The following is a 56,667-nucleotide window of genomic DNA, read 5'->3' as shown; positions in this document are numbered from 1 at the left end:
ACGAGAGTTCGGAAGCTAAAGGATGCAGAGCGGCGCTATGCCTCCCATGAGAAAGAATTATTGGCTGTCGTCCACTGTTTGCGCCTTTGGAGGCACTATCTGCTGGGAACTCCGTTCGTGGTCAAGACAGACAACACAACTGTCAGCCATTTCATGACCCAGCCGAAGCTGAACGGTCGACAGGCCAGGTGGCAGGAACTCCTAGCTGAATTCCACTTCAACTTGGAGTATCGCAGTGGAAAGACCAATCATGTTGCTGATGTGCTCAGTCGGAGAGCTGATCTAGCATCAGTGTGCCTACTCGCCACCCTAAGGGGGAGCGAGGTAGCCACATCCATCAAGGACCAAATACGGGATCTACTCATCAAGGATCCTGCTGCTCAGTATTTGGTTGATTTGGTAGGACAGGGCAAGACTCGCCAGTTCTACATGGAAGATGGTTTTCTGAAAGTGAAAGGGAACCGACTTTATGTTCCTAAAGGAGGAGATTTGCGGAGGACTCTTCTAACGGAATGTCATGATACTCTGTGGGCCGGCCATCCTGGTGAAGAACGCACCATGGCGTTACTTCGTCGTGCCTATTATTGGCCTCAAATGGCCGATGATGTCGCTCAGTATGTGAAGACTTGTCTAGTATGCCAGAAGAACAAGTCGGACCGCTTGACACAAGCGGGACTCTTGGAACCACTTGCTGTCCCAAAGAGACCTTGGGAAAGCGTTTCCCTGGATTTCATCACCGGATTGCCCAAGGTCGGAGATCTCACAACCATCTTGGTTGTGGTGGACCGGTTTTCTAAGTATGCCACCTTTATTGCAGCCCCACAATATATATCAGCAGAAGATACAGCTCGACTCTTCTTCTCTCATGTCGTCAAATATTGGGGCCTGCCCAAAGACATTGTTAGTGACCGCGACTCACGCTTCACTAGCAACTTTTGGACCCAACTCTTCAAGTGCCTTGGGTCAAAATTGAGTCACAGCTCAAGTTTTCATCCGCAATCTGATGGCCAGACGGAGCGGTTCAATGGTATGTTGGAGGAATACCTCCGCCACTTTGTAACCGAATCGCAGAAGAATTGGGTGAAGCTTCTGGATGCTGCTCAACTGTGTTTCAATTCACAAAAGAGCTCTAGTACCAACAAAAGCGCTTTTGAAATTGTTACCGGACAGCAACCGCTACTCCCACACACTGTGAATGCACCAAACATGGCTAAATCTCCTCGAGCTACCAGCTTCTCAAAAGAGTGGAGGCGGAATTTGGAGATAGTGCGGAGCTATCTTGTCAAAGCCCAAAAGCGGATGAAGAGGCATGCTGATCAGAATCGTCGCTTTGTTGAATATCAAGTAGGAGACAAAGTGATGGTCAAAATTCCAAAGCGGTACTTATTTGCAGGGGTCCATGACCCTCGCCTATTGCAAAAATACATTGGACCCTTGTCCATTGAAAAGCGTATTGGGAAGGTTGCATACCGGGTGGATACCCCAGCTTGGTGGAAAATTCATCCTGTCTTCCATGTCAGTCTCCTGAAACCTTTTCGGGAAGACATGGAGGATCCTTCAAGGAGCCAGCTCACAATACCCAGTATTCGAGGTCCCAATTCAACCGGGAAAAGGCGTGTTGAAGCTATCCTTGATGACAGAGTGATTCATGCCTCAAGGAAAGATCACCAAGAATTTTTGGTGAAATGGCAGGACTGTGATGTAGAAGAGAATACTTGGGAGAGGGGAACAAACCTCAAAGCCTACAAGAGCCTCATTGAAGATTATTTTGCAAGGAAGGCGCCGAGGACGTCGCCAACTCAGGTGGGGGAGAATGTCATGGGCGGCTTTCCAGCCATGCCCCATGACCCCTTGGGCGCGTCCCGTGGCGTCCTAGCGAACCTCCCAATGCCTAGCGCCACGGACGGCCCCGTGGTCTTGGCCGCGCCAAGTGACAAGCGCGCAGGTGCCTCTGTCGCCCCACCGATATCCCTCGCGAGCGCCATGCCGCAGGCAGAAGCCAACAGCGCCGCGCGCGCAGACCGTGATACCAAAGACACTGCTGCTGACAACGGACCTGCTGCTGCCTTATAGAAAACTAAGTCATTTTCATTGTAAATATAGAGTAGTTTATTTCATGCACTTCCATTATGTTTCTCTAGCTTAATTAGGTCTACTCCTGTAACTTTGGATTATTTTTTTTAAGTACTATTAGGGGGATCAAGCAATCAAAACTTTCTAGCAAGCAAGCAATTCTCTGTACTGGTGTCTCTCCCCCTCGACACCGCGTTGCTTTTCTGTAATAGCTTTCATTAATGCAATCAAGCTTTCTTTCATTCTGAATTCTCATTTCTGTTCTCTCAATTGCTCTTGACATTGGTTTTCCCGTACGGCACTGACAATCTCGTCTAGCGTACGGAGGGGACCTCAGTTGGCGGACAGCAACTGAACTGACATCAGTTGCCTAGCCGTACGTCGCCCTTCCAAGAAATCTCAGGAAGGCGCCGCGTATCAAGTATTTTGAAGGAGAAAAAACAAATCTCTAGTATATTGTTCAACTACTACAAACAAGAAGAGTCTCGAGGAAAGTACCAAGAACACCACCTTAACATTGATTGGCCAGAGACCAGAGAATAACGGAATCCACTTGCAAATAATTTTTATGGGCAAACATTAAAAATTATATCACAGAAAGACCGATTAAATAATTCAGAATATGAGCTGAAAAATAGAAATAAAATCTATTCCACATATTACATTCTTTATATAGGGCAGCGGTGAAGTGAAGATCTCATCGCTATGAGCTGAAAAAACTATCCTCTGAAAAAATATATATATCCTCTCCATTTACAGATTTAGGTACCCAATTTTCTTAAAACAAAAAATAGATGGCAGATGCAGTGGTGAATTTTCTAGTAGAGAACCTGTTGCAGCTATTAAGTGATAATGTAAAGCTAATTGGAGGTGCAAAGGGAGAGTTAGAGAATCTGCTGAAAGAAGTTCAACACCTAAAAGGATTCTTAGACGATGCTGCAAAATTACCAAGCGACAGCGAGCAGTGGAAAGTGTTGGTGGAGGAGATACAAAAAACGGTACATACCGCAGAGGATGCTGTTGATAAGTTTGTGGTTCAGGCGAAGCTGCATAAAGAGAAAAATAAAATGGCAAGAATTTTGGATGTGGGTCATCTCGCTACAGTCAGGAATCTTGCAGCTGAGGTCAAAGGAATTCATGACCAAGTGAAGGAACTTCGCCTAAACAATCAAGCTCTTCAAGCACGCCCAACTCTTGAGCTGCCTAAAAAAGGTGCCCCTGAAACAACTCAGCAGGTATGCCTAATGATACCCAAAAGTTTTTTCATTTCTTTTTCCTTTAGTTGTCCTAATCATCTATTCGGTATTGATATTGCACTCTCTTTTCATTTGGCCACAGCAAATATAAATGAGAGTATAATTTCACTAATAGTTACCGCTCTATATTACTCTCTCATTTCATTAATACTTACTCCCTCCCGTCCATAATAAAAACCAATTTGCTTTTGGCACGAAAATATTAAATTCTATACAAAAATACCTAGTATGACTAAACTATCCTTAATTAAATATTTAATGTGAGGAGTAAGAAAACTTTTTAGGAATATGTACATAAGGGTAATTTTATAAAAATAAATTATATAAATTGATACTTTTTTTGGACCAAAATAAAAAAGCAAATTGGTCATTTATCGTGGACCGAAGGGAGTACTGCACTATATTCATGATTTTTCTATTTCTTTTAAGTCTTTAAATGGGGAAGTTTCAAAAAGGTTAAACCTAACAAATCAGATTGTGCATTAAAATAGATCATATACAGGCATACTAACAAATCAATGCTGCTAGTATTTGAAATTTATCACATGCATAAAGATATAGCAGTAGCATTGACCAGTACGATATCCAATAAGAGAAAATGAATTGAGATAGCCCTGACTCTGATATTATAGTAAATAGACTTTAGGCCTGACCCAGCACCAAGATCTAGCTCATGAGGTGAGCATTGCCCGAGACTATATAAAGAGACCTTCCCTTCCCTTAAAACTCAATTGTTGGGTTTTAATTATAAGAATAACCTAATTGTTTGGTCAGGTTTGGATTTTTCTATATAATTCAAAATCTACCCTCATTTTTTTTTTTGGTCGAAAAGATATATTTATATTATAGATAGTCAAACGAGTACAGCATAACTGTTAAGTAGATGCATGAGAGGCATCATTTGTACAAAACTAGAGTTTGTTACCGGGTCCCCCGCATGGGAACCATTACTAGTACTAAGGTTAGAGGTTGCTAAAACACGACTAGTAGTAGTTGGTACACTCATAGATAAAGAGCTACTATTACACACAATATTTGTACCAGAGAGAGATTGTGTTGGATTCCTAAAGTCTACCCTCATTGTTCGGTACGACTATAGATCATATTGAAATTTAAGATTTTAATTATTAGAATAGCCTAAAAATCAGTTCGGTTCGGTTCGGTTCGATTTGGCCGATTTAGTCGGTTTTCAAATAACTATTGACACCCCTAGTCTCATCTATTCAGATTGTTGACCGATGCACCACAAACAAACAAGTGCTTGTGTGATATTTAGTAGTGATGGTGTAAAAAGATCAGCAAAATTATGACAATAAAAGGTAAACTCGATGTAACAAGTATTGATTGATGACACATAATAATTAAATTGTACTCTAAATAATATGTTATAATAGATCAAATTATATGATAGTACAAAGAACTTCTATACCATATATAAGCGCGTATATGCCTTAAATACCACGAGATTGAAATTGTAATACATACCCTTTACTTGTGAAGATCATATATCTACTCTATTTTCTGATGCGATCCCTTTTATTATCTTGAAAAAGGGTCCTGCGTTGGAGGATGATGAAGTTGTCGGCTTTGATGAGGAAGCGAACAAGGTGATCAAGCGACTTGTTAAAGAATCAAAGGATCTAGATATTATTCCAGTGGTGGGTATGCCGGGACTTGGAAAAACCACACTAGCAAGAAAAATCTACAATGATCCTCAGCTTTCATATGAATTTTTCGGCGTCCATTGGGTTTACGTCGGCCAATCTTACAAAATAAAGGATGTTTTTCTTAATATTCTCAAATTCTTCACAAGACGCACCGAAGATTATCAGCATGAGGATGAGAACGCATTAGCTAAGGTGATAGCCGGTTTTATCAAGAAAGGAGGTAGATGTCTCATTTGTTTGGATGATGTTTGGGAAACAAAAGTCATTGATTATGTAAAGACAATTTTCCCAGAAAACGAAAAGGGGCATCGAGTCATGATGACGACGCGTGACAAAGTTTTGGCTACTTACGCCAATCCAGAGCCTCACGATCTGAAATTTTTGTTTCCAAAAGAAAGTTTTGAATTGTTGGTAAAGAGAGTTTTTGGCAAGAAAAGTTGTCCTAAAGATTTAGAAGAACATGGAAAAAGCATTGCAGGAAAATGTGGTGGAGTACCACTTGCAGTAGTGGTTATTGCAGGAGCATTAAGAGGTCGTCCGAACACAAGTGATTGGCTAAGAGTTGAGAAAAATGTGCCTCAGCATCTTTATGGGAATAACGAAGAGAGCTGCTTGAAATTTGTGGAGATGAGTTACGATCATTTGCCCCAAGAAGTACAGACATGCTTCTTGTATTGTGGTGTCTTTCCTCGAGGATTTGATATCCCTTCTTGGAAAGTGATTCGCTTGTGGATAGCGGAGGGGTTGATAAAGCCGCAGGAATCGTACACTCTGGAGGAGATAGCAGAGTTTTATTTGAACGATCTTGTCAACAGAAATTTAGTGATACTGCAGCAAAAGAGGTCTGATGGTCAAATAAAAACATGTCGTCTTCACGACATGTTGCATCAGTTCTGCAAAAAGGAGGCTAGTAACAAATGGCTTTTTCAAGAAGTCAGTCTAACACCTGATCAAGCTATTCCTATTGAAGACCCAAATAAATCTCGTCGATTGTGCATTCAACCCTCTAATCTGAAAGAGTTTCTCTCCAAAAAACCTTCTGCAGAACATGTTAGATCTTTCTATTGTTTTTCCTCAAAAGAAAAACAAATCAGCGGGTTGACTCCTAATGACATTAAACTTATCCACAAAGCATTTCCGCTTGTTAGGGTTTTGGACGTTGAATCCCTCAAGTTTCTCTTCTCTAAAGATTTTAATCAGTTATTTCATTTGAGATATATTGCTATCTCAGGTGACTTCAATGCCATTCCTTTGACCTTTGGTAAATTTTGGAATTTACAAACTCTTATTCTTAATACAAGTACCTCAGAGTCCACCCTTGATGTAAAAGCAGACATATGGAACATGTTACAGTTGAGGCATCTTCACACCAACATACCTGCAAAATTGCAACCCCCTACTGCGACGACATCAAGTAAAGCTTCTTGTCTACAAACTCTTTGTATGGTTGCACCAGAAAGTTGCGAGAAAGAAGTGCTCGCAAAGGCTTGTCATCTGAAAAAGTTGAGCATTCGAGGACAAATGGCGGCTTTTCTTGGTGCTTACAAGGGTGGAATAAACAATCTTGTAGAGCTTAAGTGCTTGGAACAGTTGAAGTTGTTGAATGATGTTCTTTACATGAATAAAGCACCTCAACTCCCTCCAACATTCTCCCAACTTGTACGTACAGTGAAGAAGTTAACTTTGACAAACACAAGGTTTGCTTGGAGTGAGGCAGATAAATTGGGGCAATTGGAATCCCTTGAGATCCTAAAGTTTAAAGAAAACGCGTTCGCAGGTGATTCCTGGAAGCCAAAGATGGGATTTAGTGCACTACGGATTTTGTGGATTGAAAGGGCAGAATTTGAAACTTGGGAGGCTTCGGAGCATAACTTCCCCGTGCTTAGGAACCTTGTTCTTATGTCTTGTGATAAGCTCGATGCTGTTCCAATTGAGCTGGCTAATATATCTAACCTTCGGGAAATGCGGTTGGAAAACACAAGCAAAGCGGTCAAATCTGCAAAAGATATACTGGAAAGCAAGATAGCTAAAAGCATCAAATTCAGCCTTACCATATTCCCTCCTGAAGCTGGATCCAAGGCCGCACAGTGAACTGAAAGGTATATTAATCTGGATTACTGTGAATGATTTTATTAATTGTTTCTTTAAAACCTCTCTGCAACAGTTTTCTTTTCTTTGTTTCCCTTTTTGTCATTTACTAATTTTACTCCTTTATACAGGAAAGAATCAGGACATTGAGCTTGTTGGAAATCTGGGGTCATGGATATGGTTCCACTCATGTTTTCTGCAGTCCAGTCCTTCTGATAAGATTGTTCCAATAAAGAAAGCCTGTTTGTCTTTTGTTTATACAAGCATTGTCATTTTGAAACAAGTCTCCGCGTGGTTTCGGAGATATGTTTAAATAAGTGCACTCCACTCTCGGCTTGAAACAAACACCCTTCCTGGGATTGTTGCATTTCGAGTTCCTCATCATGCGGAGTTCTTTTTTTTCTCAGTTGTAAAAGTACTGTTTGCATCTTTCCTATTCTGCTTTGGTTGTATTTGCTTTGTTTCATTCTTGTAAGACTGTTGCTTTGATCTATCATTGTTCTGTTGAAAGACAATGTTATTCCAAACAAATAAAGTGTTGAGTGTCTTATTTCCTACTCAGTATCTTTCAGATGAATTCAAATTATTCCGAATTGGAACTTGGAAGGTTTCAAGTTCAAGTTTCGAATCCATAGGTTGCCAAAATGAGTTTAACTATGTACTGAAAGTGTAATAGCTTTTTTATATTATTAGATTACCTAAAAGATAATTACATGTAGTTGTTCACAAAAAGTGAGATTAGTCACTTAGAAAATATGACATGTTACATTACAAAAATTCTTTACCTTATCGGTGTATATAAATTACATCCACCTTATCCGAGGCCGTTGAAATGCATGACCAAATAGATTACTACCATTAACATTTACCCTCATTTCACCTCGAAAGTGATAAAAAATGATCCGATAGTTGGCTTTTAACATTTTCATCACTCTTTGCTAAGGAAATCTATTTGTGCTTTGGAAAGAAACCACCAAATCATTCACAATATATACTCTTATCTATATAGTACCATATACAAGTAATTAAGATAAGAAAGGCATGGAAATTTTATTCATCACTGTATCTGAAGAATGGAACAACCATGAAAGATACAATCGTGCAGGAAATTTGAATAAATTAATGAAAGATTTATTATGTAATAAGACAGAGTCAGTCTTGTTGGAATCTCTACGGAATGGTACCACCTAGAAATGAATGTAATGGTGTAGTGGACAATTAAATCATTTCAAGACATAATAATTGTGACTGACCGTTACGTTCAACTTCATAATATGTCCGTAGAATCAGTAGTTTCAGGAGGGAATACAGTGAGCTTGAAGTTGATGTTTGGAGCTTGTATCTTGCGTTTGATTTCTTTTGCAGATTTGACTGCTCTCCTTGTGTTTTTCCAGCCTCATCTCTGGAAGGTTAGGTACATAAGCTAATTCAACATTCAGCTTATCGATCACAGGATATAAGAATAAGGTGCCTAACTACTAGGAAGTTAAGATTTGAAGCCTCCCAAAATTATAATTCTGCCCTCTCAATACACAAGACCTAGAGTTGGCTAAAATCTCCTACCTCCGGCTTCCAAGACTCGCCAGTGAACGCATTCTCTTTCAACTTTACTACCTAAAGGCGCTCCCACTGCCCCAATCTCCAACTGGAGGGAGGTGAAGCGTTTGTAACGACCCGGCCAGTCGTTTCGAGAGTTATGACCCCGTTCCCCCATTTCCTGTTTCTTTTGTGTTCTTCAGCTGTATTATGATTTACCGGGTTAGTTGGTTCGGGTCCGGAGTGGTTTTGGAGTGAATTGAGACACTTAGTCTTTCATGAGAAGGTTCAAGTTGGAAGAGTTGACTGGATGTTGACTTAGGTGTAAATGACCTTGGATTTGAATTTTGATGGTTCCGTTAGATCCTTTAGCTGATTTTAGACTTAGGAGCGCGTCCGGAATGTGATTTAGAGGTCCGTAGTGGAACTAGGCTTATATTGGCAAAAATTGGAATTTTGGCAAATTTGGTCGGTAGTGGAAATTTTGATATCGGGATCGGAATGGAACTTCGAAAGTTGGAATAGGTTCGTGGTGTCATTTTTTACTTGTGTGCAAAATTTGAGGTCATTCGGACATGATTTAGCGGGTTTCGACATCGTTTGTGAAATTCGGAAGTTTAGAAGTTTTTAGACTTGAATCCGAGTGTAATTTGATATTTTGATGTTGTTTTGGGTAATTCGAAGGTTCGACTAACTTTGTATGATGTTATGGGATATGTTGATATGTTCGGTTAAGGTCCCGAGGCCTCGGGTTGATTTTGGGTGATTAATGGAACAAGTTTGGAAGTTGGAGGAGTTGCTGAAGTTGGAACTCAGCTGTCATAACCGCACCTGCGAAGTGGGAGTTGCAGGTGCGAGCCAGCAGAAGCGGAGAGCGAGCCGCAGAAGCGTCCAAGGCTGAGTTGGGCAGACAGCGCAGGTGCGAAGGCATTCCCGCACCTGCGGAGGTCGCAGAAGCTGACCCAAGGGCGCAGGTGCGAGGTGTGACCGCAGAAGCGTGATGAATTCTGCACCTACGTAAGCGCAGATGCGGTCTTGAGGCCGCAGGAGCGAGGTCAGGATTTTAAGTGGGTTCCGCACCTGGGATGGATTTTCCGCAGGTGCGGCGTCGTAGAAGCGACATATGGACCGTAGGTGCGGTATTTGTTGGGCAGAATATATAAATAGAAGACTTCGCGAATTCTTGCTCATTTCCACCATTTTCAAGTCGGACTTTGGAGCTTTTGGGGAGACTTTTGAAGGGGATTCAAGGGTTTTCTCTAAGGTAAGTTGCTTGAGCTTTATTATCATTAGCTATGGTATTTTTCCGCTGATTTTCCACCTAACTAGTAGGATTTTGAAGTGAAATAAGGGGTTCGAGCTTGGGATTTTGGAGAGAGTAATTTGGGGACTTGAGGGATCAAATGATGTCGAATTTTGATGAAAGGGGTTCGAGCTTGGGATTTTGTGTAAGGTTGTATCTTTTGTAATTTTATTTGCATTCTTCTAATTCGTGAAAGAGAAGGGAGCCTTAGCGCAACTGGTAAAGTTGCTGCCATGTGACCAGGTGGTCACGGGTTCGAGCTGTGGAAACAGCCTCTTGCAGAAATGCAGGGTAAGGCTGTGTACAATAGACCCTTGTGATCCGGCCCTTCCCTCAGACCCCGTGCATAGCGGGAACTTAGTCCACCGGGCTGCCCTCTAATTCGTGAAAGACTAATTCTTTCCCCTTACATTCTGAATGCAGTCTGCTTTTACTTATACAAACAGATCGACCATGATTCCGAACAGAAAATACCATTCTTTTTATTCTACTGTAAATGGACTTCTATGGTACAATAGTAGATGGATTACTGTAAATGATTTAGTGGTTTCTTTCGAACTCATTAGCACCAGTTTTCCTCTGTCTTTTCATTTACTAATTTTCCTCCTTTCTGCAGGGAAGAATCAGGACATTGACCTTGCTGGGAGCCCGGGGTCATGGATATGGTATCACCCCATTTCATGTTTTCTGCAGTCAGGTCATCTGATGATATTTTTCCAATAAAGGAAGACTGTCTTTTGTTTATTCGAGTATTCGAAATGAGTCTGTCTCTGTGGTTTTGGAGAAATGTTTAAATAAATGCGCTCCACTGTCGGCTTGAACAAACATCCTTACTGTGTCTGTTGCATTTCGAGGCCCTAATCATGGTGGTGTGTTTTCTTTCTGAGTTGTAAAAGTACTGTTTGCCTGTTTCCAGTTTGTTGTGTCTGTATTGTTTTACTTCATTGGTTGTTTCTTGCTAAATAAGCATGTCCCACTGTTATTGTTGAAAGACATCTTATTCCAACTAGATTAGCTGATTATGAATGTCATTCAGTATGTCTAATCTTTGAGATGATTCTGGTTATGTTTTAAATTGGATGGTGGTACAAGTTTATATTATGAGCCTTTATGTTTCCTAAATGTTGGCCTAAAACGGTTGAAGATCCTTAGACTACTGAGTTTTAACAGTCACCAATGCAAGATTGCCTTGTCCTAAACCAGATAGGTAACTTAACTTTGATAGGATGATTGCACTGATCCACATCCTGTTTCCTGATTATTTTGATTTGCAAATCTGTTTCTTTCAGAAATTAGTAAAATGAAGAATAAAGGGCAAAAATGTCCGATACATCCTTAGTGTTCTATCTAAGGAGTTTTTACACCACTAGTAGAACACTAATATTCAAATTGCTGGTTTGAAATGTAAGTCGAACAACACGTCTATGCCTGGACTACTATCATACAACACAATGGACATGACAATGCTAATCTGCTAACATAATCCAAGCACGTTTCAAACTCGAAAGAATAGTTTCTTACACTGAAAGAGAAGTACCATGCACTTGAAGATGAGGGGAGTACATAGGTCGGGTTGGTTCGAGTTTTTCAATTACCAAATCAAATCAATTGTGCCGGGTTTTTAAATCTATATATCAAACCAAACCAACAAAAGTTGGGTTTTAGCACCTACTATAGCACTCGATTTTAGTGTTATCCCTAGTGCCCCGCACTCAACATAGCACCCAAAATCGGTGCCACCTTCAGCGCACTCAAAATATTTTTGAGGCCAACTTTTCCTTGTTTTGGTTGGACTTGGTTAGATTCAGCCACGACTTTTCCTACACATACAAATAGTTCTTAAACGCAGTTTTTAAGGAAAGTTCGACCCTTGGGAAGGAGAAATGTTGCCGGAGCAATTTGGGTGCCAAAAATCATTGAGTTTTTCTTCCTTTCTCTTATTACTTGTAGTTTTATACTTTTATATATTAATATGTTCATTAGCATAACTATGAGTGGCTAGTTCTTTGTTTTTTGCGCTTGTGGTTGACGTGAATATTAAAGTTTGCTAATTGCATCCTTGTTAATACGAATTATCATTTTTGGGTTGTTTTGTTATAGCTGCCAATTCATCCAACTATCTATTTTATGCTTGGGAAGGCCGTGTTTAGATTAGAGTAGAATTAGAGGGCTTGTTTCTGAACCCGTGGTACTTGACAAGATTTGGCGGTTAGGATGGGAAGATACTTAGCAGTCTCGCTCAGTTGAATGTCGTAATTAATTCGATCACGATGATTCAAGAATATAGTATTAATATATTGTAAATAGGTGGATAGTACTGTTGGAACATGCTATTACATAAACGATCCGGTCAACTAGCAACCATAGATCATTCGAATTCAATAGGATTAATAAACCGACCCCTACCTTTGAATCTTCATCTCCATTGATTAATACCCAATCACCATCACTTGCATTCTTGATAGTCTAGTTAACTAGTAGTTTAATTTTTGCAATAGTAGTTTAGTAGAAAAACCATCACTTTTGATTACCTTGGACAAATATTCGATTTTATTTAGTTGCTTAGTTAATAGTTAATCTAAGTCTTAGTAGAAAAACCATCACTTTTGATTACCTTGGACAAATATTCGATTTTATTTAGTTGCTTAGTTAATAGTTAATCTAAGTCTATGTGGGTTCGCCATCCAACTTTTGAGTTACTTTATTACTTGACGATCACGTATACTTGTGTGTGCTTGGGAAACCAACATGGCCAAAGGCTTGAAACTTATCTTTACAATCAAACTTGTTGCTTTCTACTATGAAAATTCGTCTTATAAACTTTCGATCATCCGCCTCTTGCTAAAATAGCACATCCAAGTTAAATATCTTTACGTGGAAGAGAAAAATAAGTGACATAACATTACGTGGAAGAAAATATCTTTTCTTTTGCATGGAACCATAAATAGAACATATGAATATGAAAATTATGTAGGTATTAAATACATGGATTGTCATCAAAATATATTTTCTTCTATCTAGTATTCCTCTTCGGTATCCAAACAAAGGCAGTAAGCAACTAAGCCAACAACTGGAACATAACTGAGATATCTCACTAAGCCAACCTTATTTTCCTGGATGTTTTGCAAGTTGTCTCCTATCAACCAAGGTTGGAATATACTGTAGAGACAAATATCCCATATGAAGGCATAAGCAAGTCTTTCAGACGATAGATAGCTGAGCAAGAACTCCCATCTATCAGATATACTCCCAAAATCACCATCTCCTCTCCCCAAAATGGCCCAAAATGTCGATAGCAGACAAGCGGCTCCACCAACCAGCCCAACAATAGATGCACCACGAGTCATAATCGAACCAAGTTGAGAGTTTGTCCTCGGAGGGTACTCTGAGTTGACCTTATTTAGCCGAATAGCCATGTATGGAATTAAAAATGCTGCATCGAATTCCAAAAAGCTCATTAATGAGTGTCTTGTCACAAAAGAAAAGAGTTACATTTGAAGGGAGCAGAAAATCAAAGACAGCAAAGAGAAAATATTCACTAACATTGGACAAGAAAATCTCTGTCAGAACATCTAGCTCTTGAATGAGCAAGAGAAATTATAGAAAAGTAAATGCAAATAGTTACTCCCTCTGTCCCATTTTATGTGAACACTTTCTTTTTTTAATGTCACCTTTTTATATCCAAAAACAATTTAACTTACAAACTGTTGATTTTACCCTTATTGAGACGATTTTAGATTACAAGTTTCAAAAGTCTTTATTTCTTAAACTCCATACTTATACCGCCACATAAAATGGACAGAAGGAGTAATAGCCAAGCCATCTTAATCGCCTAAACTCCTAGTCAATGATAGAGGTTTCAATTTAGTTCCTGAACAATTTTGGTCGAAGCAATTCCAGTATATTCAGGAAATCACATTATATACCATTTATCATCCTAGTATTCCTCAGGTAGACACTTATTGAGAGTTCCATGGGGATGGAGGACTTTATTTTTGGCCACAACCAAAAGTAAGTGTTTGAAAGGTGCATAACTGTTTGTGAGGAACATTTGGAGGCCCCATAAAAGATCTAATGATCCCTTGTATCTGTCTCTCTTGCGATCACTGAATAGTAAAGGAGCGAACATGAAAGTCCAGCCAATTACAAAATTAAACAGTCCTTCAGACATCTGGAATGAAATCAGAGAAGAAAGTTAAAAACGAGATCCATGCCAATTAAATCAATTTGTATTTTACAAAGTAGTTACCGGATGAAGCACCGGTGCCTCCAGTAAGTGGACACCCCCTACACTGCCAAAGGGTGCATTGCGTGAAGTTCAATGTCAAATATATGGTAAATGACAGATTGAAAACCGACATGGAAAGTCATATAAGTACAATATTCATATCAGTAACTGCTTAATCTGTAAATTTATATGCATCTAAAAGAAGCAGGACTAAGTTGAGACATAGCGGTATAAAACGAAAATTCAACATATGAAGTGCACCGAAACGGTTCTGCTTAAGTGCTATAAAAACAGAATACATTCTTAAAAGTCATATATAAAAGTGTTTGGTATGCTAGTATGTATACATTGTGAATGACACAAGCATACATATCAAAAGGATGTCAAAGTTGAAATAGAACTCCCAATTAACCAACCTTTAAAGAGTTAATAATAAATCTGGTAAAGGCCAAGACACAGTGATTATTCAAGAATCAATATTTCTAGTTAGGGCATGCTTCAACATTGAGAAATGTAGGTGATAAAGCAAGTTTATCAATGAATAACCAAGGGAAAGTGGACCATATAAATAAAAGCCGATATACTATGTTTTTGTTTGTGATGAGTGTCAATTATGGCACCTATTGTCAGCTAAAAATATGTGACAAAATTAGCATCTCTAGACAAGAAAGGAATGCAGGTTTACTACTGAAATATGTGCATTAAACTAATTCTGTACAGTTAATAAGACTTCAACATACCAGCATTCAGAAGAGGAAGAATGAAGAAGAAATTGAGGGAGAGACCAATCAGATCATTGACTGTTTCTGAACTGATTGCCCACACTGGATCTCCCTGCATTACATATCAACATATTTTCAAGTAATATAGAAGTAGAAAATTCAGAATTGTTTGTTATGGAGGTATATCACCAAAGAGAAGTCCATGCCGTTGGGAACAAAAGGAATGTTAAGCCATATATACTACTATTGTTCCTATCATATGCAAAAGGTGAGGAACTAAATTGAGAAGTCTAATGTGCATCACAACATCATTTATAAAGGTGATACACAACCATGGACAGGTAAATGCTACTTCTGTAGGGAGCTATCGGAACTATCACAATGAGCTACAACGAAATCTTAATGTTTTGAGGCAATATTCAAACTTCTAAACGTATCGTTCTTTTACTCCTTTAGCAACCCCCCCCCCCCCCCCCCTTTTCCAACAAAGAAATCTGAATCTAGACACAGTTCTGAAGTTTGAGTATTAACAGAAAAGGAAATAGATTCAACTAGCATGAAATGCAGGCGCAATACACAAATGACTGTCTCCAGGCTATGGTGTGAAATATTTTCAGAATATTCAAGAATTTGCGCGTAAGTGAAATGTATCTCTAGTTTCCTTTCAATACTTTCTGGAAAAGGTAAAGTTAACTTCCAAGTTCCAAGTATCTAAGAGATATAAGCCCTGGGAGACACAAACTTAAAAACTAGTGAAGAGTAGCCTCGCAACCAATATTCAGATATACCACTTAGTGAAACTATATTTTCAATTGCCTTAAAAGACAAATTAAGTAGTATTGGAATGAAATAAGCCCCAAAAGAGTGGAATGGATGTAAAGGATTGATATAGCTGACCCAATTAGTTTGGGATTGAGGCTTAGTTGATTAATATGTTCAAACTCGAGATTGGAGTTGTCCGCCCCATTTAGAAGTTAGGTTCCAATCCCAAGAAAAGCCCTTTGTTCTCTGACCTTCACTATACCCAAGAGAAGAAGAAAGAAATTTGTTTTCGTCTTCAAGCATGTGACCTAGCAGTTGATGAAGTTGGGAATAAGAACCATACCATACCATGGTACAAATCCCATTAGATTTAACAAAAGGCTAAGTGATTTCTTCCTTAGACAGAACCGGCAAAATACGCGAGACACGAAGGTGGCCCAAACCCCGTTACCTTAAAAAGAAATTATGTTCAAAAGAATCAAAACCGTAAATTTTCAGCCCGTTTAGATAACAACAGAACCAACACAAGATAATGTATGGTAATGAGAAACTAAGACAAAAAGATGCTGGCTTTATATACTCCAATGCAAAAAAAATACCATAGCATAGGCCATATTAGCTTCGGAGTGGTTAAAACATCTATAATAGAATGATCGTTAGCACACGAACAGATGCTAAAAACAGCTAATGGACGATGCTTATTTGAGTACTCATATGAAGATTCCAGACTTCCAGTATTACCACTCGGCTATAAGTCTTCGTCAAACTATCTAAATTTCAGTGTTTGATTTCTGATTTTTCAAATAGTTACAATCTCATATATCTAAAACTACAATAATTTTTTTGCAAAACGCAGTGATTCAAGAAGAAAGAAAAGGATTTAACTCTCCATAATAGGTGACACGAAATAAGACAGAGGAAGTAGTACATTACAGGTGCATAGGGAAGCAAGAAGAGCCACAACACGTACACTCCTTCCGCAGTCCACAATATACTCTGTGTTAATTTCCTTATTTTCTCATCCCTTTCTAAAATTGAATCCATTCCTCCACCGCCACCGCCACCGCCACCGCCACCAGCTCCGGTGGTAAAAAGGGTTTCCCGGCGAGCTTTATTGCAAAGACAAAGCCTTCCGAGTTGAAGCCTTTTCACTTTGGGCTTCAACCCGAAGTGTGCACTAGTCTTGGACATTTTCGAATTGTGGCCAGATACCAAGTCAGTTCGTCTGCCATGGCTGAATAATTGATGGCCAAATGCCAAGTCAGCTTTGGTGCACAACACAGTTGCCGGCAACATTGCCGGAGAATGTCTTAGTTGAAAGTTCTCTTCTTATCCAAACAACTAAACGAACCCTTAAAAGGACGTGGTTTACGACCCAACGTCGTTTTTTTAATTTTTCTTTTTTTCTTTTTCTAAAAGAATACGACGCTTTTTTATTTTAATTAACTTTTGCGTTGTTTTTTAGAATTTTCTTGGAAGTAATTTCGGGAAAATTAAATTTTAATTTCAGCGACCTGCTATAGTTTGAAAGAAAAATAGTGTTCCCTGCCTCTTCGTGGACAAGTCATTTTAAGTAATGTTTGATTCGTTGGAGTAACTATGAGTTATACGGTATATAATATAAAAGTTTATAATTTAATCCTTATTTTTAAGTAAATATAAAATTGCCGAAAATGTTCTAGTATAAAATATACTGCTATTACTCATAACATAAAAAATGTTAACCAAACACAATATAAATACCATCAAAATTTATACTACAATACTATCTTCTAAATCATGTAACCACAACATTTGAATGTGTACAAAAAATCTACACTGAAATCATTAAATATTGAATCGATGAAATTTAACTTTTTAATATGTCATTGAATTGCAGGAAACAGATATTCAGATTTAAATAAATCAATAAACTAATGTAGACTAGTGCAATCACCCTATCAAAGTTCCACATGCTAAATAAGATTCGTAGCAGCTTGTTTGCAGGCTCGGAATTACATGTCTTTCAAGTTTCAGTGTAATAATGGTACATTCTTAACCAAAGAAACAACAATAAAAGTAAAGTAATACAGCAATAACAAACTGGAAAAAAAATAGTACTAACAGCTTCACCAACGCCGGAGCTAGAGTGTCGTCAGCGGATTCGGCCGAACCCAATAGTTTTAGTTCGAACCCTGTATTTGTCTTATAAAATTCATTGAATATGTATAAATTATTAATTTATAACTCAATAACTTAAAACAATTAGAATTCTGAACCCATAAACTTGAAATCCTGGCTCCGCCTCTAGCTTCACAACTTCGAAAGAAAGCACTCCACGTGACGGGAACTCAAAATACAACAGATCCAGGAACATCTGCAAAACCATGCGGACAAAGACAGACCCACGAGTTGAAGGCACCGGGGATTGCACTACTCTCTTAACATAAGTTTGGCGGGCAGCTCTCTTAAACTTGATGTTTATGCTTTGAGAGAAGTAAATTTGGCACTTTTTGAATAGTAGTTTAAAAAATAAAAATAAAGTAGCGGATGAGGGGCGGAAACTATAAAAAGAAGGAAATCTGGTGTAATGACTTTTGAGAGGTTTAATCAAAGGAAAAAAGGTGATTGGGGTGGAAACAATAACAACTACAACCCAGTGGAATCTCACAAGTGGGGTCTGTGAAGGATAGTGTGTACGCAAACCTTACCCCTAGTAGGGAGGTTGTTTCCAATAGACCCTCGACTAAAGAAGATGAAAAGAGACAGTGATGCAGTAACATCAGAGTAAGCAAGAAAGAAAGAGAGATAACATCAACAACGTAGTAACCAGAAAGTAAAGAGAAAGTAACAACAATAAGCAGTAACAATGGTACAATACAACAGACATAATACAGTAATATGGATACAACAAGAGCCACTAGCACCCTAAGAAACTACACTATCGGAGTAGTCTCCTACGACCTAACCTGCAGTCCTAAAGAAGTAATAAGGACACAATCGAAGCCATTATCAGCCTAAGACAAACACACGCCAGCCTCCTACTTCCTAACCTAGAACTTTAATACTTGTCGTCCACAACTTCCTATCAAGGGTCATGTTATCGGAAATCTGAAGTCACACCAGGTCCTGCCTGATACCTCTCCCCAATATTTCTTTGGCCGCCCTCTACCTTTTCTCACACCCATCAAGGCCAGCCGTTCACACCTCCTAACTGAGGCATCCATGCTTCTCCTCCGCACATGCCCGAATCATCTAAGCCTGTCTTCGATGGGAGCCACGCCCACCTTCCCCCAGATATCTTTTATTCCTAATTTTATCCAGCCTAGTGTGTCCGTACATCCATCTCAACATCCTTATTTCTGCAACTTTCAACTTTTAAATATGAGAATTCTTGACTGGCCAACACTCAGCCTCATACATCATGGCCGGTCTAACCACCGCTCTATAGAACTTATGTTTAAGGTGCCCTATTAAGTATATATCCCTTTCTCAAGGTATATAGCCTATATATACATACAAATATAGAATTTTTTTTCTGCTGACTAATACAATATAGCAGAAAACAGAGGAAGGTAGTCAATCTAGGAGCTTAAGCTCGAAGAAGGTGATGGCTATGTCAAGCAATTGCGAGAATATAGCTCAAGAGAGAAGAGATTAGAGAGAGTAGATTGTATTAACCTCCAAAAGTATATATCCAGTACAATTGATTTAGCTATATAAGCTCAGCTGAAGATTCTAGAAGTACAACTTGTAAGCTAACCTCTAACTAACTACAACTGTCGTAACTAACTTGTAACTAACTATGCCACATCAGCTAACTAACTATGCCACATCAGCTGCCAGCTCGGATTCTGTTACAACTTCAACTACTCAGCTTCTTTTTCTACTGCTCGACTCTTTTAACTTGTATCAATACCCTCCCTTAAAGAGAATCCTTGACCTCAAGGATTAAAAGAAGGGAACCTTGTCTAAAGCTCCTGCAGATACTCCCAAGTAGCAGAGTCAGCCTCAAGTCCTGTCCACTTGACTCTAACTTGACATACAGCCTTATTACCACGTTTGACTAGCCTCCTTTCTAGTATGGATTCTGGTTGAGGACAATAAGGGCTAGACAAGTGAAGTATAGGGGGATGATTGATGATAGCAGGTACTTCATTATACCTTTTTAACTGAGAGACATGGAAAGTGGGATGAATAAGGACATCAGCAGGCATGAGTAATTTGTAGGCTACTAAACCAATCTTTGCTGCAATAGGATAAGGCCCATAATACTTAACAGCTAGTTTATTGAATGGTCTGGTAGCTACTGAAATTTGTCTGTAAGGTTGTAGCTTAAGATACACCCAATCTCCTATTTCAAAAGACCTTTCAGATCTGTGTTGGTTGGCAGTATCTTTCATCCTTTGTTGAGCTCTAGCTAGATGGAATTTCAACAACTGAATTATGGCTTCTCTTGCTTCCAAAGATCTATCGACCATTTCTACATCTGTATCACCATGCAAATAAGGAAGATGTATGGGAGGTTTCTGGCCATATAAGGCTTCATAAGGAGTACATTTGATAGTGGAATGATAGGTAGTGTTATACCACCACTCTGCCAAGGGCAGGTACTTGGACCAATCCTTAGGACTATCTGAACAAAAACACCTCAAATATGTCTCTAAGGTTCTGTTCAGCACTTCTGATTGACTATCTGTCTATGGATGGTATGCTGTGGACCTCTGCAATTGTACTCCTTGAAGAGAGAAAAGTTCTTGCCAAAAAGAGCTCAAGAAAACTGGATCTCTATCACTAGTCATAGTAAGAGGCATACCATGTAGCTTGAAGATTTGATCTAGGAAGCTTTGGGCCACAGTTTGAGCAGTATAAGGGTGTTGCAAACTCAAAAAATGCCCAGATTTAGTCAATCTGTCTACTACTACCAGAATAACTTCTTTGCCATGCGACTTGGGAAGGCCCTCAATAAAATCTGAACAAATATCAGTCCAAACACCTATAGGAATTGGCAAAGGTTGTAATAAGCCAGGTGAAGCAGCAACATCATATTTATGTCTTTGACAGACATCACACTTGTTGATAAAGTCTCTAACATCTGCAATAAGAGATTTCGAATGAAATAAGGATTGCAACCTCTTAATAGTGGCATCCATACCAAAATAGCCTCCCTGAGTAGTACTATGCCACAGGGTAATAATATTCTTCTTCAACTGCTGATCATTGCCCACAACTAATCTTCCCTTCCATCTAAGTTGGTTGTTAAACCAAGTGTAGGCCTTGTAAGGTTGAACTTGTAGTTTAGCTATTAACTCCTGTAGAATTGGATCACTGCCCCATGATGACTTAATCTGTGCATATAGGGAATCATTAGGAGTGAGTAAAGAAATAGCTAAAAGTTCAGCAGCTGGTTTCCTTGATAATGCATCTGCAGCCTTGTTCTCTGACCCCTTCTTATACTCAATAATGAAGTAAAATGCCATTAACTTGGAGATGCCAGCCACTTGGAAATCAGTATGCACCTGTTGTTCCAATAAATGCTTCAATGCCTTCTGATTTGTCTTAACAATAAAATGATTGCCCAATAAGTAATGTGACCACTTAGTAACAGCAAAGATAAGATCAAGTAACTCTCTATCATAGACTGATAGAATCTGATGCCTGGGAGCTAGGGGTTTGCTTATGTAAGCAATAGGATGCCCTTGTTGCATCAATACAGCTCCAATGTCCTTGCCACTAGCATCTGTCTCCACTGTAAAGGGTTTAGAGTAGTCAGGCATAGCTAATACAGGAGCAGAAACTAGGGCCTGCTTCAAACTTTTGAAGGCAGTGGTAGCTTCATCAGTCCATACAAAGCTATCCTTCTTCAGTAGATCATGAAGTGATCTACAAATAGTCCCAAAACCTTGAATGAATCTTCTATAATACCCTGCAAGACCTAAGAATCCCCTCAACTGTTTGATATTAACAGGTATAGGCCATTCCTGTACAGCAGCAATTTTCTTTGGGTCTGTAGACACCCCCTCAACACTGATAAAATGACCAAGGTACTCAACCTTAGCCACTCCAAATGCACACTTTGACATCTTGGCATATAGTTGATGTTGCTTCATAAGTTCAAACACAGCCTTCACATGATCCACGTGAGTAGTCACACTCTTACTATAAATCAAAATGTCATCAAAGAATACCAATACTGATTTCCTCAACAATGGTTTAAAAACAGCATTCATTAAACTTTGAAATGAAGAAGGTGCATTGGTTAGCCCAAAGGGCATTACCAAAAATTCATAATGTCCCTCATGAGTTCTGAATACAGTTTTGTTGATGTCTCCTTCAGCCATTCTCAGCTGATGGTAACCAGCTCTAAGATCTATTTTGGAAAAAATCTCAGCTCCACTTAATTCATCAAGCAAATCCTCAATCATGGGAATAGGGAACTTATCTTTAATAGTCATTTGATTCAAACTCCCGTAATCCACGCAAAGCCTCCAACTACCATCCTTCTTTCCAACTAACACTACAGGAGATGTATATGGACTGGTACTATGCTGTATTACCCCTTGGTCTAGCATTTCCTGTACCAATTTCTCAATTATATCCTTCTTGATTCCAGGATATCTGTAAGGTCTCTTATTAACAGGGTTAGAAGCTTCCTTAAGAGGTATTCTGTGATCATAAGGCCCCCTGTGAGGTGGTAAAGTAGTAGGTAATTCAAAAATACAGGCATACTGTTTAATAAGAGCTGTTAAGTCCGGTATGGGATCAGCTCTTGGTGTAGCTTGTATACTGTGGCAATAAATGTCTTCATCTCTACTGGCTACTAATGACATCAGAAGAATTGTGCATCTGCTCCCTCTTTCTTTACCAAACTTTTAGCTTTAGCAGCCTTAAGCTGATCATTTGCACCCCTATGAACATGCTTCTTTCATTGATACATGAATTCAATGGTCCTCTTTTTGAAGTCAAACAGTATCCTTCCCAAGGTATTCAACCATTGCACACCCAAAACAATATCTATATTTCCCAATGGTAGTAGTAAGAAGTCAGAGGAAAAAGTGGTGCCTTGTAATAACCACTGCAAGTCCTTACAAACTTAAGCAGTCTGCACTTTTCTTCCATCAACTATACTAACAGATTGCTTCAGAATAGAGCAAGCTTTGCAGCCCAATCTTGCAGCTACTTCCTCATCAATAAAATTGTGAGTACTCCCAGTATCTATCAACACTTGTAAAGGCCTCTTCTCATGGTATCCTGTAACTCTAATAGTCTGATAACCTGTTGCACCTGTAAATGCTTGTAAAGATATGGCCATAAACTCATTTGAATCCACCAGTAATTCTTGTACCCTATCTTCTGGTTCCTCTACTTCCACCCCTTCATCTTCTTTCACCTCTACTAAGTATATTTGTTTGTTACCCTTACACTTGTGACCTGGTACATACTTATCATCACAAAAAAAAAACATAATCCCTTCGACCTCCTCTCATCCATTTCAGCCGTGCTCAATCTCCTACCAGGAATTCTAGTGTTCTTAGTAAGGTTAGGTTCAAAAGGCTTTTTGTTAGTGGAGTTTGGTAATGGGTTCTTTTGGTTATACTGGAGTTTATTGAAATTAGGAGTAGGTAATATGCCAGTGTTGGTTCTAATGACAGGCTTGAGACCCCACGATTGAGGTTGAGCCTCAAACACCTCCTCCTGCAATCTTGCAATTCTGTAGGCCTGTAGCAATGTTCTAGGTGATTGAATTCTCACAACTTTGTTCAATTCTGGTTTAACGCCTCCTAAAAAACAACTAATTGCATTTTCATTAGACAAATTAACCCCAGTCAACAACCTATCAAATTCTACTTGATAGTCCTTAACACTACCAATTTGTTGCAGATTTTTTAAAGCTTCCATATGATCTTTAAATCCTTCCCCAAACCGTTCATTTAAAGCCAGTACATACTCAGTCCAAGTAGGTTCTAACACTGAATTCCTAGACTTCACATATGACCTATGCCAAGCAATAGCTTCCCCATCAAAATGAATAAAAGCTACCTTAACCCTCTGGTCAAATGCTACCTCATCCATAGAGAAAAACTGATCTACTTTATAGAACCAATTCTTCAAATCGTAACCAGAAAATCGAGGAAATTCAAGTTTAGAGTATCGAGTAAAAAAGTTACCATTAGCGGTTACACTGTGATGATCATCTCTGATCCTTCCTTCCTGTTGAATCTCCATTGAACCAGCTCGATCATTAGAAGATTCTGCTCTAACTTGTTCCTTTTCCTTCCCTTTCTGATTCATAGCTCCCATATACTCCTTCAATTCCAACAATTCCTTGTCAGTTTGTACATTACGCTCGTTTATAATCATCATCCCATCCATCAACTTTTGCAATTGATCGTTAATGGCTGTCAGTTTATCTTCCAATTCTTCAACAGATTTCTCCGAATTTTTGCTGCGCGTCATGATTGAAGCTGCCAAGGACGTGAAGCTCTGATACCAAATGATACAATATAGAAGAAAACAGAGGAAGGTAGTCAATCTAGGAGCTTAAGCTCGAAGAAGGTGATGGCTATGTCAAGCAATTGCGAGAATATAGCTTAAGAGAGAAGAGATTAGAGAGAGTAGATTGTATTAACCTCCAAAAGTATATATCCAGTACAATTGATTCAGCTATATAAGCTCAGCTGAAGATTCTAGAAGTACAACTTGTAAGCTAACCTCTAACTAACTATAACTGCCGTAACTAACTTGTAACTAACTATGCCACATCAGCTAACTAACTATGCCACATCAGCTGCCAGCTCGGATTCTGTTACAGCTTTAACTACTCAGCTTCTACTGCTCGACTTTTTTAACTTGTATCACTGACCCCCTAACTAACTACAGGCGGAGACTTATTTTCAACTTCACAATGCTTGAACAAACAAAAGAGAAAAAAGTTTTATTATCAGAAGACTGGACTGCAAAAAACAAGAAATGCAGTGAATCAATATCAAAGAGCAATATTCAATTTCTCCATGTATCCAAGGCTTCCAGCAATGTCAATGCCCTGATTCTTTCCTGCAGAAAAGAGGAAAATCAGTTTTTTTTTTAAAAAGAAAAAAAGGATCAGAAGTATAATTCAGTCTCTTTGCCTATAAGGGAATCTCTTCAAGTCATTCTTTACTGATTGCATTTTATTGGAATTGAGATTATACCCTTGAGAAATTTGACTTTATTTTTTTGTTTCCAAGTTAACACTCATCAACTAACACTAGTTTGAGGTGGTTTAGAAGAAATCATTCACAATATTCAATTTAGTCTAGTACCATAGTCCATAGTTAGAATAAAAAAACATGTTATTCATATTCTTAACCATATGTTTTTAAGTAAAGAAACGCGAGAACAATAGTGAATGATCACCATGACCATGCTCATGTCAACATGGGCTAAACATTTTATTGTAATAAAAAAAACAAAATACTTCTCAAATTAATGTTTGAGCAAAATGCAATGCAGAGTAAAGAAGTTTTTCTCAACTGACCTTTTAAATCAGTTTCAGGAGGTAATACAATGAGTTAGAGTTTGATGCTTTCAGGAGCGCGACCGGCCGAGATGAGAAAACTCAACTGGCACATTCTCAAGCTTAGCACAGTTAAGAACAAGTTTCTTAAGTCTTGGGAAGTGATCTCTTGAAGCCTCCCAACATTCGAGGTCAGCCTTTTGAATCCACAAGACCTGGAGTTGTTTAAAACCTCCTTTCTCTGGCTTCCAGGACTTCCCCGTGAATGCATCTTCTTTCAACCTCAAGACCTCAAGGCATTCCAGCTGGCCCAGTCTATCCGCCTCGTTCCATTTAAACCTTGTATTTGACAAAGTTAACTTCTTCAGTTTGCGCAAAAATCTGAATAATTCTGGAGGAAGGTGAAGAGCTTCACTCATGTAAGGAACATCATTCATCAGTTTCAATTTTTCTAGGCGCCCTAACCCTTGAAAAGTGCTGAATCCGTCCTTGTTAGTCTCAAGAAAAGCTCCCAGTCGCCCTTGAATACTCAACTTTTTGAGATTTCCGGCCTTTGCAAGCACAACTTTATTGCAACTTTTTGGTGCAACTTTAGACAGAATTTGTAGGCAAGAGCCTTCAACCGTTGGGTTAGGAGGGGGCAGCAATTCTGCGGGGATGTTGGTCTTTAGATGCCTCAACCGTGACAAGTTCCATATATTTGCTTTTATTTTAAGAGTGGGCTCAGGTGTACTTGTATTAACTATGAGAAATTGTAAATTCCAGAACTTACCAAAGGATGCAGGAAGTTCCGCAAAATCACCTGAGATAGCAATATACCTCAAATGAAATAGTTGGTTAAGATACATGGGGAGGAAAATTTTAACAGATTGGATTTCCAAGACCCTGATCAGTGGAAATGCTTGGGAGATGATTCTAACATCATGAAGAGACAACTCGATTTGTCTTTCTGTTGTCGAAAAGCATAAGAAAGATCTAACATGTTCTGCATTTAATTGTTTTCTGGAGAGAAAATCACGCAGAACAGATGATTCAATACACAAGCGACGAGAAGTATCTGGATCTTGTATGGAAGGAAGAATCTGATCCGGTGTTAGACGTAGTTCTTGGAAAACACTTTCCATTATCGCCTCCGTCTTGTAGAACTCATACAACACGTCGTGAAAACCAATTTCTTTTATTGAATCACCATCCCTCGACAATGTGACTAGACCCCTCAGAGCAAACTCCTCCAAGTAATTCTCTGCTAGCTCCTCGAAGGTACACGTCGGACTGGACTTTATTAGTCCCTCGGCGATCCACAAGCGAATCAATTTCTGAGCAGGGATGGAATAACCTTGAAGAAAGGCGAAGCAATACAAGAAACACGCCTTCATTTCTTGGGGCAAAATGTTGTAACTGGTTTCCACAATTTCCCAGCAACTTGCAGGGTCATTCTCTATGACAAGGTACAGCCCCACATTTTTCTCGATTCTTTCCCAATAATTTTTGTTCGGACGAGATCTTAAGGCTCCAGCACTTAACTGTACTGCAAGTGGTAATCCACTACATTTCGTTGCAATACTTTTTCCAAGTTCTACTAACTCGTCAGGACATCTTTCACTACCGAAAGCTCTCTTTTCCAGCAATTGAAAACTTTCTTCGTCAGATAGATATTTCAGACGATGAGGATGTTCACTGGCATAGCTAGCCACATACTCGTCGCGAGTGGTCATCACGATCCGATGACCTTTGTTGTTTTGTTCGAGAACTCTTTTGACCAAATCCACAACCACAAGTTCTTTAGCCCACACATCGTCCAGGACAATGAGACATCTACCACCTTCTTTAGCCATAAAATCACATATTACTTCAGCTAATCCGTTCACATCTTTATAGCGAAATTCTTCAATGCGTTCCATGAACGATATGAGAATCTTAGAAAGGATACCCTTTAGTTCGTATGACCTGCCGACATAAACCCAAATTTTCTTGGAAAAATTATTTGAAATCTGAGAATGACTCCAAACTTTCCTTGCCAATGTGGTTTTGCCAATTCCAGGCATACCCACAATAGGAACAACTTCCAGATCCTTTGATCCTTCAACAAGTCGTTTGATCACATATTCCGCTTCGTAATCAAAGCCAACCACTTCTTTATACTCCAACAGAGTATCCTATTAAGATGAACAAATAGAGTGGATATCAAAAATCAGAGTTGAGAATCTTTTGATCTTTTGCACTTAGAACTAGAGCACCCATTTCAAGCTATTAATAGCAATGGAACAACAACAACAATGACCATTAAGCCTCAAACCCAAACAAGTTAAGGTCGACTATATGGATCTTCAGTGACCATGTTTCTCCATTTAAACTCATATCAAACCAACATTATATCAAATCAAGAAAAGTAAAAGCACAAGAAGTTCTCTATTTCTTTTACTAGGATATAAAAATCTAAAACGGTTAAAGATTCATAGAAAGCATAAGAACGTACACCTACTCACATGCCTAAAGCATATTCCCAACTAATTGTTATCACCAATATATAGATTTTATTTCTTCCATTGTGCTTTATTTTTTTACTATACAATTTTCATGGATTCCAAGGGATTGTAGGTCTTTCGAGACAACTTCCTTTCTTGTAAATTTAGGTCTACCCATTCTTTTTTAACACCTTAACTCACCATGACAATTTTCATTGTCGTTGAGGGGTGAAAATACATTCACAACATTTGATGAGCGAGAATATCTGTACTAATAATAATAATAATAATAGAAAACAACTTCACATGTATCCCAATCTTGAGTCATAAAAATATAAAGATTTTAGTTATATATATACTGATAGTATCTAGATGTTTACCGTATCAGTGAATTTAACCTGTAATAGTTTTCCGTTATCATTTAACAAGATTTTCAATTAATGTTTAATTATTTATCAAGAGATTTACTAGTAATTACATAATAAGTAACCTGACTGTAAAATTCTTTTTTGCACTTAAAGCAAGTCGCCTAGGTTCTTAAGAACATTTTTTATTTTGTAAAGTAAAGTGGAATTCTACCTAGACTCAATCTTTAATTGAAGTATAGCATTATGAGAACTCTTTCAGGAATTTAATAAGTTTATCAAGAAATTGATCAGAAAACCCAAATACGAAATTTAATAGCATTATGATTTATTTTTATATCTCTAAAAAGGTAAAAATTTGTGATATGGTCGTTGCAGTTGATGGCCGAGTGTTGTCCTTGTTTGTAGCAGCAGCTTTGATACACCATTTGGTGTCTTTCGTGTTATTTCATATCCCTACACTTCTGTTACTACTTGTTGTCTTCTTGTGTCTCGGTTTCGTGATTGCATTGCCTACTGACTAGTTTTGTATTTCTGCTTCGGTTGTTAGATCAGTTTGCTTGCTATTGCCCTTCCCCTCTCCCCATCCTGAGCTGAGCCGAGGGTCTACCGGAAACAACCTTTGTGCCTTACTAAAGGCGGGGCACCCAGACCCCACTTGTGGGACTAAACTGGATATGTCATTGTTGTCGTTGTTGGTTGAGTTGATGTAAACACTAGAATATTAAAAGGCACAAATTCCAAGATATTTTTGGTGGTAAAAAAGAATTACCTGAGGCTCCCGTGCAACTTTTTGTGGTAGATCGAGCATTGGTTTGGGCTGAAAAGCCTTTTGATTATTTTGGCGAAATTCCTTCACATTTTGATGAATTGTTTTAATATCCTTTGCTAGATCCCAAACTTTTCTAACATGGCATAAATCAAAAGACCTTTTCACTTTATTCTTCTCTTGATGTAGCTTCGCCTGAACAAGGAATTTGTCAATGACATCCTCAGCTCTATGCACTGTAATTCTGATGTCTCTGACCAACTGTTTCCACAGACTGCTATCGCTATGGTATTTTGCTGCATCATCAAGGAAAGCTTTTAGGCGGCGAACTTCTTCTAGCAGATTTTGAAAGTCTTTCTCAACACCTGAAATCAGCTTGACATTGTTAGTGACTAGCTGCAGTAGGTTCTCCAGCAGAAAATTTACCACTGCATCTGCCATATATATATTTTATTGGGTAAAGCAAAATTGTACTCGGAGTGTAAGGTTAATTACTTAGCGATGAAATCTTCTTACAATAGCTGCATATAAAGAAGATTAGATGTGGAATTCTTCATCTCCGGTTGACTTGTCTGCTGAATTATTGGTTATTCTTCATCTCCAGTTGACTTCACCTGCTGAATTATATAAACCAAGGTTTTATTTAGGCCAAACCCATTCAACTTGTGGCCATTTTTCATTTTGGCACTTTATGTCAACCTTGTACCATTTTGGCTCTTTAATTCTATTTTATATGTTTTATTTTGGCCCTCCAACTCTATTTTTTATGTTCCACTTTAGCACATGAAATCAGTGTAAAAAATATAGCACGTGTATATACACAAATCTGAGGTGTAATAAATATCCAATTAAATATTGCCACATGATTTTTTATCCATGTCAAACGGGTCAATACTAAAATACCTGAACCTGACCGTATTTGGGTAAAATTAAGTCCCCTTCTTATTTACACAAGAAAATGACAACACTGAAAATGAAATCCGAAAATGGTTTACTTACTTTGTCAAATTTATACCCATAAAAGCGCCAACCATGATTGCTTGGTGTCCATGATACTTTCAGTTCAACTTGAAATCCACAAGAACAAATATTCATTCCATTATGAAAAATAATTTTTTTTGAGGCATAATTCACTTCAAACTTCAAGCTTAGATGAAATAAACCCACAAAAAAAAAAGAACAATAAAATTGCAAAAGTTTGAAATTTTCTGGATGGCCAAGTATGAAATCGGCAGATGAAAGCTTTGGAACTTTGAGAATGAAGATGGGGCAGTGGATGAAAAAATACAGTCGGGTTCGGGTATTTCAGTATTGACCCGTTTGATATGTATGAAAAAAACCGGTGGCAATATTTAATTGGATATTTATTACATCTTAGATTTGTGTGCGCTATATCTTTTGCACTGGTTTCAGCTTTTATGTTAAAGTGGAACATAAGAAATAGAGTTGGAGGGCCAAAATGAACATATAAAATAGAATTTAAGGACCAAAATGGAACAAGGTTGAAATAGAGTGCCAAAATGAAAAATAGGGCCAAGTTAAATGGGTTGTTTATTTATTTGGCCTTTTATTTAAGAAAAAAGAAATTAGATCACCACGACAATTTGGTAAACCAAGTCTTTGTCTTTACTTAAGCATGCTTAAAATAATTACCCTTTCCTATCTGTTCGAAAACTATTTACAATACGTAAGAGGACTCTTGTATTATGAGAAAAGGTTTAAATACACTCCTCTTTATATTTTCGGTCCAAATATATTCCTGCTATAATACTATTGGTTTAAATATATCATTTTTTTGTTAAGTTTGTGCAAGGTGGACAATCAATCTTACGTGGCACTAACATTTGATGAGGTGGATGCCACGTGGCATGCCACCTCACTACCTCTAGCCCATTTTACCCCTCCCCTATATTTGTTTTTTCACCACTAAAACTTTAGTGCCACGTGACATCCACCTCATCAAATGTTAGTGTCATGTAGGATTGGATGTCCACCTTGCACAAACTTAATAAAAAAATGATATATCTGAACCGATAGTATTACTGCAAGGGTATATTTGTACCGAAAGTATAACGAAGGGTATATTTAAATATTTTCTCATAGTACAAGGATATATTTGGCCCTTTTCCGTTTACAATATATACTCATCTGATTAAAACTAATTACCCCACATCCATCCCAACTTTTTTTTTACCCATTTGGCTTAGCTTGATTTGGTTTTAGCTTAGCTCGGATTGGCTTGAATTGACTTGACTTTGCTTGGTTTAGCTTGAATTGACTTGGTTTATCGTAGCTTAGTATTTTCCGCCCATGGATATTTGCTAAACTCCCCAATAATTAGTTACTCTAGTGACAGCTGGTAGACCGTAAAGTTCTTCTCAAGTATTCTGTTTCTATGTGGTCTTCCCAAATTGATTTAGCGAAAGAGGGATTGCCTTAGGCTATAAATATTTTTCGTTCATCTATCCATACAAAAATCCCTACCCCCCCCCCCCCCCCTTTTATTTTTCAGCAATTCTAAATTTAAAAAAAAAGTTTATTACTGATCTAATTTTCAATCTTGACCCCAGTTAATTAAAGGAATTTTTACATTCCTATACACTATATGAAACTATATTACGCTTCCTACTCAAGTTTTACTATAATTATATTTTATATACCCAATTATCATTTATGTACATTTTAAGGGAATTAATGATAATAATTAGTGTCATAAAATCACTCTAACGTATCTTCCACTCCCTCCACGTTTCTCTCTCCACATCCCACCCCTCTCCCCACGTATCTTGCATAAGAGAGCAGCAATTCTACCATTGGCAACCATTAAAAAGCTTTGAAGCTTTGAATTCAAATTTGGGTTTTCAAAATACATTATTTGTTTGAATTGGGTGTTGTTGCAAAGAATTGGGAATTGTCTCTACCTCTCTCTCTATCTCTCAATCCCTAATTTCAGTATGTAAAGCAAAGGAAAAGAGAGCAGCAATTCCACCATTGACGGCCATTAAAAAGCTTTGAAGCTTTGAATTCGAATTTAAATTTTCAAAAACCGTTATTTGTTTGGATTGGGTGTTGTTGCAAACAATTAAAAATATGGTTTGGAGTTTATATCTCAATTTTGAGGGTGTTTTGGTGAAGATTAGACTTGATTTTGGCTGAATTTCAGATTGAAACTCGAAGCAGAAGAAGAAGAAGAAGAAGAAGAAGAAGAAGTAGAAGAAGAAGAAGAAGACATGATATATATATTATATTTACGCAATTGTAGAAAAATTTGTAGAAAAATTATATAATTATTGTATGAAAGTTGAACAATATTGTATAAAAATTATATTTAAGTTGTATGATATTGCAGTTGTATATAACTGGGTAGAAATAATGTATGAAAGTTGTAGATAAGTTGTATAATATATAATTAGTTGTATGAAATTTATTTTTACTATGTATAAATCAGATACAAAATATACAAAAGACATATTGTATAAAATTTGTATAAAAATTGTATGTAAGTTTTATGATATTGCAGTTGTATTTAACTGTATAGAAATAATGTAAAAAATTTGTAGATAAGTTGTAGACTAGTTGTAAATAAGTGTATACCGTAAGTATTGAGTGTGATCCAACAGAAAATAGCTGGGAAAATCTCTAGTCATAGAAAAGAGATAAAGGCTAGTTTAAAACAAGTACTTTTAAAATTAAGGCTATCCCACGTCATTTTTAAGAGGTGTATTAAACTCTTTTTGAAATTAAACAAATACAGAGAGATGGATGTAGCTAAAAGGCTATGGACTCAGTAACTTCAATATGTAGCTTATTGATTTTCGTTCTATAAAGGCTAATTCTAGGTTTACTTGAATTTATTGCTTTCGCTTTAACTGTATATTCTCTTATATTAGAAATAACAGTTGGGGTTTAAGCTATCTGTGTTCTGCCTGGCTATGACATGCTTCTCTGGCGTTTCAACAGACCTCTACGAAAAGTAAGAGTCTTAAAGTTGATAACTTATACCAAGTAATATCTCACGGGATAGATATTGCAATTTACTTAGCTTGCACCCTCTCTGAAACTCTCCTGCTACTTTCTCACTCCTTTGTTCTTATCTTCGAAGCTCTGTGGAAAATTGAAGTAAGGGAAAACTCAGGTTGAAATCACCTGACGCTGGGTTCGCTGCTACACCCGTGAACTGGTGAGTTTACATTTTCTATGCATAAGGGTCTTATTTTGTACTCAATTTCTTCGTCTGTGTTTTTTCCCCTTTTTGGGTGGAGCTTTGGCATTGTTTCTTATCACTGTCATTCTAGGGCAGAGAAAAATATCAAGAGTTCTCATGAGAATCTTTGTCAGGTGTTTTGATTTTAGGGCACTCAATTTTTCCGGTTATTCAACTGCATAAAAGGACTTACAAACAACAGAAACCGATTATTTGTCAATTGGGTTCTCATTGAAAAAAAAGAACTGAAAAGACAATTTCTTTAAAGGGAAGATCAAAATGGTTGTTGAAATTGGTTTTCGCTTCTTCATTCCAACTTGACTTTCCTAAATCCATTTTTGGGTAATAGGTGCTAGGAAATTTGGTTATTTTATGAAGGTCATTTAAATCTAGACCAAATTCGTGCTCACCAGCTCAAGTAGGAGCTGAACCCACACCCACTCATCACTCATCAACAAAAGCTTGTCCCCCTTTGATGTGAGAAAACTGAAAAATTATCCGAATAGCTAATTAATCTTCTGTTGTCTGACTTTATCAATCAAAACTCAGTTGTGATTTAGTGATCTTAAGAAATATTTTCCTAATAGAGATGAATTAAGAATGCAATTCACCATAATAATAGTACATGCTATATTACTTTAACTTAGCTAGCTATTAAAACAATGTAGCAATGTCAGACATTCGAACATCTCTCATTCTACTAATTAAAAGCAATTGGGAAAGGGTATCATGGTTCCAAAAGCATAATTAGTTTCACAGTGCAACTGTTTGAAGTAGATGTTCTAGATGAATATAGCAAGCAAATTTTACAAAAAGGTAGGAGAACACAGAAAAGTATATACGGGTCTAACATGGGGAGGAATGTTTTTAACAAGCCTAATTGATTCTTTTTGTGAAATTTATGAAAAATGCAATTCCTCTTATAGATTAAACTGCTATTCTGGAGTCATTTTAAGGTGACTAAACAGATATAAACTGAAAAGTCTTATAGTGGACTATGGTTCTACTATTCATAATCTAAAAAATAATGTTTAATTTTGGGAAGCTTTCAAGTTAATCATGTGCCTTTTCTTCTTACTGGCATCCACACATTCTTTAAGATATCTTCTCTTTGGTAAAGTGCAATTGATTTGAATAGCAACTGTAACAACTATGTTTTAGTATGGTTGCACACTTGCAGTGTTATTTGTTTCCTGACTGATGAATTTTATAATGTTTAACAATTTTAGAACTTTTGTACCAACAGATATTTGGCAGCAACAAATTTTAATATTGATGGACTCTGGACAAACAAACAAACGTCCCTATGAAAAGAAATGTCCTGATAGGAATGTTAGACGACGCGAACAATATAAAGTTAAGATGGCCAATGAAAAGAGTGCACTAGCACTACACGAAGTGCTCACAAGTCAAGTGTTACAACATAGTCGCTTTGAGAGAATGACTTCTACCATCTCTACTGATACATCATCAGGACATTTACAGTATACTCCTAATATAATGGACTCCTCCTATACTTCCAAAACAGGTTAGTATATTAATTCTATATCGCAATGTATACAACATGAGTAACTGTTTCACCATTACCGCAAATATAATTTCTTTGTGTGCATGAATATTTATCTAAGTTTAATACTGTAAACATCTACTGCGCTTATGCTTACTATGCAGAGAGTAAAGTTACATTGCTTCCATCATTTCCTGCTTTCGACAAACGAAATCCTCTTTGCACTTATGAGAAAGGCAAGTTACTGAAATTTTGCATAAGTTTACACTAATATACAAGACATATTAATGTTAATTAAAAAATTACTTATGTGGTAGGTTCAACATCGGTTGTACCTAATGAACAAAATGACACAGCTGAGATAGTGATAACTAAAGGTTTGTATTTGTGTCTTCTTTGAATAATATCATTTTGTGCTTACTGTTTCACTCCTTACAACCTCTAGAACATGTAGGTCGCAGTCGAAATAACAGAACTGCTATGAATATTAAGCTACGGTCAGACTATGTACCGTTAAAAAAGACTCAAAACTGTAAATTCTGCTCTGCAAAAAGATTTGAATATGAATCTCCTGGATTTTGTTTTGGCACTGGTACAGTTAAGATAATTTCACATTGAATGCCTGCTAAGCTTCATAATCTATACTTCGAGAATAATGAAAAATCCCAACACTTTCGAACATACATCAGAACATATAATAATTCGTTTGCATTTACATCACTTGGTGTAAATTATGATACAGGCTTAGTGCGAAGGAATCTTGGTATCTATACTTTCAGAGTTCAAGGACGAATGTACCACCTAATAGATGATTTGTATCCCGGAGGGAAAAACCCAAAAAATCTACAGTTGTACTTTTATGACAACAACAATGAGTTAGCAAATAGAATGGCATGCTCTAACAAAGTCAATGAATCTATAGTGAGTGAACTGATGGACATGTTGAAAGTTAACCTATACTCCTTTTTTATCCGATCTTTGATAGATATTCCTGAGCTACAGAACTTCCATATTGGACTCAAATGTGATCCTGATTTAGGTCAGCGAGTATATAATTTGCCAACTTCATCAGAAATTGCTGCAATATGGGTTGAGGACAATGACAATAATATAACGCATGCCCCACATATTTAAATTTATACCCATAGCAACATAACACAAATAGTGAACTATTATTACGGATGTTATGATGCCTTACAATATCCTTTGTTGTTTCCATACGGATAAAATGGGTGGCATTGTGGTATTAAGAAAATTCCTAAAGCAAAAAATATTCGTGGAAGTTATACTCATGAATGTGAACAGTTATCAAGCATACGAAATCTTTGCTCTCTCGATTCATATCTTCAAACTGAAGCTCAAGCTTTAGAAAAAGGAAAGAAAAAAAGAACAGTTTCTGCTCGTGAATATTATTGTTATAAACTTCAAATGAGAAATGATGATGAAGACGAGTTACTACACACTGGTAGACTATTTCAGCAATATTCAGTTGACGAATACATAAAAATTGAAACCCAAAGATTGGATTTTGCTTAGTTCAATCAAGATTTATTTAGAATGGGTATATTGCAAGGACTTCTAGATATTTTAAGACTTGGCGAACGAGATTCTTCTAATATTGGTAAGCAAAAATTCCTTTCAGCTTCTTTTATAGGTGGACCTAGAGATATGCGACAACGATATATGGATGCTATTGCATTAGTACAACGTTTTGGTAAACCAGATTTGTTTATAACTATGACTTGTAATCCGACCTGGCCGGAAATAAAAGAACATTTGTGGACAACTGATGAGGCGCAAAATAGACCTGATTTAATTAGTCGAGTATTCAGGGCTAAAGTTGAAGAACTGAAAACTGATATAAGCAAGAGAAATATCTTTGGAAAAGTTGCTGCTTATATGTATACTGTTGAATTCCAAAAACGAGGTTTACCACATGCTCATTTCCTTATAATATTAGCTAATGAATATAAGTTATTGACATCGGAGGCTTATGATGGAATTATTAGTGCTGAACTACCAGATGCTAATTTGGATAAAAAATTACGTTCGCTTGTACTTAAACATATGATGCACGGTCCATGCGGTAATCTGAATCCAACAAATTCCCGTATGAAAAAAAATGGTCTTTGCAAGTTTAATTATCCAAAAAATTTTGCTGAACATACATCAAAAGGAAGTGATTCTTATCCCATCTATAAAAGACGAAACACAGGAGAGGTTGTGAAAGTACGGGAGCAATATTTAGATAACTCTTGGGTTGTTCTATACAATCCTTTTTTACTTGATTAATTCAACTGTCATATGAATGTTGAGGTTTGCTCTGATATAAAGGTTGTTAAATATCTTTACAAATATATTTGTAAAGGACATGACAAAATTGCATTACGTACATGATAATGATACAAACAAAGAAATAGATGAAATAAAGGAGTATCAATCTGCTAGATGGGTATCACCACCTGAAACTGCTTGGAGTTTATTTGGTTTCTCTATTAGTGAGATGTATCCAAGCGTTTATTACCTTCAGCTACATCTTAAAGGGCAGCAACTTGTTTCTTTTAAAGGCAATACAGATATTAACTCAATCATTAATAATCCTATGATTAATAAAACAATGTTGACAGAATTTTTCCAGATGAACAGAACTAACAAAGATGCCATAAAGCTTAACTTATTATACAAAGAATTTCCTGAACATTTTGTATGGTCAACTACAGACAAAACATGGACACGACGACAACAACGTTGTGTCGTTGGTCGTATCGTAACGTGTCACCCAACTGAAGGGGAACGATATTATCTAAGACTACTATTGCTGAATGTGAGGGGACCGAAATCATATGCAGATCTTCGAACTATAAGGGTAAACGTTATAATACTTTTAGAGAATCCGCATAAAAAAGGGGACTATTACACTGTGATAACAGTTTAATTGATTGCATGTCAGAGGCAGCAAGTTACCAAATGCCATATAATTTAAGATGTTTATTTGCTACATTATTAGTGTATTGTAATCCAGCCAATCCAAAAGAAATATGGAAACAATTTTAAGAATCAATGTCAGAAGATTTCAGAATGTTACGTAATGTTGAAAGGAAAGATATTCAATATCAAGTTTTAAATCATATTAATGATATTTTACACTCTATGGGTCATAATGTAAACGAATATGAGCTTATCCCAGAAACAGTTTGAGCATCTATATTGGAAAAAGAAGCAAAGGAGGTATTCTTTGAAAGAGCCATCACGGTTAGTGAAGAGGATATACTGTTACACAAAAAATTGAACGCAAAACAATTGCAAGCATACAATGTGATTATTGACCGAGTATTTTCCAAGAAACCAGGAGCTTTTTTTATTGATGGTCCAGGGGGAACTGGAAAAACTTTCTTATATCGTGCCTTATTAGCGACCGTACGTAGTAAAGGATATATAGCTCTAGCAACTGCTACTTCTAGCGTTGCTGCTTCAATTCTTCCAGGTGGGCGAACTGTACATTCACGTTTTAAAATACCTATAGACATTGATGAAAATTTCAGCTGTAATATCAGCAAACAAAGCTCAACTGCAGGTCTGATTCGTGATGCCAAATTAATTGTATGGGATGAAGTGTCTATGGCTAAAAAAAGAATGCTTGATGTATTTGACTTGCTCTTAAAAGATCTTATGGATACAAATATGCTATTTGGGGGAAAAGTCGTCGTTTTTGGAGGTGACTTTAGACAAACTCTTCCAGTTGTTCGAAACGGGAAAAAAGAAGATTTCATTAGTGAAAGTTTACTATATTCTACCATTTGGGACGAACTTGAAAAATTGCAACTATCTGAGAATATGAGGCAAAAACAGATCCTGCTTTTTGTGATTACTTGATGAGAATTGGAAATGGGCAAGAAAGGGTAAACTCTAATAACAAAATTGAACTTCCAGATTCTTTAGTTATTCCTTTTACAACTGAAGAAGAATCTCTAGATCATTTATTCACTATGACATTCTCAAATGCACAAGCATGCTCCTCTAATTCTTGTTCGGCAGGTTCTCACGTTATCCTAACGACAAAGAATGATTTTGTGAATGAATACACTATTTGAAACCTTATTACCCTCAATGTCCATGTTTAGTTAATTACCCGGCATAAAGAAATTTTATTTACAAAATATATACAATCCCAAATCCATTATCTGTGCCTTCAATCAAGGGATTTAGTTATACCCTTTTCCTTTTTTTTCTCCTAGCCAACATGTGCTTTCATCCCCCACCGCTAACACTACTCCTCTTCACACCAACCCTCGTCTTTTCTTTGCTTTGTTTTTGTGTTACTTTATTTTTCTTCTACAGGCATCTCTAAATTATGCACTAATTTCTATTTTGACAGTTTATCGTATTGAATAACTTGTTTTGGTTTCCTATCACTATAATTAATTGGTGTAAATTTAGCGAATCGTAGCATAACAGTAACCCGCCCGAAAAGCATCTCGCCAGGAAAATTATTTTTTCCGCCATTTTTTTTCTACATTACCTTTCTTTTGTATTCTTTTTTCGCTCTCATCCTATTTTGTTTGTAGCCATAGATTTTTTTAAGACCAACACAATATGGATATCAAACTTTATATATTCATTATCAGACAAGATAATTTAATCAAATATGCCTAAGAAGTATATACTAACCCAAATTAAAAAAAAATAAGCAAGGGAGTTTAACTCCTTAGTAATTCTTATTATAAGGGATTTGCGAGACCATAACAATATTAAAAATTTTCAATAAGGCTATAAAGTTGCATAAAACTGGAAAAAGTAGAGATGGCCAGATACTTTTTTTTGAAGGATCCAAATTTTATTTTTCTTCCTTTGATTTTATTGTTTAAATTTCTATTATTTTTCCACCAAAATTTGTTAACTTTAAGTGTTTCTTAAAATAAAATAGTCACTATGATATTGATGATTTAGATTTTTTCCAAATTAAAAGTGTTAGAAAAAATAGTATAAGAAGAAGATAGTACTTTATTTGATATATACAATCGTACAAAAATATTATTCTTTTCTAAATGCCTTTAATGCATATAAATAGCGTTAACAATTCATATAATAGTTGTCTCAACGGAAAAGTATTTTCAAAATTAAAATTAGTAAATCCTACCTTAGATCAATATGTCACAAGAAATATTAAATGGATTAGATATATTTTTGGATAAACAAAGTGGATTAATGATATTCACAATTGAATAGGTAATATTTAGAAGAAATCTATTATAGAAAATTAATACTCATAATTTCATCTCAAAGAGCTAGAAAAATAGACTTAAATTAAATATATACTCATGAGGTCTTTTTTTTTATTTTATTTTTTACAAAATGAAAATAAGTGATCTTATTAAGGTTTGGCTTTAGGCCACCAACTTCATTGAGCCGTCCTGTTCTGTGTTAGAGATATATTTTAATATTTAAAAATATTACCTCCCCCCCCCCCCTCTATTTTAATTTATGTGGCACCGTTTATATTTTGAGAATCAAACTTTTTTATTTTGATCGTGAATTTAGATATGAACCTTTAAATTTATTAAAATATAATTTACACATTTAGAAACTATGTAAAAAATAATATGTCACAATAATTAATAATTTAAAATATTTTATAGACATAAAAATATGGTAAAAAAAGTTGTTTGATTCTCAAAGTTTAAACGATGTCACATAAATTGGGACGATCGGAGTGATAACAATAATGTGTGACCTTTCACTTTCTTAGTGGCTATAGAGACTAAAAAGTGATTATAATATCTTTGTAACTACAAACCCATGATCTAGAAAATGGTCATTACATCTTTCATTCACTCACCCATAATCTGCCCACTATTTATCCACTAAATTATCCACCAATCAATTAATACATGTTTATTACCCAACTACCATCATTTTACTCTATGGAAGAAATTCTACATGCATAATTAGAAGCCTTTCTTCATTGTATAAGTGAGTGAAAAATCTTGTTAGTGTGTATGTAAAAGTGATTAGAGGCGGATCTAGGATTTTGAGTACATGGGCGCACTACTGAAAAAAGGAGGAAAAATTATATTAAATGGGAAGTGATCCCTATTTCTCTTGGTAAATAACTCAACCTTCAACCAAGTGCATCGTTCAACCTTCTTGAAGCTAGGTGCCAACATCTAATATTATACATATTTAAAAAATATGTACATAAAATATCTAATTTTACTGAGAGACCATGTGTTCACGTATAAATTCGCCCCTGAAAGTGACGTCTATTCTGGGAAAAAAAAGGGTTGTGAGAAAGAAAAATGTTTAACGTTCCAACTTATTTACTACACAAGAGGGTATTATTTTGTTGGGGAAAGCTGTGTTAATGGTTGAGCTTTGGACTCAATAAATAGTTCAGAGTTTATTATTGTTGGTTGCACCGGTGAAATTTCTATCAAAGTGGATTTTAATCTCCTTAAAAAGGCGAGATACCCGAGCCTCAGCTTAAAGAAATTTTATTTTTTCACTTATAATTGTATATTCACCAACATTCTCCATTATCGTTCTTCATGTGTAAACGAGGCTTTAATTTCTTGTATCAGTGTCTCTACGCCTCTTTCATTGTTTCGCCCTTCTTGTGTTAACATGGAAGTGGTAGTTGCACTGACCGTACGTGGGCATTAGATTACATTTGAAACATGGATACTGCATGTAGGGGCGGCTCAAAGAATTGTGTGGTCAAAATATATTAAAAGGCCCTAGAAATTTCATGAAATCCATTACGTAATGAGACACAAAAGAAGCCCACATGACTACACGTGATGAAGTTAGGCTCATATCACCATTTCGAACTCTCCATGGATAAAAGCGTGATATTTATGTGAAAAGGGTTGATGGTAAGTTCATTATCCATCGATTTCAAATCTTGCACCATTGCCCTCTAGAATTTCTTAGTTAAAAAAGATGAGACACAAAAGAATTTGCTTTTTAATATATGGATCAATCAAAATGATTTAAAAAAAAAGTAGCTAATTCAGAGAATTTGAGTTGAAATTAGAGAATGAAATCGTCAAAAATTTGAAGAAAAAAAAGAGTGTATGCAGATGAAAAAAAATTAGAATTGATGAGAAGGTAAATATACGAGAGAGAGAGAGAGAAAATTTGTGACTATTTACTCACCGATCAAACAACCTCAATCAAATTTAGAAAATGCAAAAATTTGAATTTTTTATTAATAATAACTGTACAAATTATATGTTATATATAATATTAATATACTAGTAGTTCATAATTTTGGGGCCTTAATATTTAGGGGACTAAGGGCTTCATTTGGTAAAAATAGCACGAGCTAGCCAGTTTTCGGACTGGTCATTTAAAAATAGCCAGCGTTTGCAAAGTCATTGAAAAATAGTCACTATTTTGCTGCAACACGAAAATTTCCAGCATAATATACTGGAGATCGGTGCACCTGTGTATGAACTTCCAGCATATTATGCTGGAACTCCAACACGCGGAAAGTCAGTATAATATATTGGAGATTGGAGCACCTGTGTATGAACTTCCAGCATATTATGCTGGACCGGTATATTATACTGGAACTCCAGTATATTATACTCGAGTATTTTCCGGATTTTGAACAGTGTTTTCGTTCAGATTTATCTTTACATAAAAATAGCTAAATTTCGATTACTTTTGAAACTGTAGCTATTTTTGAATGACCACTTGTAAGCTATTTCTGAATGACCCCTTCATTTGCCCTACCTTAGAGCCGCGGGCCGCCCCTGGCTGCATGGAAGCCTGTAGAGTATTAATCTGTTAATTAAATGCTGATTAAGGAACTGTCAAATAAAGTGAACAAAACTAAAATGATCATGTTGTAGATAAGCTGGCTCGCTGTTGCTTTTGCAGGACAAAACTATCATGGTGGATAGAAGTGAACCAAGAGAAAAAAAAAGAAGGGTTTAACGAAGAAAAGGTAGCATGTATTACTGATTCAACATGTTCACTAGATATGTAAATGAATCTTACTTCTATTACAAAGAAACAAAAATAAAAATAATAATAATTAGGAACCTACTAATTGATGTCTCTGTTTACCTCGAAAATATAATTAAATTTGATTTGTGGTTTTAAAGATACGTGATTTAGTTCTATACCAATTAATAATCAAGAAGTATGAAGTAGAAATGAAAGAGAAAAGTGAATCAAATCAATGTTACTTAGCGGCAGTGACCTCGAGCTCAGTGACCTCGAGGTAGGTTTGGAATAATAAGAACAATTAAGTAAATAAAGTAAAGCAAGAACAATAGAGCTAAAGGACAATGCTGATGAACAGTAGGCGAGAAAAGTAGAGAGTATATTCTTTGCTCAGTGATCAGATGATGTTACAAATGATTGGGGTCCCCTTTATATAATAGGGGAACCCTAAATAAGAAATATTTCTATCTACAGTAGGGAATATTCTTGATACAGCTATCTAACCGCCTATTATGGAATCGTACAATCTTGTTTCGGGATTTGTGCCGCGATTATGCGGATGTGGCAGGAATCTAGCTCATTCTGTTACAAATTCCTAACGGTACTATTTCGGGGTCGAGTATACTCGGGCCTGGTCCTCCTCGTACACCTATCTCCGGGCATTGAACTCTGTCTTCGAACTTGCCTCTGGTCCACTAGTCTCGAACTCGACCTCGCCTGAACTCGGGCCTATGACGGACCCTGGATTCTGTAAATCGGAGGCCTCTGATTTTGACCGTATACAGATAGTCCCCGCGTTTCTTAGAATAAGATGATAAGAGACGATTAGAACTTCGATTTTCGGAGCCCATCACGATGACATCATCCCTATGATGCAGGCGCTCGAAGTGACTGAAACATTCCGTCGGTTCGCTTTCCCAAAACGTTAAATGCATGCTAGTACTGGTCGGCCACTAGTGTCGCCGAATCGTCGTTGTCCTCCTATAAATATGAGGCTATTCCTTTGAGTAAAGAATTTTACTCCTTCATTACATCTTTCCCTTCTTCATCTCTTTCTCCAATCACCTGTTTCCACCGCCTCTTTAAGTGTCAAAAGACGTCGGGTTCTTGTAAAAATACCACATTCCGACACAGTCTGTATCCTTTAGTTTGAAACCATGGCTAAAACTTCCAAACGGTCCCCAAAAGTGATAAAGCGTCGACTTCTTCTACCTCTCGGCCGGCAAAATCGGTGGTGCCGCCAACTTTTGGAGAAACCACCCCCGGTCCTTGTGTGATTAAGGACTTTAGTATTGAAAATCCCCTCGATGTCCCAGGCCGTTGCGAGCATGCATCTCGATATCTTAGTTTGATATCGGAGAAGCATCTTAAAGATGTGAAGAAGGACTGTGGTTGGGGAGATGAGGTCGTGGTTCAGTTCCCAAGCCCCGAGGAAAGCATTACTACCTACGTGGAGGGGTTTTTAAGTGTTTGCACTTACTCCTTCACACTGGGTCCCCTCGATCCGGTGGTGATCGACTTTTGCAAAACATACGAAGTAACCCTCGGCCATATTCACCCCTCTTTTTGGCATATCGTGATCATGCTGCGCTACTTTTCGGAAAAGGCCGAGGGGTTGGAATTCACCCTCAGCCACCTGATTCGATTGTATCGGCCCCAGCTATTTCGAGGGCTTATCAAGCTGCAACGTCGAACAATGAAAGTCTTCTTTACCAGTACTGATGAAACCAAAGTTCGAGGTTAGATGAGCCGGTTCGTTAGAGTAAGAACTTCGGATGTCATCCCCAGGGATAAAATGTTGTTTCCGGAGAGGTGGAACTTTAATCGTAAGTGGAGTTCTTTTTTCCAGTATCTATTCATATTCTGCTTTCACATTTCATAGTGCCTTTACCCTTCTTTTGGAAGCCACTGCCTGGGCACCCCACGCGGTGCCAGACCTCGAGGATTGGGTCCGAAAGTTAGCTGCCACCTCCTCCTACGATGAGCGCAAGTGGCGTGAATTATCGAAGGGGCAGTGGGAGGCCAAGAATCATGGTAAGTGCTTTTCCCCAGTTTCAAATACTTTTCATATATTGGTGGCATCAACTTATTCACGTTTACTTGTGAAGGCCTTGGAGATGCATCCGAGATGAGGCTGGCTCCGCCCGAGGAAAAGACCAAGCCTTCCATTCCGAAATCGGAGAAGGATAACAAAAGGAAGAAGGTCTCGAAGCCTGAAGACAAGAAAACCCCTGCTCGAAGGTTGCGGAAGAGATTTGCTTACGCGGACGCAGATTCGGCCCACGATTCCCCGGATGACGAAGAAAATGATGGTGAGGAGTTGGCGTTGGTGCCTCGAACCAGGAAACCAATCGAGGTCTCCAAGCCCTCCGAACTAGAGACCTCATCCCGAGGTGAAGGAACCCCAAAGAAAGATGCGGGCAAGGCCCCCGTGTCCTTGGAGGTTGAGATCGTTTCTCCTCCCTCAACAAATATGCCGGAAGGGGCAAATGCGGAGACCCACGAAGCTAATGAGAATGCCCCGAGTGATGAGCTCGGGGCCATGACAACAGGTCACTCCCTTTCTTTGCCAACTTATTCCGAGGATGCAATAGAAGAAGCTAACGCTCTGCGTATGCCCGATCCGAGCAAGGTCCTCAAAGAAGATCCCTTTCAGAGTTGCTTTGCTGGGGTCGATGATACCGACGACCTTAACGATGCATCCACCCTCTTCGAAGAGGTCCAGCGTCTCCTCTCGGGTAAATACTTACTTTTATTTTTGTAATTTTCTCTTTCTTTCTTTTCCTTTTACTCATATATTTTCATTTCATGTATAGGCTATTGTAAAGTTTAGAGTTGAGCTGTGCCAATGTGAGGCCGAGCTCAAGAAAGTTTCAGGCGAAGAGAAGGCCCTGAGGCTCCTGTGTAACCAAAAGAAGGAGGCGCTTAAGGATCTCTGGGTTGAATTGGCTAAAGCCCAGAAAAACGAGGCCGAGCTAGATGAGCAGGTAACTGTGATATTAACAGGGTACGGTCTTCTTGGCCCTACTTCGGAGGCTAACACTTTGCTATCTCAGCTGCAGTAGAAGTTAGAGATGATTGGGCAGCTCCGGAGCGAGGTTGATCAAGTTAAAGCTGATTGTCATAGGTGGAAGAAGAACATGGATCAGCTCGCTGCTGATAAGGAAGTTGTTACAGCCCAACTGGCCTTGGCTGAAACTCAGCTCCAAGGCATTAAAGCGAAGGGTTTGGCTTAGGCCAAGAAGATTGAGGAGTTAGAGGCAGAGCTCACTAGAGCTCGGGCCGAAGCTGTACAGGCCAAGGCTGAAGCTGAGAAGACAAAGGTTGCGGCTGATAAATCCATTACTGTATACTTAAGGAACGCCGCGGCCGTTCAAGATGAGTTGAGGGAGGCCTCCAATCGGGAAAAACGGAGCAATGAGTTGGCCAAGTGCCAGGCCCGGAGGGAGACCCTCGAAGAAATCCATGCCCGAGGGTTCAACCTAGCCGAGGCAAAGGCGCGGGAAACCGATTCCAGGTTTTTTGCCTCTTCCGTTGATGAGGATGTAGTGAGTGTCTCCGGGGACGGGGAAGGTGAAGAAGATGTTCTCGAGGGAGAGGAGGCTCCCGAAGATAGAGTTGCCGAAGGTGCAGTTCCTGAGGATGGCGCTCCCGGGGATATGACCCGAAAATAGATTAGGTTCTCTTTTCTTTTCTGTGCAAGGGCCCCTTGCGGGCGTTGTAAATGTGTTTTGTAACACACCCCTAATGAATATAAAGTATCTTTTCGCTTTGAATCTTTTTTTGTTTTCATTTGTGGAAGATTTCGATAATTCAAACAATCAGTCCGAGTATTGATTCGGATTCAGACCATAATAAACCCTTAGGTCTTTATCGACATATATAATAATCCTCGAGCTAAGTTTAAATCGATCCGATGTGAGCTCGGGATATCGTGACTCTTGAGTCTGGGTTGAGTGAGCACGGAGTCTCGAACTATAAGTTTTGTCTCTTAAGCCTTTCGAAGTTGGCCTTTGGGCTCTTATATATCGGCCCTTAGGCTCTTTAAGTTGGCCCTTAGGCTCTTTAAGTTGGGCCAGTTCGGCCTCTAGTTGGGCTATATAATATTTCCCTCATTTCGGCTAAAAGACTTAGTGAAAATTTAATTATGCCTTAGCATGTGTCTTTTGTACCGGTTGGGTTTTTCGAAGGTTCGACATATCGGGACCTTGCTTGTGTACTAATAATCGAATACCTCTTGAGTTTTTTCCGAAGGCTAATGTTATCGAAGCCTTTGGATCATTCGAGGGCTGAATTTATCGAAGCCCTTAGATTTTTCGAGGGCTGAATTTTATCGAATCCCTTTATATTTTGCTTTTGCCGAGGGTAGCCTGATTTAACCGGTTTTTCAATTTTTGAAGGACTTTATTTTATAGCTGAAATCGGACGTCTCCGAGCTGCATTACTTAGGCCGTAGCCTTTTTATATGACCGTGGTCTTTAATATGGCTGTAGCCTTCGGGTATGTCACTTGGACTTGTTTCCCGATAACTTTTCGAACTTGTTTGAAAAGATAGTCCCCGAGTATATCTACCTTGGCCTTTGTTTCGAGGGGATGCCTCTTTGAGGTCTTATGGGTCCGAGTTTTTGGTGACTCGGATGTATTGACTGTCGATGACAGTCCCTGAGTATTCGGGGGTGCTTTTATGTTTTGGCTCTTGAGCCATTTCCCGTAGGATTACAAGTGTAGAGCTCGTATGATAGTAGACTTTTTGAGATACAAAGTGTTTTTGATATAAGCAGAATGCTTCTTCAAGTAATTTGATATATGCATACATGTTTTGCCATCAAGGCTCGACTATTCTATATGGACACGGTTCATCTGACCATTTGGCCCATTACAAATTTTCCTATCGAGGCCCTCTTAGGCGTGAAGTATTCTCCTTGAAAATATAACCTCCGCGGGTGATGCCCCCCAGTATTCGAGGTTGATTGAAAAGAAGCCTTGGATACTGTTGAGTTCTCCTTAGGTAGCACATAATTATTGCCTCATTAAAAACCTTTCCGGTAAAACCCATTTGGGACAAAATCCGATCTAAGGGAAAAAGAGTGCAACGCGTGCTTTAAAACCTAAGGCCTTCGTGTAAAAAAGGTGTCTTCGAGATCGCGTATCTTTGATAGCTTTGATCGAAAATCTGTAATAAGTTAGTTTTAAACTCAAACGGACAAAGGATAAAGTCGTACCTTAGCAGTAGTATCGTTTGACTAACGATATGTTCCAGTTGTTTGGCAGTTGTTCACCTTCCATTGTACTAAGTTTGTAAGATCCTTTACCGACAATTCCGAGGACTCGGTACGGTCCTTCCCAATTCGGGCCTAGTTTCCCTTCATTAGGGTCTCGAGTGTTGAGGGTGACCTTTCGTAGAACTAAGTCCCCGATTCTGAAGTGTCGAAGGTTGGTCCTTCTATTGTAGTATCTTTTGATCCTTTGCTTTTGTGCGGCCATCCGAACAAGCGTTGCTTCTCGCTTTTCATCTAATAACTCGAGCCTAGCATTCATAGCCTCGTGATTTGACTCCTCCGATACATGTCGAAACCTGGCGTTGGGTTCTCCAACCTTGACGGGGATGAGGGCCTCGGATCCATGCTAGACTTCGATGTCGTCCGATATGCCTAAAGGACCTCGGGTAAAACTTCTCTCCATTTTCCTTTCGCATCATCCAATCTTTTCTTCAAGTTTTGAATGATAGTTTTATTTGTTGACTCAGCCTGTCCGTTTCCAGTTGGATGGTATGGTGTCGATAGGATCCTCTTTATTTTGTGTGCCTCGAGGAACTCTGTCACCTTGCTGTCGATGAATTGTTTTACATTGTCACACACTATCTCGGCAGGTATCCCGAACCGGCATATGATGTGGTCCTAAATGAAGTCGATAACTTCTTTTTCTCTGACCTTCTCGAAGGCATGTGCTTCCACCCACTTAGAAAAATAATCAGTCATAAACAGAATAAATTTAGCTTTACCTGGGGCCGTTAGTAGAGGGCCGACTATATCCATCCCCCATTTCATAAAAGGCCATGGGGATAGGACCGAATGGAGTTGTTCTCCTGGCTAATGGATCATCGATGCGAATCGTTGACACTTATTACATTTTCTGACAAATTCCTTAGTCACTTTTTCCATGCTATCCCAGTAGTAACCTGCTCTGATAACTTTGCGAACCAAGGACTCGACGCCGGAATGATTCCCACAAGTGCCTTCGTGGATTTCTCCAAGGACATAATCGGTGTCCCCTAGCCCCAAACATACCGCCAATGGACCATCGAACGTTCTCCTATACAATGTTCCATCTCCATCCAATACAAACCTAGCAGCCTTGGCTCATAGGGCCCTCGATTCTTTGTGGTCCAATGGGAGTTTTCCATTCTTCAAATAGTCAATATACTTATTCTCCAGTCCCATGTTAGACTTGTTGACTTTATCTCGGCATGACCTTCTTCTACCATAGACCTTGATAATTGGACAACAGCCCCGGGATGATGTCATCTTCTTCGACCGAGGATCCCAGATCGGCAAGCGCATCGGCCTCGCTATTTTGCTCTTGAGGCATATGATCCAGAGTCCACTCCTTGAAGCGGTGCAAAGTTACCTGTAGTTTATCCAAGTACCGTTGCATTCTATCCTCTCGAACCTCGAAACTTTTGTTTACTTTGTTTACAACCAATAGAGAATCGCACTTGGCCTCGATGATTTCTGCTCCCAAGCTTTTAGCTAGCTCAAGACCTGCAATCATGGCCTCATACTCGGCCTCATTGTTAGTTAATATTGGAGTTTTGATAGACTGCCTAATAATATCACATGTGGGTGGCTTCAAGACAATGCCAAGCCCGAACACCTTCACATTCGAGGCACCATCTGTGAAGAGGGTCCATACCCCCGATGTTGTACATGAGCTTAACAGGAGTTCTTTCTCTACTTCGGGTACGAGGGTCGGCGTGAAATCGGCCACGAAGTCATCTAGTATTTGAGACTTGATGGCCTTTCATGGTTGATATTTGATATCGTACCCGCTAAGCTCGACGGCCCATTTGGCCAATCGACCTGATAGCTCGGGCTTATGCAAAACATTTCGAAGGGGGTAAGTGGTTAATACACATATAAAATGACATTGAAAATATGGTTTTAACTTTCGAGATGCGCTTATCAATGCAAGTGCTAATTTTTCTAATTGAGGGTACCTAGTTTCAGCACCTCCTAGAGTTCGGCTTACGTAATAAATAGGAAATTGCGTACCTTGCTTTTCTCGAACTAGTACCCCACTTACCGCTATATCGGACACTGCCAAGTATAGAGAAAGCCTTTCATCTACCTTCGGGGTGTGAAGCAAAGGCGGGCTCGACAGATACCGCTTGAATTCTTCTAAGGCTTGCTGACATTCCGCGGTCCACACGAAATACTTTTTCTTTTTGAGCAAGGAAAAGAAACGGTGACTCCGATCCGACGACCTTGAAATGAATCGACCCAAGGCAGCTATTCGCCCTGTTAGCCTTTGCACGACCTTCACACGATCCACGATCGTGATATCTTCGATGGCCTTGATCTTATCGGGGTTGATTTTGATACCTCGATTTGACACCATGAAGCCAAGGAACTTACCCGAGCCAACTCCGAAAGCACATTTCTCCGGGTTAAGCTTCATGTTGTATTTCCTCAAAATTGCAAATGTTTACTGCAAATGAACTAAATAGTCCTCTGCACGCAGGGACTTAACCAACATATCATCAATATAGACTTTCATTATTTTACCTATCTGTTCTTCGAATATTTTGTTAACTAAGCGTTGGTATGTAGCTCCCGTATTTTTAAGCCCGAAGGGCATGACGTTGTAACAATAAGTTCCAAATTTAGTAATAAATGAAGTCTTTTCCTGGTCTTCCGGGTTCATCTGAATTTGATTGTACCCGGAGTAGGCATCGAGAAAAGTTAAGGTCTCGTGGCCAGCCGTGGCATCGATTATTCGGTCGATGTTCGGCAATGGGAAAGAATCTTTCGGACATGCTTTGTTCAAGTCCTTATTGTCTACACACATTCTAAGCTTGTTTCCTTTTTTAGGAATTACAACTACGTTGGCTAACCACTCGGGGTACTTTACCTCCCGAATGGATCCTATTTTAAGAAGTTTGGTTACCTCGTCTTTTATGAAAGCATGTTTTACCTCGGACTGAGGCCTCCTTTTTTGCTTCACCGGTTTGAACCTGGGATCGATGCTCAGCTGATATGTGGTGATTTCCAGTGGAATCCCTATCATATCTAAATGGGACCAAGCAAAGCAATCCATATTATCAATAAGAAATTGAATGAGTTTTTTCCTGAGTTCGGTGGTTAATCCCGTTCCCAGGTATACCTTTCTCTCGGGCAGATATTCGATAAGTATGACCTGCTCTAGTTCCTCGACAGTTGACTTGGTTGCATCGGACTCTTCAGGAACGACGAAGGTTCGAGGAGTAAGTAAGTCCTCTCCGTCTTCGATTACCTATTGTTCTGACTCAGTCGAGGCTGGGGGCCGTGATTGATATTTAGCTGCCTGCTTATCTTCGGTGCTTGATTTCTCCGAGGTCAAGGGTTCTGGAGTCGGCACCACTTCCTCGATTGCAAATATCTCTTTTGCAGTATGCTGTTCTCCGTGGACTATTTTCACTCCTTCCTCTATTGGGAATTTCATCATCTGGTGAAGAGTTGAAGGCACTGCCCTTATGTTGTGTATCCATGGTCTCTCGAGGAGTGCGTTATACCTCATGTCACCTTCGATGACATGGAACCTGGTGTCTTATGGTCCCGACTACGTTTACTGGCAAGATAATCTCTCCCTTTGTTGTTTCGCTTGCCATGTTGAAGCCATTTAGCACCCGGGATGCAGGTACAAGCTGATCTTGCAGGCCGAGTTGTTCCACGACCCTCGATCTGATTATGTTCGCTGAGCTACCTTGATCCACTAAAACACGTTTAACTTGAATTTTATTTAAAAGTATTGAGATTACCAGGGCATTGTTGTGAGGCTGAGATATGCCTTCCGTTTCCTCGTCACAGAATGATAAGACGTCCTCGGGCACATAGCTCCGAGTCCGTTTTTCTCTGGTGACTGATACTTTGGTATGCTTGAACACAGGTCGTTGAGGGACATCGACTCTGCCAATGATCATTTGGATTACATGTGGTGGTTCTTCTTGTTCATTTTTTCTTGCATCTCTCTCCCTGAAGTGATTCTTAGCCCGATCACTTAGGAATTCTCGAAGGTGGCCCTCGTTGAACAAACGAGCCACTTCTTCCCTTAGCTGTCTGCAGTCTTCTGTTCGATGACCATGTGTGCCATGATACTTGCACATCAAGTTCGGGTTTCTTTGAGAAGGATCGGTCTATATAGGCCTGGGCCACTTGGTGTCTTTGATTCTCCCAATAATTTGAGACAATCCCCAACGCATCTATGCTGAAGTTGTACTCTGATAATCGGGGAGCCTCTGTGGGGTCGGTATGTTTATCGAACCCGCTCTTACTCATGAGTCCCCGAGAACTTTTACTTCGATCGTTTCTCCGATCGCTTCGAGGAGTGTTACGGCTCGGGCCGTTGTTCCTTCGGCCGGCATATGGCCGATACCATTCCTTGTTGAATCTTGATTCCCGGTCTATGTCCCTCAGGGGCTTGGCTGCGAACCTGTTAGGGTGAATTGAACCCGAGAGGGCTCCCAACTGATCGTCCTCAACCCTGATTTTAGATTGGTAACGGTTGTGCACATCTGACCACATCACGGATAGATACTCCATCAAGTTCTGCTTTAACTGTCGAGAAGCAATCGAGCTCCGCTCGTTCAAACCCTACATAAAGGCCTGTACTGCCCAGTCGTCGGAGACTGGTGGTAGTTCCATTCTTTCCATCTGAAATCTGGATACGAACTCCCTTAACATCTCGTCGTCCCTTTGTTTTATCTTGAAAACGTCTGATTTTCTTGTGGCCACTTTTATGGCCCCGGCATGTGCTTTCACGAAGGCGTCTGCTAACATAGCAAATGAGTCAATAGAGTTAGGAGGTAAGTTGTGATACCAAATCATGGCTCCTTTCGACAATGTTTCTCCGAACTTTTTCAACAGGATTGGTTCAATCTCGGCGTCATTCAAATCATTTCCTTTGATTCCTCAAGTGTATGAAGTAATATGCTCGTTAGGGTCGGTTGTTCCATTATATTTGGATATATCGAGCATGCGAAACTTCTTAGGAATAGGCATCGGCGCTGCACTTTGGGGGAACGGTTTTTGTATGAATTTTTTGGCATCTAATCCTTTCAAAACTAGAGGTGCCCCCGGTATCTGGTCTACACGGGAATTATAAGCCTCCACCTTCTTATCATTGTCCTCAATTTTCTTTTCTCCGAACTTGATCCTCTTGGTGAGCTCTTCAAACATCTTCATAATCGTGGGGTCAGTCCTCGAGCCAATTTCATTTGACCTTTCTGGAGTTGGTTCATCACGTCGATTGTTTTCATGTTCAGCTACACTTGGAGTCTTATTTTGACTTTGAAGTTGAGCGATAGCAATTTGTTGAGCCTGCAGCATCTCGAATATCACTTGGAGGCTGACTCCCCTACCTCCTATTCCTGGTGTTCCTTGGTCCCCTGGTCAGGATTCTTTGCGTACACTCCCTTCGGGGTCTGTGCCTAAGTTGGTGTTTATAGCAATAAGAGAACCAACATCAACTGGTTCCATGTTTGTCACTTCCCCAAGGTTTACCGGTGGTACACCGACCCCTACATTGTTGTTCTCACCAAGACCTTTGTTGTCATGAACAGGTGCATTTTGTGAGCTAGGCATGTTTCAGCCTGAAAATTAAAAATTCTTGACAAGAAAAAGTTTAAAAGTAACGTGTGTAATAAGAATCAGTAATGAAATAATAACTATTATCTTTATCCCCACGGTGGACGCCAAACTGTTTACCTCGAAAATACAAGTAACAATTAAATTTGATTTGTGGTTTTAAAGATACGTGATTTAGTTCAATACCAATTAATAATCAAGAAGTATGAAGTAGAAATAAAAGAGTAAAGTGAATCAAACCAATGTTACTTAGCGGCAGTGACCTCGAGCTCAGTGATCTCGAGGTAGGCTTGGAATAATAAGAACAATTAAGTAAATAAAGTAAAGCGAGAACAATAGAGCTAAAGGACAATGCTGATGAACAGTAGGCGAGAAAGGTAGAGAGTATATTCTTTGCCTAGTGATCAGATGATGTTACAAATGATTGGAGTCCCCTTTATATAATAGGGGAACCCTAAATAAGGAATATTTCTATTTACAGTAGGGAATATTCTTGATACAGCTATCTAACCGCCTAGTACAGAATCATACAATCTTCTTCCGGAATTTGTGCCGCAATTATGGGGATGTGGCAGGAATCTAGCTCATTATGTTACAATTCCTAACGGTACTATTTCGGGGTCGAGTATACTCGGGCCTGGTCCTCCTCGTACACCTATCTCCGGGCATTGAACTCTGTCTTCGAACTTGCCTCTGGTCCACCGGTCTCGAACTCGACCTCACCTGAACTCAGGCCTATAACGGACCCTCGATTCTGTAAATCGGAGGCCTATGATTTTGACCGTATACAGTCTCATTGAATTATTTGGAAAAAGCTGACGGAGATCAGCATGTCACTGGTTGTTAAGAAAAGGAAGAGAAGAAACCATATCATAAACGAGGATGAATTTAGTGAAGGAGACACCAACAAAAAAACAAGAAATAGATTGTTCGCAATTTTAAATATATGATGTGTTGGGATATATACTATTAACCATGGATTTGGTTTAGATACGATGTGAAACTGAAGGCTCACATGAATAAAGAGCCATATTCACGCTCGTCTCGTTGAAATCTCCACAACCCGCACGATCACGATCTTCGAACGTTCCACGGTCTTCTACTGTGTTACCCAAATAATATCCGAAAATAGTAATTTCGTGTGGGCAAAATTTTCTAGGAAAATAGGCTGAAAATTTCGGCCCCCTTTTTCTCTCCTCATCTAGGTGGAAAACCTTTTGTATTTATAGCACAAGTTTTAAGGGTTAAAACCCTTTTCCAAAACCTGTTAGGTTTTCTTTTCCACGAGAAAAAGGATTTCTTTATTTCCTATTATTTAGGCACAGCAGGGACCACAGAATTTAATTAACAAGACTTCCAATTATGGAATTAATTTATAATTTTCGAAATTAATATCCACCATAATTAATTACGAATTATTCCACTACAAATTCATAATTGCACTCCTTATTCAATTTTGAAATTCACTCATTAAATCTTATTTAACTCTCCATGTTAAGATTCAGATACTAATCAATTAAATTAAATTACTGACGGTTTAATTTATTGATTATTTTCTTTAGACTTTCGCCTAACTTATTTCATGTGTTAGATACAAAATTCATCGGCCGGGTTTACACATGAAAACTTATAAGCTTTCATAAAGGTGTATCATCAATCTCTAAACCGAGACATGGATTCCATCAACTAACTATTACTTCGCCAATGTACATTATTATTGTCCAATTTACCAGGCATATTGACCCACGAAAGAATCTCGCATTTTAATAAATCAAAACAATAATAATATACACAACTAATAACAATTATATCAAGATTAAGAGTATAAGTACATTTAATGGCTAGAGAGTTTATTTTATTAAGTCAGTATAAAATACTTATCTCTACTTGCCGTTCAATACATACAAAATGTACTAGCACAAGAAGTTGGAATTAAACCATTCCCATAATCAAAATAAATTATATTTAATCTTGTGCTACAATCATTCCTGATGGTTTGTCCAATTCCATCATTAGATTGTGAACTCAAATTTTATACTTATAAGAACCGATGATTTAATCTTCCGTGTATAAGCTAAACTCTATACACAAAATCATCTACTATATAAGCAAAGGATACAAACTAATGTATGATCTATTTAAAACTTTATTAAAATTGAATGAACAATTATATCATAATAAATACTATATCTAAACTAAATCCATGGTTAATAGTATATCCCAACAATCTCCCACTTAGACTTTTAACTATGACAATTGACAGAATATACTATATCTAAATGCATGATTAATAGTAGTCTGTTGAATCAGTCTAGTGTTGAATCAGTCTAAGAGATATGATAGAATGCAACATGTCAATATCTAATCTCTCTTCCTCTCCCATGCAGAGTCTATGCATTCTTGAGTGTGGCCGAGAGATGAAACCTGAAATGGATTACAAGCAGATGTTTCATTATATATTAATATAAAAACATTGAACTTTGCTCTCTAATAAATGCAATACGTAATAGATAACAAAAACAAAGAAATAATGAACAAAACAAATGGAAAAAAACATTATAAATCATATTCACTGGAGCGTCCTCGAAAGTTCCGGTAAGTACAATCGTGATTAAAATATAATAGTGAAGGAGGTAGACTCAATTTACACGTTTGTATAAATGAAGAGAAAACGCGGTGATTAAAGTTCTGATTCTTTAGTTTTGGCTTGGAATGTTAAATGAGCCTGAGGCACTGGATTTCCTAATCTAATTTTGTGAAATGGTTTCTTAAAGGCCAATTATATAGAGCTGCACTTCCTCAAATTCAGAATTTAATTTCCAAAAAAATATTTATGATGCATTTTTATGTTAGAACATTAACTCTTTCATAAACAACTAATATCACACATGCCCACATATCGTACCAGTTATACGGAGTTAGAATTATTAACCCTTGATATGTGGAAAATTTGATTTTGTGTTTCATACAACTGATACTAGTTGTATGAAGCATCTTTTTTGTCTTACAATTTTGTGGACCCAGATTTTTGTGGACCCAAGAGTGTAAGATTGGGGTCCACAAAACAAAAAGAGCCTAACACAACTAATGTCAGTTGTGTGAGGCACACAATAAAACTTCTCCTGATATGTAGACCCAAGTTGACCAACACCTGACATTTGAGTTAGACGTTACCGGCAACTTAGGGTGTGTTTTGTATAACGGAAAATATTTTTTCATTTTCACTGTTTGGTTGCACAAAATCGTTTGGAAAATATTTTCCTAAATATAATATTTTCCTGAAATTGGAAAATGACTTCCCTACAAAAAGTTAGGAAAACATTTTCCAAAAACTCCAACTACCCTCACGTCTAACCCCAACCCCCTCTCCCTTCTCTCCCCTACCCACCTCTCCCACCCCCTCTCTCCAAACAAGTTTTTTCGGATTTCAATTTTTGTTTTCTTTTTCATCAC

At 38.3% G+C, this 56,667-nt stretch overlaps 4 protein-coding genes and 2 long non-coding RNA genes across 10 annotated transcripts; 4 read left to right on the top strand and 2 right to left on the bottom strand.

Annotated features, from left to right (window-relative positions):
- Positions 1-2,730: 2,730 nt before the first annotated feature.
- LOC109216660 (putative late blight resistance protein homolog R1A-3) lies at positions 2,731-7,641 on the top strand. The gene is made up of 3 exons (XM_019380835.1): positions 2,731-3,308; positions 4,883-7,095; positions 7,216-7,641. The coding sequence occupies exons 1-2, from the start codon at positions 2,868-2,870 to the stop codon at positions 7,085-7,087; spliced, it is 2,646 nt and encodes an 881-aa protein (XP_019236380.1). The 5' UTR covers positions 2,731-2,867; the 3' UTR covers positions 7,088-7,095; positions 7,216-7,641.
- A 2,718-nt stretch (positions 7,642-10,359) lies between these two features.
- LOC109216659 lies at positions 10,360-10,958 on the top strand. Its single transcript, XR_002066529.1, has 2 exons — positions 10,360-10,432; positions 10,540-10,958. It is a non-coding gene; the product is annotated as an uncharacterized LOC109216659 (long non-coding RNA).
- A 1,867-nt stretch (positions 10,959-12,825) lies between these two features.
- On the bottom strand, positions 12,826-16,996 carry LOC109216665. Of its 2 annotated transcripts, XM_019380838.1 has the most exons (5): positions 16,569-16,993; positions 14,892-14,985; positions 14,173-14,210; positions 13,959-14,094; positions 12,826-13,356 (listed from the first exon to the last, which is right to left on the bottom strand). In XM_019380838.1, the coding sequence occupies exons 1-5, from the start codon at positions 16,929-16,931 to the stop codon at positions 12,941-12,943; spliced, it is 1,047 nt and encodes a 348-aa protein (XP_019236383.1). In that variant the 5' UTR covers positions 16,932-16,993; the 3' UTR covers positions 12,826-12,940. The 2 variants fall into 2 exon arrangements, with proteins under 2 accessions (XP_019236383.1, XP_019236384.1); XM_019380839.1 differs by lacking the exons at positions 13,959-14,094; positions 14,173-14,210 and having other exon boundaries at positions 16,569-16,996.
- A 7,215-nt stretch (positions 16,997-24,211) lies between these two features.
- Positions 24,212-29,330, bottom strand: LOC109216662 (putative late blight resistance protein homolog R1A-10). 2 transcript variants are annotated; one of them, XR_002066530.1, is made up of 3 exons: positions 28,713-29,330; positions 25,132-27,266; positions 24,212-24,668 (listed from the first exon to the last, which is right to left on the bottom strand). XR_002066530.1 is itself a non-coding variant. In XM_019380837.1 (2 exons), the coding sequence occupies exons 1-2, from the start codon at positions 29,148-29,150 to the stop codon at positions 25,182-25,184; spliced, it is 2,523 nt and encodes an 840-aa protein (XP_019236382.1). In that variant the 5' UTR covers positions 29,151-29,330; the 3' UTR covers positions 25,131-25,181. The 2 variants fall into 2 exon arrangements, 1 of the variants encoding a protein (XP_019236382.1); XM_019380837.1 differs by lacking the exon at positions 24,212-24,668 and having other exon boundaries at positions 25,131-27,266.
- Positions 29,331-32,448: 3,118 nt separating this feature from the next.
- Positions 32,449-35,693, top strand: LOC109216666. 3 transcript variants are annotated; one of them, XR_002066532.1, is made up of 4 exons: positions 32,449-32,889; positions 34,160-34,441; positions 34,585-34,797; positions 34,875-35,693. It is a non-coding gene; the product is annotated as an uncharacterized LOC109216666 (long non-coding RNA). The 3 variants fall into 3 exon arrangements; XR_002066533.1 differs by having other exon boundaries at positions 32,452-32,682; positions 32,812-32,889; positions 34,585-35,693; XR_002066531.1 differs by having other exon boundaries at positions 32,453-32,889; positions 34,585-35,693.
- Positions 35,694-35,977: 284 nt separating this feature from the next.
- On the top strand, positions 35,978-38,293 carry LOC109216658. Its single transcript, XM_019380834.1, has 3 exons — positions 35,978-36,679; positions 36,789-36,987; positions 37,638-38,293. Exons 1-3 carry the CDS (start codon positions 35,978-35,980, stop codon positions 38,291-38,293), a joined length of 1,557 nt encoding a protein of 518 aa, XP_019236379.1.
- The last annotated feature ends 18,374 nt before the right edge of the window (positions 38,294-56,667 follow it).

This window comes from Nicotiana attenuata, unplaced genomic scaffold (genome assembly GCF_001879085.1).
Source record: "Nicotiana attenuata strain UT unplaced genomic scaffold, NIATTr2, whole genome shotgun sequence".
Lineage (NCBI taxonomy): Eukaryota > Viridiplantae > Streptophyta > Magnoliopsida > Solanales > Solanaceae > Nicotiana > Nicotiana attenuata.
The sequence above is the reverse complement of the archived record's forward strand: the minus strand, read 5'-3'. Positions and strand labels throughout refer to the sequence as shown.

What these genes read in the sequence shown, in the direction of transcription:
- LOC109216660 (XM_019380835.1), top strand. Translation starts at nt 2,868, where the DNA reads ATGGCAGATGCAGTGGTGAATTTTCTAGTAGAGAACCTGTTGCAGCTA. An exon ending in CCCCTGAAACAACTCAGCAG is followed by an intron (nt 3,309 to 4,882) that starts GTATGCCTAATG and finishes ATCTTGAAAAAG; the next exon opens with GGTCCTGCGTTGGAGGATGA.
- LOC109216665 (XM_019380838.1), bottom strand. Translation starts at nt 16,931, where the DNA reads ATGTTGCCGGCAACTGTGTTGTGCACCAAAGCTGACTTGGCATTTGGC. An exon ending in TCTTGCTTCCCTATGCACCT is followed by an intron (nt 14,986 to 16,568) that starts GTAATGTACTAC and finishes TATGTAATGCAG; the next exon opens with GGAGATCCAGTGTGGGCAAT. An exon ending in TCTTCCTCTTCTGAATGCTG is followed by an intron (nt 14,211 to 14,891) that starts GTATGTTGAAGT and finishes TTGGCAGTGTAG; the next exon opens with GGGGTGTCCACTTACTGGAG.
- LOC109216662 (XM_019380837.1), bottom strand. Translation starts at nt 29,150, where the DNA reads ATGGCAGATGCAGTGGTAAATTTTCTGCTGGAGAACCTACTGCAGCTA. An exon ending in AAGTTGCACGGGAGCCTCAG is followed by an intron (nt 27,267 to 28,712) that starts GTAATTCTTTTT and finishes TCATCTTAATAG; the next exon opens with GATACTCTGTTGGAGTATAA.
- LOC109216658 (XM_019380834.1), top strand. Translation starts at nt 35,978, where the DNA reads ATGGGTATATTGCAAGGACTTCTAGATATTTTAAGACTTGGCGAACGA. An exon ending in AATATTTAGATAACTCTTGG is followed by an intron (nt 36,680 to 36,788) that starts GTTGTTCTATAC and finishes ATATTTGTAAAG; the next exon opens with GACATGACAAAATTGCATTA. An exon ending in GCAACTTGTTTCTTTTAAAG is followed by an intron (nt 36,988 to 37,637) that starts GCAATACAGATA and finishes TATTGGAAAAAG; the next exon opens with AAGCAAAGGAGGTATTCTTT.